The sequence below is a fragment of the Rosa rugosa genome, chromosome 7 (genome assembly GCF_958449725.1).
Source record: "Rosa rugosa chromosome 7, drRosRugo1.1, whole genome shotgun sequence".
NCBI lineage: Eukaryota > Viridiplantae > Streptophyta > Magnoliopsida > Rosales > Rosaceae > Rosa > Rosa rugosa.
Window position 1 is genome coordinate 36,338,520 of NC_084826.1, and position 60,948 is coordinate 36,399,467.

The following is a 60,948-nucleotide window of genomic DNA, read 5'->3' on the forward strand; positions in this document are numbered from 1 at the left end:
GCGTGACAGTAAACCTAAATGCAATCTTACAGTCAACAATCCTCTGTAACAAATGGGTCACAACATCATAGTTTCAAGACAACATCATCACAAATTTCACAACATCAACATCAACAAATACCTCTTGATTTTTGGCCATCTTTGTTCATGTTTGAGCATCGATAGTTTCGCCCATTGTAGCTATTACTGCTACTGCTACTGCCTCCAAATCAAGAATGAATAAATCAAAGGATCATTTATGTATTAGGTTGCTACTGTAATATTAACAAAAAAACTAGATCCATTTAAGCACCTTGCTACTGGTTTCACATGGAATTGATGACAAAATTTTTAAAATAAAAAAAATCTTACAGTTGCTTTTGCTGGCTAGCAAAACCTTGAGTTTTCCACGCAAGTTGTTATTCCTTCGAAGATGAAAACTTGTATTTTAGAGATCGTTCTAACAGTTTGCAGAGGATGCTTGTCAGGGATTCAAGGCAGCTTGCATTTGGGGTGCTATCAGCCTTGTGCCTACAGTATGTGTTTTGTTGCACTCTTAGTCTAGTTTTGATTGGAATTTGTTTCTTCCATCTTAAACATGTCCGAGTTCCCAACTTTTCTTTGTTAAAACATAACTTCTATTTCAATTGGTTCCCAAGCAAGGCATTGATGTGGCGTTGAAAGAGATGGCTATTCCAACAGCAAGAGAAGCACAAGAGCAAACCAAGAAAATAACACTAGAAAGCAAGAGCATCTCTACGAAGTAAGTCATGCTTTTCCTGTCTTAACTCTCAAGTAACATCTAAACTTTATTTATTTCAAGCTAGAAATGGATAATATTAATGCTAATAGTTTGACTGAAACTAGAGATTCATCTATTTCAGTATCTTCTACTAAGAAATCTACAGTCACTAATAATGTTTGGGCCTTTTTTTGAAAGGGTTGAAGTTAAAGAGCATGGAAATATGGTACCAAAAAAGAAATGTAGAATTTGTAAAGCTTTGCTTAGAGGTGGTGCTAGTGCTAGTACTAGTCATTTAAAAAGACATTTACAAGTTCATGAGAAATGACAGACTAAATTAGCTGGTGATGTTTCTGGAAATTTTTAACAACGTTTTCTTTTGATAAGAGTGTTGTACGTAAAGAAGAACTTGATTTTGTTATAAAAGTTGAACTGCCTTTTACTTTTGTTGAAGAAAAAGAAATGATTTTTAAAGGAATGATTTATTGAGCATTTTGTCCCCAATATAGAGGAATTTCAACGTCAACATGTAGAAGAGATGTGATGGAATAGTTTAGTAAAGGGAAAAATGAGCTTTTAAGTCTTTTTGAAAAGTTTGAATAAAAAAGTTGTTTGACTTCAGATGTTTGGTCATCATGTCAAACAATGGGTTACATGTCACTTACTGCACATTTTATTGAGAAAGATTGGTCTTCAAATAAAAGAATTATCTGTTTTAAGATAATTGAGTACCCACACATGGGAGAGTCACATTTGAGATTTGCTCTTTTTTTTTCTTTTTTTTTTAAGATAATTGAGTACCCACGAATAGATTCGGATGTATTGTTATTGGCCACAAAGCCTTTTGTAATAAATGACCAGACTTTGATTTTCATTTGAGATTTGCTCTTTTTTTTTTCTTTTTTTTTTTAACCTTGGCGATTGTTGAATGTTGGTGATGTGTGTTGTGAAATTTTAATTAAAACTCGCAAGCGCACAAATCGTCGTTAGTATAGTGTGCAAGTACAAGGTCGTTCCAACTGAGGATTAATAATCAATTTAAATTCTAACCTAATTAATCCAAACTATGAACACAAAAACACAATGAACAATGAAGAGAAATAAGACATTGTTTTTAGATTTTTGAATAAACAAATAATATGAAAATTAAAGAAAGATAGAAAGAAACAAATAATAATAAAACCTAGGGTTTCAGAATCAACCACTAACAATCCTATTTATGTTTCAATGCAATTAACAGATTCTTTTGTTTCTCTAGATGATAATTCCCGTATCTAAGTCCTTCTCAGCTACTCTAGACCATAGTTTTCCTTCAGTGTATGATGCTCTCCCTCTCGGGTAAAGATCTTATATCCTAACTATGCAGTTTATCCTTCTCAGGTATAAATTTAACATGCAAGACTCATTACGCTCTAGAAAACAAGGGAATCAAGCAAACCATTAGTCTTTCTCAAGTAATAATGTAATTTACCACACTTAATCACAAGAAGCTAATCAAATTATATTCCATCGATCTCTACTTCAAATTTGTCTTCCAATTACTAAATGCAAAGCCCTAAGGTGATCAATCAAAGAACTTAAACATAAATCATAAACAATCAAAGTACATAAACAATCATGATAGAGCATCATCCTAACCCTAGAGAAGGTTTAACAAAAGATAACTAAGTAAAACATAGGAAAAACATAAAAAGAATGGAAAGGAAAAGAAAGGGAAGATAGATGAGTCGTCTCTGCTCCTTAGGCATCTTCAATGTGCTCCGAGACTCTCCTTCTCATGTAAATTCGTGCTCCCTTATATAGGGAAGATTTCTGCTCATCTTTGGCTTCATGTTTCCTTGTAAAACTTGGGTTTAGATTCCTTTCTTCATTTGGAATGGGAAAACCTTGAAATATCTCTTGCAGAAGTAGGAATAAGTTCATTATTGAATCCTCATCTGAATTAACTTCCTTTAAACATAAGGATTGATGATCTTGTACCACGAAACTTGAGTTCTCCATGAATGGTTGTAAATTCCCGAGCAGGTTTCTTGTCTGACCTATCTTCACTCAAATAATCATAACTTTCTCCAGAAGTATCGAAATCGAGATCCATAAATGTAAGACCTCGGAAATTTTTTATTAATTCCTAAATGTTTCCTGAGATTAATAAAGTGTTCGTTTGTACGATTTCGTGGTTCGAGGGTGGAGTGGAATTATTTTTGGACGAATAATTATTCGAAGTGCACGTTTTAGTGGGTTACGAAGTTGACTTTTTATACGTTTAGATTCTGTGAAAACTTCCTTCAGGAAAGTCGTAGAGCGCGTCGATACGAGTTTGTGGACATGTGGAACGCGGAAATCGGAGTTCGTATGAGAAAGTTATGAGCAATTGAAATTTGGGGAAATTTCTATAAATAGAAGAAAATTCCGGATTTTTCATTAAATCTCAAAAGTTCCCTTTTTCTCATTTTCCTCCCCAGATTTCTCACCAACGGCGACGCAACCACCGGTCTCGGACTCAGACCAACGTCGCCGACTGCCCTTTGGTGCTCGCCGTTGACGATAATGGCTAGAAGTAGCAGATCGGAGCGCCCAAAGTTATGCTTTCGGGATCAGACCGATTTTCCGATCTCCGGCGACTTCCCGGCCGATTTCTTCACGGTTCTGGGATCGCCTCATCCTACTGATCATCCCCATATAGGCCTTGCATCACGATTTGGTGTGTGGAGCAAAGGATCAAGGTTTGAAGTTTTCGACGTCCTTAATTCGAACTAGGATCTGATCAGACGCATGAGAGTGATCCAACTTCCAAGCTTGATCTAGGACGATCTAGACCGAATCTCACTTAGCTCCAGGTATGAAGGTGGCTCATCTCTTCATTTTGAACAAGTTTGTAGTTGGTCACTTTGCCATTGGAGGTGGTTGACCCGGCGTTGACTGCCGCCGTTGACCACCAGCTGACCCGCCGCTTGTGGTGGCGCATGGCAGCGCGTCAGACCATATTTTTCGGTTCTGTTTCCAGTTTATGCATCTACGCATCGATACGATCGTTTTGAGATATTATAAGGTTATTTTGGAAAAAGTTGATGCATGCTAGATTTACGGTTTTACGCGTTATCTTCGGTTTGCGATCCGTGAGGATCCGACCGTCAGATTTACTTCAAATTGTGATATGTTGATCATGTAAGTGTTCCGATGACTTTGTGTGATCTCGGATGGGGATCCAACCGTCGGATCATCGTATAATTGTGTTTTTGGTGAATTATGTGCTAAGTTGAGATTGTATGTGATTAGGTGTTTGATGGAATTGTTTTGGGCGAACAATTGTTGATTGTGTGATCTCGGCTGTAAGAGAAGACGCAGCGGGATTTAGAGGTGAGTAAATCTCACGTGGTTCTTTTACGAACGGATTTATTTATTACTCGGAATTACTTGTTTAATTGTTAAATCATTTTCGAAACAAATTATTTGTTTTAAAATATATGAACTTGATCGACAACGGTTCATGGGTAAGTTAAAACAATGTTTTGATATAAAATGATTTTCGAGTAGTTAATTTATAAAACTATAGTTGGTATTAGTGGTCATTCCTGCGTGAATGACTACATATATATATATTTACGTGAAATATATATATGGATGGCGTGACATTGTGATGTGCGTATGAACTGTGAATTATTCAGAATGTGGTTTTGTGCATTTACTGTTTCTGGAAATACGTTATATCATGGGATTGTTGATTTGTCGTGTTGAATGAGAAAACGAGTTGGGGTAACATTTTGAGTCATGTGGGATTCTTTGTAAATGTTTTCTGATCTTCGGATCTGGAGTCACTGTGGGTGACCGTTTTCTGATCTTCGGATCTGGTGTTTATTGGGAGTTGATGGGTGATCATCGACTCTAGTGTGAGTTGATGACCTGTGTGGTGATCTGTGTGATGAGCTGTGTGGTGGTTGGCGTTATTAAGAGATGTTTTTAGTAAATGTTTCTATTTGTTTCTATTATTGAATTGTTTGTTTTCTTGGTAATCTCCTGAACTAAATTCTATGCAAGGATTACTGTTTCTGAATTGATTGTTTTCATGTAATCTCCTGAACTAAGTTATATGCAGGGATTATTATGATTTTATTGGTTGTTTTAATGTAATTCCCTGAACTAAATTTATGCAGGGATTACTATGATTTTTATTATTTGTTTTCATGTAATCTCCTGAACTAAGTTTCTATGCAGGGATTACTATGAACTCTTTTGTTTATTTTCATGTGATCTCCTGAACTAAATTTTATGCAGGGATTACTGATTTTGCTTAATTCTTATTGTGGGTATAGTTGTGGGTTGTGATCTGTAGTGATTGGAAAATGAGTTGGGATGGCATGATTTTGGCAACCGCGTTATGTTGAGGGAAATGAGTATGATTTCCTGGTTGTGCCGTTGAGGCAAAGGAATGATGATTTGATAGATTGTGGGGACGTAAAATGTTTAAAATATTAGGAGTTATTTGTATAGTTGGAGATTGTGGGAAGTGAGATAAAATGAATTGAGAGTCAGAGCATGTGGGTTTTAGTTGGGTTGAAATTATTGAGCATGATATTGATTAATTTGAACTTGATGTTTTTGTTGTGATAATTAATATTGTTGGTTTAATTCATCTCACGAATTGAGAGATTATAAGCATGCGTGACGTGAGTCACTTTATTTGAGTTTACTCATACGGGCTGAAAGGCTTACTGGGTTTGTTTTGTTCAATCCCGGTGCACTATTCTATGGTGTAGGGTTTATTGTGCAGGTTAGAATATCGAGTGATCGTCGTCAAAGCTGAGGTGTACGTTCGGTAGCGTGAGTGTAGAAGGGTGCTTCTAATTGTAGTCTTCCGCTGTGTAGTGAGTTGGTGAGTGCGTTTACTTATTGAATTGTCATTCAGTTTAATTTGTAAACTCTCGGAATGTAATATGTGACTCTAAAGAACGAGTCAGTATTGACATTGTTAGCTCAGTTTGTTTAGTTGCTTGATTTAATTGAAAATTTTCTCTATGTGTTTTCTTGTTATTGTTATGTTTTCGCGTTTCGGATTCGAATATCTTTATTCGAAATTCGGGGCGTGACAATAAAATTCTATAGAAAGTAGACATCCGTAGCTTTTCATGAATCTGACTCATTGTCTGATTCGATCTAGGTAACTCCTAGTAATTCGGTGAAGTTGGGTGTTCTGCACAGACAGATTCTGGAACGTGGTATTGCAATCGCCTTTCAATCCTACTTAGCTCATTTTTGCTTCTTTTCTTCTTTTTATACGAAACAAACCTACAAAAACACTAAAAGATGTAAATGAATCATAAATAAGGAGAACTAAACATAAATATCGAGATTAAGAGGCATAGAAATATAGGAAAATATGAGCACATCAATGTGTTTGGAGACCGCGATTGTATTATTTTGTTGACGAGTATTTATCGCTGGCAATTATTGATTTGTGGCGATTATTGACTGTTGGTGATACGTGCTTTGGATGCTTGGACATTGGCGATTGTTGAATTTGAGGTACACGTTGCTTCAGTTAATGAATTTTAACAAATGATAGTGAGGATGTCCTTCACCATTTATTGCATCTTTTAGCTGTAATTTTACTTCATTTGGTTTGTGTGCGACTCCTTATTTATTTTTCATGTGACTGGTTATGATTTTGATGACTTTGTATGGAAATCTGCTTTATGTAATCTTGAATAGACTTTCTTTCACAACCAAATCTCAACATCGAACGAAAAAAAAGGCCCCAGACTCACTACCCATACCTCCGACCGAAGGATTCAGGCAAGGTCAATCGGAATCTACGCATGCAAGCAATTTTTCAAAACACTAACCTGTGTGAGTAAGACAATCGAGCTCGAAATCTTACCAACCTTTACTGCTGCTGATTTTCATGACTTCCCAAAGACAGAAAGAGTTAAGGATTTTTCTTATAATGGGGAAAGAATTTGGTCTGAGCAGGGGATCGGAGACAGCGATGGAGAAGAAGATTGGCGGACGCAAAAGAAGACTTCTATACCTCGATGAGGCAGAGATGGTTCCCAAAAATCGGGACTCGTCAGTGGTCTCCGTGGGGGTGTTCTTCGACTTCATTGTTTCTAAGATGGAGAAGGAGAAATGAGGAGGAGGTTAGGGTTGGGGTCGGAGGCGGAGGCGGAGAAAGGTGGAGGAGGCTGGGTCCGGGTCTGAGCTAGAGAATGGAGGAGGAGGTCGAGTTTGGGGTCGGGTTGAGAATGGAGGAAGAAGTGAGGTTAGGGTTAGTCATTCGAAGCGAGAAAAATAATGTAAGTGTGGAACTTAAAAAAAAAATTTCCCCGCTTTGTTTTAATCTTCAAATGACTTAGCCGCTTCACGAAAACAAGTTCCCGCAAATTTTTGAACAAAATTTATGACACCGATGATTTTAAGAACCGATGTTAATAATATACATTTAAATCGGTAATTTTCAAAACTGATGTTAACTTAGTTTTTTACATCACGTGCAATTCCAACTGATTTAAATGATGTGATGTCCATAAACAAAATTATAGTAGTGGAATAGCTATAATCAAATTGCTCTTTAGTAGTGTTACTTATGCAAATATATATGTATTCTAACTAACATTTAATTAAGCTAGCTATGATCAGATTATAACATTATAGGTAGGGGACTTATAGATCATACAAATATATAGGTAATCCAACTTGTGCATTTTACTATATATATGCATATTGTAAATTTTGTAATTATGGTACATATTGATCTTGAAAATGACAATTGCCTTTAGAAGACTATATGCTTGTTGTGACTTGTTTGCATTTGTTGTAATTTTTGACGTGTTTATACAGAAGAAACAAAACAATAGATTATATATACATATACTAAATGAAAATTTTCCTATGTATGTATAATAGAGTATTATCATCATGGTTGATCCACAACAAGATGGAAAAAAAAAATGGGAATTATGAGCAGTGGACCAAGGAAGAGAGTGATACCTTATTAGAACTAATGGTTGATGCCGCCGTTAGGGGATGGCGTGACAATATTGGCATCTTAAGTAAGCAAACAGTGGAAAAAAGAACACTTCATATTCTTAATGCAAAACTTGGGTGTCACAAGACCTACAAAAACTACCAAAGCAAGGTTAGATGGTTTAAAGGTCGATGGAACTCTTACTCTACCCTTATGCGTTTTAGCTCTGGTTTTGTATTTGATTCAACTACAAAGAGGTTTACTGCTTCTAATGAAGTATGGGAGGAATACCTTAAGGTAAGCTGCTTCCTAAATACTATATAAGATTACTTTATTCTCATAAATAAACCTACTTTGAAGATTAATGTGATAACAATTTTAAAACTTTTGTTTTTGTTTTCCTAGGCTCACCCTAAGAACACCGACTTGCGCTATGGGACATTTGATGATTATGAGGACTTGGAAATTGCTATTGGGAATGGTGTAGCAGTTGGGAAAAACTCAGTCGGGTTGGGTAGTGTTACTAATGCAAGAACATTAGGTGTTGGTGAAGGTAGAGAGGCATGCATAGAAGACTTTGATTATGATATAGATTGTGAAGCATTTGTTGGATCAAATCAAAATAATAAATCAACTCATCCAACATCACCCCTCCAATCCCATGAAATTTTGGAGGTTCCGAGGTGAGGAACAACCCAAAATAAAAGAAGTAGAACTGAGTATGAAGGAAATTCTAACTCAATTGGGGGCACCCCTCAAAGTGGCGTTATGGAGAAGCTTGATAAACTTTGCTATGGTTTTGAAGTAATGATTAACTTACAAGAGAAAAGAGAGCGACAAAGTAAAATTTGGGATGCTATCATGGAGATCCCAAACTTGGATGAAGCTACCGGTTTCAAGACTCTTGAGTTGCTTGATACCAAAACAAAAAAAGATCGATTCTTGAATATGTCTCCTCAACAGCGATCAAAGTGGATATTCCACAAGTTGGGAGGACTATAAATTGTGACTTGCTATGTTATGATGTCTTATGTGATGTTATTATGAATTAGACTACATTTGGTCTTTTAAGTTCTTTTGAATATTTTGCTTTAACTATTATCGGATGACTTTGGTTATTTTGTTATTATTGTGACTTTTGTAGTATTATTCTATTTCTACCTCGTCAAGTTTCGTAATTTTTTTTATGTGATGAATGTCGCTTTATTGATTTAAGATGTTGGTTTATTTGAGATGTTTTGAGTTTACTTTTGTTTGTGATTATTTTTCTGATATAATGTCTATTTATGTCTATTATCATTACATATAGTGATACACTTGTTTTAAATATTGCAGCAAATTGTGTCCTTGTAGAAAAATGAAAAGGGAGGAAATAGATGGGGAAGAGATAGGGGGAGAAGAAATAGATGAAGAAGAAATTAAAGAGGAATTTTACGAAACAATCAAGTATTTATTGATGGCATTTCAGGCAATAATAATTGTGTTAAGAGAGACTAGGAGTATGATGCATCAACGTATTCATCGTCCTCTCAAACAATGACCTATTACTAAGAAATGATATCATTACATACATGGTTTGTTGAAAGAAGACTCACAAAGTTTTCGAGAGTTGCACAGAATGTATCCAAATGTGTTTCTAAAGTTGTGTATGATTATTAGAGAAAGTACACCTTTGGAAGATACAAGGTATGTATGTGTTGAAGAAATGCTAGCAACATTTGTAATCATTGTAGGCCACAATGATCAATGTGGTAATGTTCGGGAAAGGTTTGGTCGTTCACATTTTGCTCCTAGTCAAAGTTTAACAAAACTTTGAAGGCCTTGAACACTATAGCACCATGAATGATGATCAAACCTGGATCTGCAGTGCCCTCTAAAATAAGGGAAAGCACAAGATTTTACCCCTACTTTAAGGTATATTTTTTTCCCTCAAAGTTATTTTAAAGTATGCTTAAATTTTTTTAATTGTATTTCCTATAAAAAATTTGCTAGCTTCTTGTTATTAATTTTTTTTTTTCTAGGATTGTATTGGTGCAATTGATGGCACCAATATTCCAGTAATGGTAAAAGGTCGCGAAGTAAGCAGCTATATATCGTAATCGTCATGGAATTCAGTCACAAAATGTTTTGGCAGCTTGCAACTTTGATTTACAATTCATATATGTACTAAGTGGGTGGGAAGGTTCGGCACATGATTCAAAATTGTTAAATGATGACTTATCTAGGAGAAATAGACTTGAAGTTCCTCAAGGTAATTAATTATTTTTATTTTTTTCATAAAAAATCATGTTTGCTAGGATTTAGTAATTTTTCTTTTATTAGTTTGTTGGTTTGGTGAGCTTGAGTACTTATTTTATTGTATGGCATGCTAATTAAAATATTTTATCTTGTTAGGCAAATATTTTCTAGTGGATTGTGGATTTGCTAATCGACGTCAATTCTTAGCTCCGTTACGAGGTGTTCGATATCATCTCAAAGATTTTGGTGGTCAAGGTCGCCATCCTCGAAATGCAAGCAAGTTGTTCAATCTTCGCCATGGGTCATTGAGGTATGTGATTGAGAGGATATTTAGTATCTTTAAATCACTGTTCACAATTTTCAAAACCGCACCTCCATTCCCATATCAAACACAAGCCGAATTGGTATTAGCTTGTGCTGAACTACACAACTTTCTTCGCAAAGAATGTCGTGAGGATGAATTTCCTGTTGAACCATAAAATGATTCATCATCTTCATCCTATCTAGATATGAAAGATGAGAATCTTGAACTACTTTCTCAAAGTCAACAACGACAAAGAGCGGAGGCTAATGCGTGGAGGCTTACTATTGCTGAAGCTATGTGCGAAGATAGACTGCAAAATGATGATAATGGAAGTGAAGAGAATAACAATGATACTCAAGATAATGAGAATGAGAATAATGAGGAACATATGGATGACGGGGAACAAGAAGGTTATGATGATAATGAGGTTGGAATGGATGAGTATGCAGCTTTCTAATGTACATTTTTAATTGCCTTTGCATTTTTCATAATGTATTCCTTTGGTTGTCTTCACATTTTTTCTAATCTATTTTGACATACATAATTTATTTTTATGAAACTTTTTTTTTCAAGTCATAATAATTATTGTATTATGTTTGTCCAAAAAATTATAGTATTCTATTATGTTCTTTATTCAATTATTGTTATAAGGACAATCCATGCACTTATGAAATCCAAACAAATCTAAACAAATCTTTCTAATACAATACATTAAAATCTGTTTAAATCCGTGTGGAATTAAAACAATCCGCGGATTCTGTAGAATCCACGAAAATCCACAGATTATAAAAAAATCAATCAGAATCATTTAAAATCTGGATTGAATATACTCCACTAAGAGAATGACTAAGCTTGCCAGTAGTACTCATTGGATAAGAGAAAAAGGCACTAGCAGATTGCAATCCAAATTTCTTAACTAGATTTTCAGCATATTTGGTTTGTGAGAGAAACATACCTTCCTTTAGCTGTCGAACTTGAAGTCCAAGGAAAAAATTTAGCTCAACACACATGCTTATTTCAAACTCACTTTCCATTACACTAGTGAATTCTTTCACAACCGTTTCAGAAGTGGGTCAAAAAACAATATCATCAACGTATACCTGAGAAATCATCACATGGTTCATATCCCTTTTCACAGAAAAAGTCCTGACGACAACTCCTCTAACATATCCTTTGCTCAAAAGATGAGTGGTTAGATGCTCATACTAAGCTCTAGGAGCCTGCTTTAATCCATACACAGCATAAGCTTATACACATGATTAGGATTGCAGGGATCTATGAATTCCTTTGGTTGTTCTATATATACCTCATTTGCAAGGCACCATTCAAAAAGGCACTTTTGACGTTTATTTGATACAACCTAAAATGAAGATGACAAACTACAACTAGGAGTAGTCTTACTAACTCGAGTCTTACAACCGGGGCAAAAGTCTCATCAAAATCTAATCCCTCTACTTGAGTGTACCCTTGTGCAACAAGTCTAGCCTTATTCCTAGTGATGTTCCCAACCTCATTTATTTTATTTTTGAAAATCCACTTGGTGCCAATGATATTAACATCACTAGGCCTAGGAACAAGGTACCAAATTCCTAGTGAAATGGTTTAACTCATCTTACATGACATTTATCCAATCATCATCACCTAGTGCTTCCTTAACTTTTTTTTTGTTCAATTAGGGAAATAGAACCAAAATGTGTTATGATATGAATATTTTCCTTATTTTCACTCATAAAGCACAAAAGGGCAGCATCATAACTTACATCACTTGTAACTTGTCTTCACGTCTTTATTCCATCATTCACATCACCAATCACATCAGAAGTTAAATGATCATTTTGCACTTGTATGAAACCTCTTCTCATCATAGGTTCAGATTCGAAGATCAGATTCTCTGTTATGTCCTCTTCTTTCTCCTTGACTGTCACAACATCTTCACTCTTAGCAACCTATTCATCATTTGCACTAGTGCTCAATGAATGCACAGTAGCGTCATCAATAGGTACATTACTAGATTCCACAATAGATGTTCTTCTGTTGTACACTCTATAAGAGCCTTTGGAGAGTATCCAAGAAATATAACTTTGTCACTTCGAGCAACAAACTTAGTAAGGTATTCTCTATTACGATAAATAAAACAAGAGCTACCAAAAACTTTTAAGTAACTTATAGTGGGTTTCTTACCTTTCCATAGTTCATGCAAAGTTTTTTCAATTTCAAGTCTGAGATAAACCAGATTTGCAGTGTAGCAAGCCATGCTTATTGCTTCATCCTAGAAGTTTGGAGTTAAACGCGCAGAGTGCAGCATTACTCTTCCATATCAAGTAGAACCTCGTTCTTTCTCTCCATAACACCATTTTGATGTGGCATGATTGGCGCTGAAAACTCGTGTAAAACCATGTTCATCATAATAACCGGCAAAGGAAACATTTTTAAATTCAGTACCATGATCGATTCTAAGTCTAATAATGCCAAACTTTATGGATTGTTTCTCAGTAAGAATTTTGTTACACAATCCTTTAAAGCTACTAAAAGTATAGAATTTTTCTCTCACAAAATTGACCCAAGTGAATCAAGAAAAATTATCAACCAATACCAGAATATATTTCTGACCTCAAATGCTTTTGGTGTGAGCAGGTCCAACAAGATCCATGTGCATAAGCTCCATGGCTGTGAGGTTGTTGCAGCATTGATTGTACTATAAGTTGCTCAGGTTTGCTACCAAGCTTGCACTCTACATATACCTTGTATGGTTTCCCACTTAAGTTTGGTAATCACCTTTTAAGAATCTGAAAATTCTAGAGAGGTCTAGAGTTTTCTACCCTTCCCGTTCCATTGAGAGTCAAGAGTCAGTAAAGCCTCTATCCTCGCTCACCTCCATCTGCTTCACTCGTCATCTGCCTCCATCCGCAACCACCTTTTGTTTATCCTTTTACTTTGTTTCTCTCTTAATTTTTTGTTAATCATCTCTGAAATTCTTCAGATCTAGGATCAGCCCCTACAAATCCTCCCACCTAATATCCCATACCAACTGTCACGCCCCGAATTTTTAATAAATAAATTCAAATCTGAAACACGATAACTTAACAAGCATAAGAAAAACGCATAGAAAATTTTTCATTTAAATTAAGCAACTAAACAACTGAGCTCACAATGTAAATACCGACTCGTTCTTTAGAGTCACATATTACATTACCGAGAGTTTACAAATTAAACTGAATGACAATTCAATAAGTAAACACACCCACCACAACTCACTACACAGCGGAAGACTTAAAACTAAGAGTACCCTTCGACGTCCACGCTACCAAACGTACACCTCAGCTTTGACGACGATTAATCGATATTCTAACCTACACAATAACCCCTACACCATGGAATAGTGCACCGGGATTGCAAACAACAAACCCGGTAAGCTTTTAAGCTCGTATGAGTAAACTCAAATAAAATGACTCACATCACGCATGCTTATAATTTCTCAACTCGTGACATAAATTAAAGCAACAACATTTAACTCCACAAAACACAACCAAACATACAATCACACTGGTAAAAATTAGTAATCCCTGCATAGAGAATTAGTTCAGGAGATCACCTAGAATCACACAATTCAAATCATAGCAATTCTTAATCCCTGCATATAGTTTAGTTCAGGAGATCTCAACCTAACAAAATCTATATGCAACTAGCATAACAAAAACATCAAGTTCATATCCTACAATATCATGCTCACGTAAGATAACTCAAAACTAAAACCCACATGCTTTGACTCTCGACTCATGCATCTAATTTCGCACCACATCAATTTTACAATTAAACTCCAATAACATTTTAAACACAACAATCTACCAGATCATCCTTCACTTGTCTCAACGACACAACCACAAGATCACACTCATTTCCTCTCAACATAAAGCATTTGCCAAAATCATGACCTCACAACTCATATCCCACTCACTACATATCACAAACCACAACTGTACTCACAATAAAAATTAAGCAAGATCAGTAATCCCCTGCGTAGAAACTTAGTTCAGGAGATCACATTAAAACAATCGATAAAATCATAGTAATACCTGCATAAAAATTTAGTTCAGGAGATCACCTTAAAACAATCAATAAAAATAATAGTAATCCCTACATATAGTTTAGTTCAGGAGATTACATTAAAATCAAACAAAGAACCCATAGTAATCCCTGCATATGGTTTAGTTCAGGAGATTACTTAAAAATCAATAATAGAATGTAAAAGGAAAAATAAATAAAGAAATCAAACAACTTCCGCTAAAACCAAGAAATCACCCTTCAACTCCAAATAAACGAATATATCCCACAATGACTCGTTTTCAAAACTCGACAACCTTACCTCATAAGGTAACATACATCACTAAAGTGACAAAATCATATTATTTTCAACTCCCCATTTTAATATGAAATTCAAGTCTCTCCTTGGACAATTAAAAGAAGAATACACCCCAAATTCTCTTTTAAAACACGTACTCATGAGTTGCAAGTAACCTACTTGTTACCCATCATAACATACAATGGCGGACAGACTAGAGCTCTAACTGTGTTGTAACCATACCCCCGGCCAAGGGCATGATTCCGATAACCACCCTCGGTCACTACTGTGACCCTCGGTACAAAGACCAAAACATTTAAAAAGTCACACAAGACTCAAAATGTTACACCACCTCAACACTTTCCAAAACAATATAATTGACTACAACAAATATTGTTTTCAAAGCTCAACTCCCATTTCAAAACAATATAGAAATCAATTTCGAAATATTGTTTTCACACCACAAACCACCAACACAATTAACAAGTAAAACTCTAAAGGGCTAAATACTAGTTAGTACCTTGTGGTTTAGGTCCAAAATCAATTCAGTCCCTGGACTTCTAATTTCATCAAAAACACCCCTGCACTTTCAATTTTGATCTAATAGGTCCAATTCGTTAATATTCTTTCAAATAGTTGGATTATTTGTTGAAAAACTATTTATTTTTAATAGTAGGACTCACTCCTAAATTGACAATACAGACCACCTTGACACCACATCATAAAATATAGGCCATATATGATCCACATTAACAAGTTAAATAACTCAATTGTCGGAAAACTAACAAATTGGACCTATTAGATCAAAATTGAAAGTGCAGGGGTGTTTTTGATGAAATTAGAAGTTCAGGGACTGAATTGATTTTGGACCTAAACCACAGGGTAGTAATTTGTATTTAGCCCAACTCTAAATTACGAAACATCAATAATATAATTGTTTCCACTCAAAAGGAACCAAAACTAATTCATTTCCTTGGAAAATTAAATCACAACAATAGCCACATCGAATTCACAAAGCATGTTAATTCCACCTCATTACACAACTGCACCAATATATATATTCCACATAAATATATATATACATAGTCATCCACTCAGGAATGCTACTAATACCAACTATAGTTCACAAATACAAAACCCATGAAAAATCATTTTTATAATAAAACTTCATTTTACTTACCTATGAACCGTAGACGATCAAGTTCATATAATTTAAAACAAATATTTATTTCCGAAAACGATTTCACAATTAATGATTAAACCGAACAATAATGTAACTCGGTTCGTAAATAAACCACGTGAGATTTACTCACCTCTAATCCAGCTGCGTCTTCGTAACAGCTCAAAAATAACGATTCACAAATCGTTCGCAAATCAAATCCGTCAATCACCTAAACAAATATGACCTTAACTTAGCAACCGATTCAATAAACACACTTAAACGACGATCCAACGGTTGGATCCTCATCCGTGACCACACAAGGTCATCAGAACAGTTCTACGATCAACATATCAAAATTACAAGTCGATCGGACGGTTTGATACACACAGATCGGAACCGAAACAATCGAAAACCGGAAAATTCACAACTTGGTCATACGATTTCAAAAAATTACAAACTATATATCGAAATGATCGTATCGATGTGTAGAATAAAAAGAGGAACAGAAACTGTTCCTGGCGTGGCCGGAAGTGGTCGGAAACCACCACCACAGTGGCCGTACCACCGCCGACCCAAAGTCAAAATTTGACAAAACATCCAACACAAAAGATCTTCATCTCAACTCCAATTATAACTTTCATAACTAGCACAAAGTCTGAATCAAAGCCATTTGGCCGGAATTTACCTCGCAAGGTTTGAAACCCGAAGAACCCTAGATTCCCAATCTTCAAAATTCGATCACCACGAGTTGAATCGTTGCAAGCCACCTTGGGAGAAAGCTTCTACGTCCTATGGGCTTCAAAAGCCCCCAAGAATCACCACCTGAGGTGGCCGGAATCGTGAGCTCTGATCTGGGTGATTTGCAGCGCCACCGACTATCTTTCCGGCCTTGTAGCGTCGTGCACGGGCCAACCCATGTCGTGAAACTTCCCAAACTTGGAGATGGGACTGAGGCGAAGAGAATGGAAGAAACGATTCGTCGATTGGTGGCCGGAGGAGGGAGATCGAAGCCGGCGAAGTCGGCTGGGCGAAACTGGGCTCGGGACTGAAGAGAGAGAAAAAAGTTTCCCTTTTCGGAAATTCTGATTTTCTGATATTTTTTTCGGATTTTTCCTATATATCCCAAAATGGAAACTTTTTCCGAAGGCCATAACTTCTTCATACGAACTCCGATTTTTGTGTTCCACATATGCACGAACTCATATCGACGTGCTCTACAACTTTCATGAAGGAAGTTTCCACAAAATCCTAACGTATAACAAGTCAACCTTCACAACCCCCCTAAAACCATACTTTTCGAATAATTAATCGTCCGAAACAATTTCGCTCTATCCTCGAACCACGAAATCCCACTAACGAACACTTCATTAATTCCAAGAAATTAATAACGAATTTTCGGGGTATTACACCAACTCACCTCTCTCTACCACTTACTACCATGGAGGTTCTCATGGCTGCCTCTATAAATTGAAAATCATTTACCTAGAGGAGTATGGGTGCCCACGCGTGGGTGTTTCCCCCTCCTCCCAGTTCACCATTGTAGTTTTTCTTTTTTGCTGGCTTTTGTCCCCTTTTAGTGGTTGCGGTTCATTCCCAGATCGTTGGGCTCTGGTGGAGACGAGAAGGTTAGTCTGAGGTTTTGGTTCTCCCTCCATATCAAAGTGTATTTTGGGTATCATTGGATCTATTTTCTAGGGTCCTTTTGGCATCAATTGATACGCTTTAAGCAAGCATATAATTTAACCCTAAAAATATCATCAATAGTATAAGCAAGTAGGGATCGATCTAATCCGGGGATTGAGGGTACACCTGTCATTTTAAAACAATTAAACAATTAATTAAGACACAAAATAAATTATTTAAAAAAATAAAATGAATTATTAACATATTTACGAATTAAGGGGGGTTTTTTGATTTAGGTTTTTGAAAATAAACAAAGTAAAGAAAACAAAGAAAACGCAAAAACATAAGTGCAAAAATGAAATGAGAGAAACAAAGATTAAAACCAAAGTCATAATCAAATTTGATTCAACCCTAATATTGTTCATCTAAGTCATGAGAAAGAATTGATCATGTGAAACATTTGAAGCAAACGTTTTCCCATTTTTTACTTTCCATCACTAATTAACCTAAGTGAAAGCACAAAGATTAATCCTATCAAACATGCAATCAAATTCTAGAAAGCTAGATCATCAACACATGTTTAACGCATGAAGAACACAAGAAAGGATATCAACTCAAGTGTACAACTTAGTATGAAAAAGTTCATCTAATTGCAATCCTTTTCAATTAAATTCGGTTTTTGTCCAAAACTTTTACTACCTTTGATTCAAGTTCACAAAACGATTAGGTGAATCATGTTCTTAAATCTAGCAACAATTATATATTAACCCTATATGTTTCGAACCACATAAAATTAACACAAATGATCTCAATCAAACAAATTTAATTGAACAATCTCACAAAAGCGACTTTGGAATCACAATATAGGAATCGAAAATCTCATTCAATCATAAAAATTTCAGAATTAAACTTTGTTCAAACATCAATGTCAACTAGAAACAAATCCAACGGAATTTAAACAAGGTTACAAAGAAAGAGGTCGAATTACACCGTGGATGGAAGATGGAGATGGATGCTTGACGTTTGGATCCTTGAAGCTTGAAAGCAAGTCTTCAATGGTGGATGATGGATGAATTGCTCATGGCTCCTTCTTCTCTTCTTCGGCCTTGCTTGAAATCTGTGGGATGCACTAGAGGATGGAGGAGGAGAGAGACTTGGACGTGATGAGAGTAATTTTCTAAATTGTGGAGTGTGGGACTTCTCAACGTCAAAGAAGGGGAGTATATTTAGGGAACGGCAATGCTTCATGATTCTTCTATTATTTTCCCAAGGAATTTTCTGAAAATGCCACATAGCTTCGACCAATCACAGAGTGCCATGTCACCTTTGGTGTGTCATCCATCCAATCAAAACTCTCCAAAATAAGTTTATAATCCCTTAATATATATTTGCCGAAATATCTATGAATTAAATCTGATTTATTTCCTTATTTTCGGCCAAAATTCCTTTAGGGAATGTAGGGATGAACCTAGACTTGTTTTGAGCATTCACCCTTCCTTAAAACTCTCCAAACCTTATCTCCAACATCACCCTTGATTTCCTCTTGAGATTTTCACGTTAACTTCCTTATCTCCACGGCAAAATCAGTTTTAATTCTCCAAGAATATCTTTTATTTGTTGCACACACTCCTCCTTTCCTTAAAACTCTCCCTTGAATATCTCTTTGCGTAATCTTCCTTGTGTGGCGTTAATCCCCTTGCTTTCTCTCTCCCTTTTCACAGCAACAACACACTTAAGTCATCCAAGAATATCTCTTTGCCCTTAAAACTCTCCCTTGATTTCCTCCAATCAAAATCTTCAAGTATATTTTCTGATTTTTACGTTGCTTCCTTCTTTTCCTCTTGGTATTTCACGGCAAAACACTTATATTCTCCAAAATTATCTCTTTGACATCACAAAACCCTAATTCCAATGGGCCTTCATTGTTTTGCCGAAATCCACAATAGTCTAGAAGGGTCTTGGGCCTCCTTGTGTCATCTTCAAGCCTTATAGTCTCCTAGCGCTTCCAGGAATCTTCCTCCAACGTCAACTTCCTTTATTTTTCTGCTCATGCTTCCTTGTTTGCTCAGGAGTCTTGCTGTGACAAAGTTTCCTTTTCTGGACAGGGTTTCCTGGTTGAAACAGGATTTCCTAGTTGGACCAGGAAAACTTCACTTCTTCGTTTAAGCTCATTTATGCAGTCTTTGAGCTCCTTCCAACGTTCTCCAGCTTTTCTTTCCCTTTTTGAACTTATTCCAGCTTGTTTGCTCCAAGGACCTGAAAATAGAAACTATTACTAAAAATGGAAACTTTCTAAAAATAGTAACTTTCCTAAACAAGAAAGATTTATTTAAGGAAATAACTAAGTAAATATGAGGAAATAACAGTTTCTTTGCTTGAGAGCATCTGTAAATCCTGAAAGTTCACATACCCCAAATGCTGGTGCCAAAGATCAAGCACATCATCAGTTGTCTTACCATAATTAGCATAAACACAGTAACAATTATCTTTAGATCTAACTCCACCTGTAATACTCTTACCATCACTGCCAAGCACAATACACCTCTTTTTGTTGAAATTGACATCCTCATAATCATCACTTTTTTGACTTACACTTGATGAGGTTTGCCTGGAGACTTTGTAAGTTGGGGATACTTGGAGTGTTAACAATCCCTTTCCCCATGACTTTTTCTTTCCTTCCATCACCAAATGTAACAGACCCACTGGTATATTCATCAGAGAAAGAAGTGTACCAGCTCTTGTCTCCAATAATATGCCTAGAACATCAGCTAGCCACATAACAGGTATCTAGTCTTCTAGCTTAAAGTTCAGTCAATGCTACTAATTCAACAAATTCAAAGTCATTAGAAGCAAGATATAAACATGATAAAAGACAATTGTCATCAACAGACTCGAACAGAGAAGATTAATCATTCAAGCAAGCAGAAAATAAAAATTATGTTAACCTTTCCGCGCCTAGACTTGTTTTAGTTTTGGATAGAGTTTTTTGGGATTGAAACAAGGTTTGCAATCCTGTTTACCTCCTTAAGATGTTCCTTCAATCTAGTCTATAAAGACATATTTTGATTACCCTTTGTCAAGATCCAAATCCTCTTATGGTTCCTCCGAATAAGTTTACATATTGGTCTAATACAACCAACAGTTCACAATAATGGCAAATGGGAGTGAATTTTCGAAACGAAGATAGATGACTAGGTTGATGAGACACAAGCCTTTTTTTAAGATTTGGACATCTATACTGCTTACCAGAGCTGATCTCTAAAACACTTCTATCATTCTCAGGTTGACAATAACCTGAACTCTTCACAAAGTTCAAGGGTTTAGAGTTCTCACCAGAACTAAAGCTGAACCCATTTTTGTCACAATTAGGTTTTCCCATCCCAATCATTTTAGACACTTTATCTGAACCAATTGAGAACTTTAGTTGAGTCTCTGTTAGTTCAAGTTCAAGGCTTAGTTTTTTAGAGGCTAGTAAACTAGCAAGAGCAGCTTGAACATTCAAATCTGTTTGTAAGGTCTTGATCTGATCAACAAAATTAGACATTTCAATTTCCCATTTCTTGACATAGGATGCCAACTTCTCTTCAACCTCATTTTTCTCTCTCTTAATCACAATGATCTCTTCAATTTGTTTTTCATTCTTCGAACTCGTATTGACGCACTCTACGACTTTCGTCAAAGAAATTTTCGGAGAAACTCAACGTATAAAATGTCAACTTTCGAGCTCTTGAAAACGATGCGTTTCGAATAATTATTCATCCAAAAATAATTCCATTTCACAAATAACATACGAACAATGCATAAGAACAATAATTCGTACATTATTAATTGCAAGAATTAAATAACGAAAACCCAGGTCATCATAAGTCAGAAGCATTTTTTAAACCTTAACTAGAGGAGTTCCTAGACTTAAAATTTTTATTGAACTGTTTTGTCAGATAAGCCAAATCCTCAATGCTAACCGTAGCTTCTTCTTCTTCTTTTTTGATAGAGTTAAAAGCAATATTTTTCACCTTTTTTTTTTCTGGATTGATTCTCATCTCAAAAGTTTTGAGATTTCCTACAAGTTCATCTAGAGAATAAGTGTCAATGTCCTGAGCTTCCTCTATGGCAGTTTGTTGGGACTAAAAGCTAGGTGGAAGAGATCCAAGAAACTTCTTAACTAGGTTTGGCCTCAGTACTAAATTGAGGCCTTTTCACTGAAATCGTCTACCGTCACTTTACGATTTTTCAAACCTTTTCAGATCCGACATAGTCAGTAGACCGACATTTCGGTTGGTATCGGTTGGTTTTGGGTAATTTGTGGCCGGCAGCGTCACTAGTGACTCCGACGAGGCCCAATTCGTCTTTCTCGTTGATCGAAGATTCAGATCTGAATCATCTGATGCAGTCTCCCTTGGAGATGAGGACAATCTGATGATGTTGATGATGGAGAAAAGTAGGATAGGAAGGAAAAAGAAGAAGAGGAAGATGAAAGAACTGGAAGAAAGAGAAAGAAATGGGAGAAGAAACTGATGGAGATGAAAGATGAGGACGAATGGTTTTTGAATATGATGGATTGATGGAACACAATGAGGTTTTTTTTTTTTTTTTAAACTTCTATACTGTAGGAGAACGTGAATCAGATAATGGCTAAAGCCTGTCATCTGATTGAAAATGAGAATGTTGTCTAGTAGCCTGTCATCTGATTGCATTTCAATCAGACGATAGGCTTTTTATGTTGTCTACTTACTCATTCATACAACACGTATATGTAAATATGTATTGTCTGAATTTACGCAATTTTTATTAATTTGGTTAAACTGTTGTAGAGTATAGAATCATACAACAGTTAATTTGGTTAACCTGCTAGGATGCCAAATGAAAATACTAGGATGGTATGAAGATAGTGTGGAAGGGGAGGGGGGGAGGGGTGAATAGCAGCCTACCACTCTTTCAAACCACAATAGATTACTTTAAAGGATTGAAGTAACATGTGGAATCCCAGAAAAAGAAACAGTAGTAAAGTAGTAAATGAAAAGAAGATAAGCAATCACACAGCAATCAAGAAGCACAAGATTTGTTTGCGCACTAAAACCCTCAAAATGAGATAAACAACTACGGGGCCTTAAGTCTTGAAGGCCCTAGTGAAAATCAATTCACTAAACGGAAAGAACCAAGTTCTCTTTACAAACAACCAATAGCACTGTCCTCAGATATACTCTCTAGAATCATTCTAGAAGATTGTCTAGTCATGTCATTGTAATTTTTCTCCATTGATGAATTGCTTTGACTGGTTGGATTGACAAGCATTGACCTTGACCTTTAATCTTCTTTGCACATCAACAACTCTAACTGACCTCTAGAGTACTTGATATGCAGTATATGATGAATGATAAAAGTGTTTTGACTCTACAACCTACTTTAACATGGAACAAGTAAATCACTAACTCAAATTGAAGCACATGGTTATTCAAAGATGAATGAAAGTCTTTTCTAAAAACTCAATGGATGCAAAAAATCTCTGTCTCAAAAAGTGTACAGACACAATGCATTTTGTTCCAATATATATTATGCAGACTCCCCCCCTAAAACCTTGGACAGTTAAGTCACCAAAACCTAATTGACTCCTATTTGGAAAGTGATTTCCTGAAAAGAAATGCAGTAACCAAAACATGATTTTATCCCTAAATGAAAAGCATAGACTTAACTAACCAAAGATGGACCGAAAAATGTCCTTCTACGACTCAGTTATGTACTTTTATGAATGCACACTTATTCAAAATAAACGATACTGACAAAGGGACAATTCCTAACCTAACTGCGATTGCTACACATACAACAATCCCAGTATGGACAAAGATGAGATGCAAATGCAATTACCTGTTGTCACGCCCCTGATTTTTAACACAATTAAAAATCGATAGATAACCCCATAATTATACATGCGTGAACGTTCAGCCATCAATACCAAATACCTGGAAAACTTTTTCCCTTAATACAACATACATATTGATGCCCTGAACCCACTATGTCAATATTGACCCGCCCACAGAGTCATATATTACATAAGCTTACGAATTAAATTGTCAACAACAAGATAAAACGCAAAAGCTCCTCAGAGTTTACTACATAGCGGAAGTCATAACAATGGCAAAACCAAACAAGTTTGCTTCCTACCAGTTCTGCTGCCAAAAAGCTACCTCAGCTTCAGCCCCGATTATCCTACCCTGCAGGATTAACCCCTACACCGTTGGAATGGTGCACCGGGTTGTCACACAACAAACCCGGTAAGCTTTTGCAAGCCCGTATGAGTAACTCAAAACAACTCGCACAAAACTACGGGATAAAAGCCCGCACGTTTCGATCGAGGAAACAACTCACACAAATCACGTTTAAATCAATAAACAAAGCACGGGATAAACCCACACGAATCACATTCAAAATAACATAGAAAGCAACTCACACCTTGATTTCTATCAATTGTACCAAAACGTACCATAGAAAACAACTCACACTTGAATTCTATCAAAATAACATAGAAACCAACTCACACCTTGATTTCTATCAAAATAACATAGAAAGCAACTCACACCTTGATTTCTATCAATCGTACCAAAACGTATCAAAACGTACCAAATCGTACCAAGTCGTTAATAAGGAAAACAACTTGCACCTTGTCCCCTTAAAAACCGTTAATAAGGAAGCAACTCACACTTTGTTCCCTAAAAACACGTAATGTCATGAGTTATCAATAACCAATTCCCGTTACCCCATGAATTACCTATATGGCAGACAGAATAGAGCTCTAACTGAACGTAACCACTCGTCCGGCCAAAGACGTGATTACCTGATATTCTGCCCATGGTCATAGACCTTCGATCCTCGGGCCGCACTGTCCCTTGGAGCAAATCATCAAAACAGTCGCACAGGACTCAAAAACATTACACAAATCGCAACGCTTTTGAAAACAATCGAAATCAACATTTCCAAAATCATTGTTTTCTGAAAAGCCATAACACAAAACAATCCAAGGTCATAGACCTTCGTTCCTCGGGCCGCACAGTCCCTTGGAGCAAAACATTAAATGAATCGCACTGGACCCAAAATGTTACACAAATCCCAACGCTTTTCAAAACAAATCGAATTGAACAATTCCATAATCATTTGTTTTCCAAAAGCCACAACCCAAAACAATAAAACGCATCATTCATGCCTATTGTTTTCATAAATCCACAAACCACCAAAACATATATATTTCACGTAAATATATATCTATGTAGTCATCCGCTCAGGAATGCCTACTAATACCAACTATAGTTTGCAGTTAAATATATAACTCTGAAAACGATAAAGGTATTCCGTTCGTAAATGAACCTTGTGAGATTACTCACCTCGAAACTCCCGCTGTGTCTTCAATACAGAACAAAGCAGCCAATCACAATAGCCATCCAAAGAATACTTCGTCAAGTACCTAAGGAAACACAACTCTGATTCAGTTAACCAATCACAAGGAATAACGTTCGAAACCCTAAATCGAACCAAAATTCCCAAGGTGACGCCAATCAAGGCGAAACCACATCCGAGACCTCCCAAAGTCTCCGGAACACTTCCACGATCGATGTGTCCAAGCCACAAGTCGATCCGATGCTTAAATCCTCACGGATCGAAACATCGAACGGTCCGAAACCGTAAAAATCACAACATGCTCATACGATCTCGAAAAATTACAAACAATATATCGAAATGCTCGTATCGACGAGTAGATCGAACTCAGGAACAGAAACTATCCCTGAGGTGGCCGGAAACCGCCAGAAAACATGACCATAGTGGCGGCACCGCCGCCAAACCAAACTCGGAATTTGACAAAACTTCCAACACCAAAGTTCTTCATCTCAACCCCAATTTCAACTTTCATAACTACAACAAAGTCCAATTATAAACCAATCGATCGAATTTTACCTTAGAACAAACCGGACCGATTGAAACCCTAGAATTTCAATTCCAAAATTCGGCCTCCATGAGTTGAATCGATGCAAGCCACCTTGTGGGAAGCATCAACGTCCTCCAAGCTCCAAAAGCCCTCAAGAACCACCGGCAAAGGTGGTCGGAATCTCCGACTCCGATCAAGGCGATTTCATCCCCGAAGCGGCTTCTTCTCGGCCTTGCAGCGCCGCCTACGGTGCTTCCCACGACGAACCACCACCATAGACGTGTAGAGGGGACTGAGGCGAGCAGGATTCCCTTTGGAATCGCGTCGATTGGTGGCCGGAGGAGCGAGAACGACGCCGGCGAAGTGGCTGGTGCGACTCGGGCTCGGGAAGAGCTGAGTTTCCGTTTTTGGAAATCTGGCATTCTTTGCAATTTCAGGAAAATTTCGTCATTTTATACCAAAATGGAAAGTTTTTTCCGAAGCTCATAACTTCTTCATACGAAGTCCGATTCTCGCGTTCTACATGTCCACGAACTCGTATCGATGCGCTCTACGACTTTCGTGAATGAAGTTTTCGGAGAATCTCAACGCTTCAAAAGTCAACCTTTGCAACCCCCCTAAAGTCATACTTTCCGAATAAAAATTTGTCCGAAACACTTCCACTCCATCCACGAGCCACGAAACCGTCCGATAACCACAATTTAAATTCTGGAAAATCCTCGGAAAATAAATACCAATTTCCGGGGCATCACACCTGTGGTGTACCATGGAGGGTCAGCTAAACCTTTGTGTATTGTCCACATCACTTGACAGAAGCTTCACCGGAACTAGGACACAACTCTTGTCCAAATCTATAACTCTAGATTTTGTATTAGGAATGCCAATATACAATAAACCTATACTAACAGCTTTCAACCAATCTTCAGCCTTAATTTGGAAGGTCAGTACCTAATTCATAGTTAAACAATTTCCGGCCTCTGAATATAAAATATCTAATAAGACCTCCTTACAATTTTGTCAAACAATTCCCCACTAGTAACATGTATAAGGACGATGGAGATCTTGGTTTTGCTTGCCACAACCTGCATAGTTCCCATGGTAGGTACAATCAACAGATTTAGTAGAAGCATTGTTGGCCCCGACGCTAATGTTTAAAAACTAGTTTAAAGAATTCTATCAAGACCAAAGGTAGAATCTACCCAACATGTAAAATTATGTTAATGGTTGGTATATTTTTTGTGCTGTCTTCATACTGTCACTGCATCATTCTAATATCTAGAAAATTATTGATTTCTCTCTTTCATTTTTTGCATATCAATCATCAATGTTGTGTTGCACACTTGAACTGCTGATACATCATGGCATTGGCAAACAACTAATTTGTTTTAAGATTCCATTTTTGGGGTCCCAACGTGTAATCTATTTTTGGTTTGTTTTTGTGCTACGTTGTAATTGGGAATGGTTTTGGACTTTTGGTACAATCCCCCATTCCCTACCTTTTGTATTTTCCATCTTTTTATTTCAATAAATGCAACTGAGCTTGAGGATGAGCTCTCGATGAGAAAAAATGAGGGCTACCAGGCCCAGGTCAAAAAAGTCCGCAAGACCCGCTTTATATGGAAGGGCTTGGATCTTGAAATTTACAATGAAGCTCGGTCATTATTTAAAACTGTTGTAAACCAATACTCATAAGGTGTTAGCAGTTTCCTGTGTAAAAAAATTATTCAAAAAATAGCAACTAATTTTATAGTAATCGCTTAGTGTGACCAAAACTAATATTATTACAAATTTACAGTTAAATTATTGTCCAACAAAAAAAAAAAAAAATAGGACCTTCATACCGTACGAATAATATTGGTTTTAGGCCTCGTTTGGTTCGCGGAAAGGAAAGTAGTTCTTTTGTCTTTCCTATGGGAAGGGAAATGAACTTTCCGAATAACTTTCCATTCCGATGTTTGGTAATGTAAGGAAAGTTATCCGGAAAGTTGTTAAAAAGTATGTAATTAATGGAATAAAATAATATGTTGTGAGTAATAAATGCAAGGAAGAAAGGGGGAAAGTGATTCATTTGGAGTATGGAAGGAACCATTTTCCCCCTAATTTTCCTTTGCTTCAGGAAAGTATTTCCTTTCCTTTTGCATCCCAAACACAGGAAAGGAACAACTTTCCTTTCCTGATGCTTACTTTTTGCGAACCAAATGAGGTAGAGTAATCGGTATGATAAGCCCATATTAGATCTGATTTTGTTTTTAAGTCTGAATATTAGATCTGGTTTGGGCCGTGCCGAAGTCGTATTAAGTATTAAGGAGCACAAGCAGCGAGGCTGAAGACTCTCTCCCTCTCTCTTTCTTGAAGAGCTGTGACTATCAGCTGACCGCTGTTTCGCGTCGCCTTGTTTTGCCTCTGAGAAATAATTACTCTCTGTTTGGTTGGTGAATGGGTGTCAGTGAGGACTGAGGAGGAGCAACTGTTGGGACCCGAAATGAATGACAAACCTGACCCACTTCTTACTTAGAAAGCTTTGAGCAAACGTATGGCCACAATTTCACTTCTTGCTTTTCTCTGCTCTGCTTTTCCCTTCATTCAAACACAAGGTCTGCCTTTTCTTGCTCGGAGATATTAGGGTTTTAGATCTATAGGGGCTTCAATTTCTTACTTGTTTGTAGGGTACCCTACAGATGGTTCTGATGGAAGGGAAGATGCAATTGGTTTTGCTTCTGATTGTTTGCGGTTCGTGTGTTTCAGATAAGGTGCAGTGCATACATTTTGATTTTGTTTCATTTTCCTTTAACTTCAGATTGGGGATCCAGTTACTCAAGCTAACACTACACTCTTGTTCTTTAGGTTCATACTGATTTGGTGGATTCTCGAACTGAAGAAAGTAAAGGTGTGACTAACTCTATTCAAATTTTAAGTTTTGAAGTTTGTTTTATTTGGATCCTAATTGCTGCTAGCAATCACCTGTTAACTTCAGTAGAAACTAGGCAAGACTTATATATAAAGCGATTCCTTTGTCCTTTGTCCTTGTCTTGGAAAAGATTCGAGTTTTCTCATGCTCAAGAATTGTGATTGGATCACAGACACAAAAGCTTTGCAGACATTTATAATACTAGTAATTGAAAATGTTTGATTTTTTTCAATGATGAAAAACATCTCTTCTGATACAGTCTTGTTGTTTCCTCAAACATCAGCAAGAACTGAGATCAAGAGATGTTGAGGTTTTTGACGAACCTATATAGAACACTTGGAACTGTGACAGCTGAGGTCTGTGATGGCAGAAAACATGATGTTCTGATATATAGGATTCTTATGATAAAGGAAATCAACCGAGCTATTGTTGGTATTAGAGGATGCACAAAAATAGTCTCCATATTAGAATGCCCATGATGCTTTTAAAACTGATACTATACTTTTATTTAAAGCTGTGAAAGTATTGTAATGTAGACATGTTCCCTCAATAGCTGCATTAGTTTACATCGTTTTTGATATGGCGCTGATAACTTCAGTTGTGCCGAAATGCTATAGTTTTTGTCACCAAAGAATTTTTTTTTTTTTTTTGGGGGACTGAAATTCTTCAATTAAGTATATCAGTTCATAATCAAGCTATTAACTTTAATTGTTAATCTCTGAACAGAACCATGCCCCAAGGGTTGGATTCTTGGTCCTAATAAGCGGAAGTGCTTTGCTTATATTAGAAGCCCCAAATCATGGAACGAGTCAGAGACCCATTGTAAAAGTTATAATGGACACTTAGCAGCACTCGCTACATCTCAAGAACTGATCTTTGCTCAAAGCCTATGTGTTGAAACCATCAGTGGCTGTTGGGTTGGAGGAAGAGGTCTCAACTCTACCGCTGGTATTGGTTGGAGTTGGTCTGATAACAGTTCATACTGGAATGTATCTCTCTTTCCTGGAAAACCCCTTCAATCCGTTTGCAGTAATTTGTCTTGTCACACCAAAAGTTCTGTCGATGTTTGTGTATTGGTGACTAATGGATCTAAATCACTCTTGATTGAGAGGTGCCACATGTCTCATGCTTTTATATGCATGGCTGATTTAGGTAAATGTCACAACCAAATCATGGTAACCTTCAATCTTACAATTCCTAATAAACTTATTAGTACATTGCTCCTGTTTCTTTCAGGGAACAGATGTTTCCACATGCATTGCCACAGAGAATATCTCATCATCCTTGGAGTTGTAAGTGGGTTGATCCTCTTCACGACATTAGCTGTAGTGATTTGGCTTCTTGCATACAAGCGGAGCAAGAAGCGCAGACGTTCCCGAAAATTATCTAATCCAGCAGCTACTGCATTAGTCCCTCCATCGTGGAAAGTGTTCATGAAAGAGGAACTTCGGTCTATTACAAAGAATTTTAGTGAAGGAAACCGTCTCTTGGGAGATGCCAAGACAGGAGGTACATATGGTGGGCTTCTACCTGATGGTTCAAGGGTAGCGGTGAAGAGATTGAAGAAGTCTAGTTTTCAAAGGAAAAAGGAGTTTTATTCTGAAGTTGGAAGGGTTGCAAAGCTTCATCATCCAAATTTGGTGGCAGTGAAAGGCTGCTGTTATGATCATGGTGACCGTTACATTGTTTATGAGTTCATAGTTAATGGTCCCTTAGATAGATGGCTACACCACATACCAAGGGGTGGTCGAAGCTTAGATTGGGTGATGAGAATGAAAATTGCAACAACTCTTGCTCAAGGAATTGCGTAAGTTACATATTACTTTTTCTCTTTTCGAATATGGACATTTAAGTATCTGAGTGCATTCAGTATCATCTTTTATTGGTTTTATATCTAATTTTAAGGCATTCTCATGATTAGTTAATTTTGCCAAGGTGGTATTGTCATTGTTCACATGAACACTGGAATCCCGTAGTCTCTATATATGGCACCATTTTCTTGCGAGTGACTCCTATTTTTGCTACAGTTGTCTGCAAATCTTATTTGGTTCTCTATTTGCCATTCATCATACTCTGACATGTAGCATCTTCTTGCTTCATTGTGTTCTTTGCAGTTTTTTTTTGTTCCTCTTCCAGAATATAGTGTTTTACTTACATATCCCCTTTTATATTAAAGGGTTTCTGTTTTGTGAAATTTATATCAATAATCATGTGATCATCATTTCTGTTAGCCATGACCCAATTTCTCAACCAAAGTGAACACCAGTTGAAATGTACAAGGATGCTATTCATTAGAATGCATCTTTTCACATGCAACTTGATTCAACAATTTCAACCATTGATTCTTTAAATTCCTATGCAAGAATTATGTTCACAAAAAAGCAGCCAAATCCATGATTATTTGGTCATTGAAAATGTGTAAACAAATGTAGTGGGAGAGAGGGAGGGAGGGACTCCTAATATCCTATTGGCGGTTTTACCTACTGCTCTAGTATCAGGCTCACCCACCCGCATTTTTATATTTTCCTATTAACAGAGCATGTAAACACATGCTGTTAGGCTGAGAGGGTATCCAAAAAAAGGGACCAAATCAGTAAAATCCGATACTTGGGATCCGATTATGCCCTCAGCTCTCTCTCTCTCTCTCTCTCTCTCTCTATGTATTTATAAAAAAATAAAAAAATAAATAAACTTTTGGGGAAAAGGAGCATTGCTTGGTACCATAATCCTTTTAGTCATCGGCTTAAACCTAGTGTTCTTACTGAGCAAAATTTTTTTTTTTTTTTAACAATATATGTTCCACTGAAGTGGGTAAAAAAAAAAAAAAACTTGAAATGCTGTTGAAAGTTTTACGATAAAGGCATTGTGAAAGAAAAACAATCGATATTTTGAGGAACTTGCCCAATTTGGAAAATTCAGGAGTAAACTGATAGTGAAGTTTCTCCTGTTCAACACCATTGTTAAGATTGTAACAGAGATTCCATCATTACTTCTTGTCCTTGATAATTCTTATGATGCTTTAGCCTATGAGACTGTCTGGATTACTGTCTGGCTACGATGGAATCATGCAAACTGTTTTCTGTTTAACTGGTGTTTTTTATTTTACAACAGGTTCCTGCATGACAAGGTTAAACCCCATGTTGTGCATCGTGATATCCGTGCTAGTAATGTACTTCTTGATGAAGATTTTGGAGCCCATCTGATGGGGGTTGGTCTCTCAAAGTTTGTGCCATATGAAGTGATGCATGAGAGGACAGTGATGGCTGGTGGCACATATGGATACCTGGCTCCAGAGTTTGTGTACAGAAATGAGCTTACAACAAAGAGTGACGTTTATAGTTTTGGTGTGCTACTGCTTGAAATTGTAAGTGGACGTAGGCCTGCACAGGCTGTTGATTCGGTCGGTTGGCAGAGTATTTTCGAGTGGGCAACACCTCTTGTGCAAGCTCATCGATACCCAGATCTCCTGGATCCGCACATAACTGCTTTTTCTTCTGATATTCCAGAGGGCAGTGTGATTCAGAAAGTGGTCGACCTTGTTTATGCTTGTACACAGCATGTGCCATCAATGCGCCCCAGAATGTCTCATGTTGTTCATCAACTTCAACAGTTAGCCCAGACTCCCATTCCAAAGTAGATTTTCAGTTAAAATTGATTGCTTTGTAGAAGAACTGAGAATTTGGGATTTTGATCCCCGGTTGTTCAGTGCCACATCTGACCAACTAGTGTTCAGTGCTAACTAACTTTGTATTGCAGTAATTTAATAATTGTTAAAGATCTGAATGAGCTTATATTGGCTGCATGTATTTGGAGTTGCCAGTGGGTGATAAGGATCAGAATCTTTGTATAGATTTTTATTTTTTGTTTTATTACCTTCTTTTCCTTTTCTCTTTTTTTTTTCCTGCAGCTTCCATAGAAACTGAAAACTTATATTAAACAATAGTGAAAATCGTCCAAACAGTTTCTGAATTTTTCTAGACTATTAACTTTCATACCTATATTTTAAAAAATATCAAAATTATACCTGACGATTTAAGCGCGATCCAATATTCGTACCTAGCAACAATAAAAACATTCAACTTCGTTAACTTTTCAAGGGTATTTTCGTCCCTTCACTTGAACCCTAATCCTTTAACCCCAAATTGATCTCAAGAACCTTAATTTTGTCCCGCAAAGAACTTGGTTGACCAGCCCTGGTCAGCCCATCCTGACCACAGCCACTAATCACTTGACATCTGTCTTTTATTTTTTGGGCTCTTTCCCCGTCTCTTCTCCTTCTTCAGTTCTTCCCCCCGTTCTCCTTCTTCGACTCCTGCAGTTCAGCATCTCCACAATAACAGAGGAGCGGGACCTTGGGCTCTTCGGCGATGGCGGAGATGAGATCGAAGCAGAGGAGCGGCTCCGGTGGCTTCTGGGCTACGGAGGCGACCATGGACTTCATTGCGCTACCAAGACGCCGAACTGAGAGAGCGACGGCGGAGATGAGATCGAAGCAGAGTCGATGGGCAGCCATGGGAGAGGAGAAGAGGAAGGAGAACAGAGGAGGAAGAACTGAAGAAGGAGAGGGGGGGGGGGTGGGAACAGGTGTCAAGTTATTAGTGGCTGTGGTTAGGATGGGCTGACCAGGGCTGGTCAGCCAAGTTCTTTCCTTTTGTCCCTTCTTAGTGTCGGAGCCGGAGATGTCCGCCAGCTCGACAACAATGACGGAAATGGCACGTGGTTTGGTTGGTTTGTCAAGGGACTCGCCGAAGAGGTGACCTAGCAAGAAAGACAGCGACAGCGACGAGAGAGGAGTCGGCGGCAATGAAGGGACGGGGTCGACCGAAGTGGGAGGTGTAGCGATCACTATGGCCCATCCAAATTGGATTTTGGCAGCAATTGAGGCCACCTGAATGATCTTTCTTAGTGGGCTTGATTGGGGTGGTGTTGGCTTCTTCTTCTGGGTTAGCTACAATTTCAAGGTTCTCTGTCTTCCATCCCCAAATTCTTAGTTGGGCCTCTTCTTTCCTGGTTGAGTTTTTAGGTTAATCACCATGAAGGATTTCAAAGCATGTGAAAGATGTTAAACTTCCTCCGAGCGTCTTGAACCAATCGATCGCCGAAGCGGGTCGTCAGAACCGGGGCAAATGACGGCGGTGGAAAGCTTCAAGGGCTTGTCCAAGGTTGTACTGTATAACCATATTTGACAGGCTCTCAATCATGGCCTTTCTTTAGCAAAAATGAAGGATTTCTTTGAGCATGTTCATTGGCTGAAACTACAGTACTTTAATTATCACCATTTGAATGCATAGTTGGTGAAGCCTACAAGGTGATAAACTCACAGTTGATTGGAGTAATAAACTATCCATGTCTAAGTGACTAAACTGGTGCAGTGTTGGGCTAGTCACCTCAAGCCTTCCTTCTTCTGGCTTATTCACCTCTTCTCCTGTGGATTTGACAGTGTTTTTGTTTCTCCATCTGTAAAAGGGTTGCAGCCCTTGTTTGTTCTTGCTTGGTTTGTTGTGGAGGTTGGTGTTGAGGAGTGTGAAAGTGAAAGGAGAAAGGAAGCAAGAGAGGGTTTTGGGCGCTATCACCGCCATGGCCGTTAATGGGTTTGGAGGATTGGTGATGACCAGGACAGGAAAGAAGGGGAGGAAAAGAACAAAAAAAAAAAAAAAAAAAGCTCTGTTGCCGGGAGTCGAACCCAGGTTGATAGCCAACCAAATTGTGCTACAGCGGATTTGGAGTGTAGTATTGGGATGAATACTGAACAGACAAAAATATCCTTGAAAAGTTAATGGAGTTAACGTTTTTACTGTTGCTAGGTACGAATATTGGGTCGGGCCTAAATCATCAGGTACCATTTTGATATATTTTTTTAAAATATAGGTATGAAAGTTAATAGTCCGGAAAAGTTCAGACACTGTTTGGACTGTCACACCCCTGATTTTTAACACAAATAAAAATCGATATATAATCGCATAATTATACATGCATGATCGATTAGCCATCAATACAAAATACCTGGAAACTTTTTCCCTTTAACCCAAGTACATACTGATGCCCTGAACCCACTATGTCAATATTGACCCGCTCTACAGAATCATATATTACATGAGTTTACGAATTAAATTTTCAACACAAAATAAAACATAAATGCTCCTCAGAGCTTACTATGTAACGGAAGTCCTTATGAACAGTACAGTCACAAAAATGGCTTCCTACCGTAAAGCTGCAAAGGCGCTACCTCAGCTTCAGCCCCGATTATCCTGACCTGCAGGATTAACCCTTACACCATTGAATAGTGCACCGGGTTGCCACACAATAAACCCGGTAAGCATGTGAAAGCTCGTATGAGTAACTCAAAACCGCCACAAATCAACTCACACCAAAACTAAGGAAAACAACTCACTCCTTGTTTCCTTAAACACCAACTAAAGAAAGCAACTCACGCCTTGTTTTCTTTCAATTCATGAAATAAGGAAAGCAACTCACACATTAATTTCCTATTCAAATCACGAAATAAGGAAAGCAACTCACACCTTGATTTCCTATAAATCGTATATAAGGAAGCAACTCACACCTTGTTCCTTAAAACACAAATTCATGAGTTAGATATAACCTCGCACCGTTACCCCATGAATTACACTGGCAGACAGACTAGAGCTCTAACTGAAATCGTAACCACTCGTCCGGCCAAAGACGTGATTACTCGATATACTGCCAAAAGTCAACTTGTGACATCAAATCCTCGGGCCTCTCGGTCCCTCGAAGTAAAATATTTAAAGGAGTCGCACTGGACCCAAAATGTTACACAAATCTCAACGCTTTTCAAAACAATAGAAATCATCATTTCACAACCATTTGTTTTCCGAAAAGCCACAACCCAAAACAATAAAAAGCATCATTCATGCATATTGTTTCATAAATCAACAAAATCCACCAACACACACACACACACACACACACACACACACACACACACACACACACACACACACACACACACACACACACACACACACACACACACACACACACACATATATATATATATATATATATATACGTAGTCATCCGCTCAAGAATGCCTACTAATACCAACTATAGTTGCAGTTAACAAATAACTCTCAAAACGATAAAGGTATTTCCGTTCATAAATGAACCTTGTGAGATTACTCACCTCGAAATTCCCGTTGCGTCTTCACACCACTAGACTACTTACAGAACGCACTTTGTCAAGCACTTAAGGAAAGTACAGCCTTGATTCAGTCAATGAAACACAAGGAATAATGTTCGAATACCTAAATAGAATTAAAATTCCCAAAGTGACTCCAATCGAGGTGAAAACACATCTGAGACCACCCAATGTCTCCAGAATACTTCTACGATCGATAAGTCAAAATCACAAGTCAATCAGACGCTCAAATCCTCACGGATCGAATTATCAAACGGTCCGAAACCGTAAAAATCACAACTTAATCATACAATCTCCAAAAATTGCGTATTATATATTGAAACGCTTGTATCTACGAGTAGATGATATATAAAACCAGAAACTATATGGCCGGAAGGCCGCCAAAATGCCGTCACAGTCGGTGGTACAACCACCACCGACCAAAACTCAAAACTAGATTAATCCAACCGTCCAAAATGTCAAGAACATCAAATAGATCAACTTTAATACCTGGGGTTCAAGCCAACTCGGCCTTGATCGCCGGCTATCACCGTCACTATAACGTCCCGAACCTGAATTTACCGATTTACTAGTCATTTGGACGGTAAAACGACCTTTACTTTCACTTTTACTGTCGTTTCGGTACTTTTAGGGGGCCTTAAAAGATGACTTTTTGTTCGGGTCAAAATTTGAGAAATTTTTCTTCATGAAAGTCGTAGAGGACGTTAAACCGAGTTCGTAGACATGTGGCATGTTAAAATCGGAGTTTGTATGCGAAAGTTTTGGGTATTTTCGTTTTGATGGCATTTTAGTCATTTCACCTTGTCCCTAACTTCATTAAATCAGCCATCTTCTTCTACTATTCATGTATTCACGTTCAGAACCAGAAAGGAAGGAAGAGAAAGAAAGAAAGAAAGAAAGAAAGGGAGATCCGTCCAAACCGTCGATATTTTGGAGAAACCTCAAGGTATAAAGTTGTTTTTTACCTCATGATCTTTCTTTTGAGTATAATTTTGCATATATATTGGAGGATTTTAGAGATTGAAAATCCGGCACTATTCACAAATTGGGGTTTACTGTTTTCTTAATTGTTGAGGTAGTTCTAGTTGTTTTCTGAACTTGGTGTAGTTGAGAAAAATGCTAGGAAGGTTGAGATGAAGCTGCTGCCAAAATTTAGTAACCATCGGAGATGTTGGCCGCCGCGTGAACAGTGGCGCTGCGTGAATAGTGCAGCGCGTGATTAGTGACTTAAATTCTGTTTTTATCTAATTAAATCACGTAATTGAGGTGGAGTTTGTATATGTGATTTTGATGAAGATTGGACGAGTTTTGAATCGATTATAAATTTCTGAAATTTAGAATTTCGATTATCGATTTACGAGAATCCGACCGTCGGATTTCTCTCGAATTTGCTCTAGAACTTGTAAATTAATGGAATGTTGTTAGTGGTAAAGTTTGGATTGGATCGGAGAAGGAAATAGAGATGTTGGCTTGAGAGGATTGATTTTGGGATTCGTATTTAATTACCGAATTGTTATCCACGGAAATATAATTGTGTACAGGGCGATGTACCGAGCTATTGCTCGACGAAGGAACTCGTATGCGTGATCGCCTATATAGTACTGTGAGTGGACTTTTGTTTTAAATAATGATGCATGCAATTATTTTGAAATTATTGATTTATTTAATTATCGTTTTAATTATCGAGCATGATATTTTGTCTTGGATTGTAATTTGACATTGATTTTTCATGAGTTTCGGATATGAACTTATTATGCTCGGATTTAGATTTATGAGTTATTTTTGAGAATATGAATTGATTATAATTATTATTTGAAATTCTGATATTGTGATTTTCGACGAATTATTTTTCCGAGGTGATTTCCGGAATTCCATATTTATTTTCATTCGTCGATTTGAGATTTCTGAAAGATTTTCGAAATGGGATTTCAATGGAATTATTTCTTGTTTATTTATTGACTTTCGGTTTTGGCATTGGGAATGCCTCGATGATGATTTTGGAATTGGTTTTGTTTCGAATTATGGAGATACTTTTGGCGTGTGGGACACGTCGTTGGAAATTCATTTGCGAGAGTTGGGGAAGCCTTATGTATTTATAGATTTATGGTTATCGGATTTCCCTTTTGACATACTGTGGGTGATTATTATCATTGCTAGCATTGATCTTCCGCCTTTGTGGCGAGGTGATGAGATCCCCGAAGCCCGTCCGCCTTTGTGGCGCTGGTTACTGTGTTTGTGACAGTAATGCTGAAGCCCAGTATCCTAATCGCTACACATAGTGGCGTGTGGGTATATAACGGGAGTACTTTAGCCTGGGAGGCTATCACCTGAGCCTGAGTGGCTTATTCGTATGGCTATCATCTTCCCCTACTCATTATATTATTGTTGGGCTAGCGGGGTCTAGTCCGATTCCCTTAACCAGCGGGGCTGGTCTTATTTTCATGAGTATCAGAGTTATTTTCTCTTTGCTTGGTTGTGGCTAGCGGGGCTAGTCGGTTTTCTTGAGCTGAACTAAAATTGTTGTGTTTCTTTAAATTGTTGCATGCATCGGGTTTTTAAAGAGATAAATGTGGGAAAGTATGAAATCTTTTTCTTTTTAAATTATTTATTTTTGTCCACTCACGCTAACGTTTTATGTACTTTCCCCTGGCCCTTCGGTTTCAAATGCCCAGTTTGCAGGCGAAATTAGTTGAGGTCGGTCGTACATGGAGTCGAGGCATAGCCAACAGCATTGCTTCCACGTACTCATTCTATTTCTGTTTTCTTTGTTACCTAGTGGATTAGTATTGGTCTGATAACCTATGGGATTAATATTGTTTTTGGGTTGAGACTGATATTTGTGAAATTGGAGTTGTGATTTGGGGAGCAGATGGCTCCAGGAGATTAAGGATGGATGATTTAGAAGTGTAAATGTTTTCCTACAGGTTTTGGGTAGCCTACTTTTAAGGGAAGTTCCGCCAAATTTTTGGTAGAATTTCTTCTAAAGTGGGCCCCGCAGGGCCACTTCGGATTTTGGGGTGAAATCCGGGGCGGGTCCTGTCAGCCACAAGCCTCCGTGAACTGTTCACCTTGAGTTGATCCAGTTCCCACGTAAAACGCTCCAAACAACCACCACAGATCGATCAAGGAGACTCTTGCGAACTCCATAAGCCTGGTTTGAAGCCCCGCCATCGTCGGAGATAGGAGAACCGATTGGGTCTGACTGCACCAAACTCTGTCGCTTTGCTGCACCGTCGTCACTGAGAATCGATGCCACAGGGAGGAGCGCACGGTGGAGGCGAAGAAGCTGGCCTAATTTCACTGCTGGAGACCGCTGGAGCTCGCCGAAAAAGTCAGGTCGGATCGTCCGGATCCGGGTCGGGTCGAGCGGCTGATGAGAGAGAATGGAGGATTTGAATAGTTCCCGGAAATGGAAATTTCCCAAAATGAAAATAGTAAGTTTCCGAAAACGGAAACCCTTATTTATAGAATTTTCTCAAACTTCAAACGCTCATAACTTTCTCATACGAACTCCGATTTCGCGTTCCACATGTCCATGAACTCGTATCGATGCGCTCTACAACTTTCATGAAGGAAGTTTTCGGAGAATCTCAACGTATCGAAAGTCAACCTTGAAACCCCCCCCCCCCTAAATCCACACTTTTCGAATAAAAGTTCATCCGAAACACTTCCGCTCCGTCCACGAGCCACGAAACTGTCCAATAACCATAAATTAGATTCCGAAAAATCCTCATAAAATAAATACGAATTTCCGGGGCATCACATGGACGATTTTTCCTAAACAACAAGTACTACAAAGGACCCAAACTACATAGTACTCCTTTACAAACTTTTTATGCTGCTTTTAACAACTTCACAAGTTTCTCTAATTTGAATCCTAAACCCCCTACTAAAGTCCATCCTTCTTATCTTATTAAATGGTATCCTCCAGACAAGGACCATTTGAAACTAAATTTGGTGGTTCTGTTGTTAACAATTCTTTTAGTGCATGAGGTTTTGTCTTTTGTGATTTTGAAGAAAATCTAGTTCCAGCTGCTTCTAAAAGTCTAGGAAATACAGAGATTGTTTTAGCTAAAATTTTATCCCTTAGAGCTAGCATGCATGTTGCTGTGTTCCATGGTTTTTTCAATCTAGAAGTTGAAGGTGATTCCAAATTCCTTGGAAGCTTTTAACTCTGATGAAGGACATTGAAATCCTAGCTGCTCAGCTGCAAATCTCATCTTTTAAACATGTCAAAAGAGAAGCCAACTTCCTCGCAAATTCAATTGCTCATACTGGTCATGGTTCTCCTCCCCAAGTTTGGATTGATTCTCTTCCTCTCTCTGCAAATCAAGTTTTTCTCTTTGACTATATTGGTTCTGGTTGTATAAGAGGGTTTTCTTTAAAATTTTTCTTTCTTTATCAAAAAAAAAAAAATGTAAGACCTCGGAAATTTGTTATTAATTCCTAAACGTTTCCTAGGATTAATAAAGTGTTCATTCGTACGATTTCGTGGTTCGAGGGTGGAGTGAAATTATTTTCGGACGAATAATTATTCGAAGTGCACATTTCAGGGGGTTACGAAGGTTGACTTTTTATACGTTTAGATTATGTAAGAACTTCCTTCACGAAAGTCGTAGAGCGCGTCGATACGAGTTCGTGGACATGTGGAACACGGAAATCGGAGTTCGTATGAAGAAGTTATGACCTTTGGAAAAAGTTTCCATTTTGGTTAAATAGGAAAAAAATCCGAAAATATCAGAAAAATCCCAACTTTCCATTTTTGGAAAGTTTTCGCTCTCCCCGACCCGATCGGCCTCTCACCTTCGCCGGCCGATTTCTTCCTCCTCCGGCCACCTTTTGCTTCTATTCCAAAGGGAATCCTGCTCTCCTCAGTCCCCTCTACACGTATGTGGTGGTAATTCGTCGTGGGAAGCACCGTAGACGACGCTACAAGGCCGAGAAGTTGCACGGTGGAGCTGCAGATCGCCTCAAATCGCCGGCCTTGGTTCTCCCATCTCCGGCCACTATAGCTCGAGTTCTTTGAGGGCGTTTCTAGCCCATTGGACGTTGATGCTTCCCTCCATGCGGCTTGCAACGATTCAAAGTGTGGAGGTCGAATTTTGAAGATTGGGAATCTAGGGTTCTTCGAATTTCTGAACTTGCGAGGTAAATTCCGGCCAAATGGCTTTGATTCTGACTTTGTGCTAGTTATGAATGTTTCAATTGGAGTTGAGATGAAGAACTTTGATGTTGGAAGTTTTGTTAAATTTTGACTTTGGTTTGGTGGCGGTGGTTTCCGGCGGCTTCCGGCCACCTCTGGGGCAGTTTCTGCTCCTCAGTGCGATCTACTCGTCGATACGAGCATTTCGATATATAGTTTGTAATTTTTGGAAATCGTATGAGCATGTTATGAATTTTCCAAGTTTTAGGGTTTTCGGTTCGATCGGTTTTCGATCCGTGAGGATTCGGCCGTCCAATTGACTTGTAGTTTTGTTATATTGATTGTATAAGTATTCCGGAGGCCTCGGGTGGTCTCGGATGAAGTTTCGCCTCGATTGACATTACTTTTGGGGATTTTAGTTCAACGGGGGTTTGAACTTTAATCGTTTTCGATCCGTATACTAAGTTGTGATGCATTTTACTTAGATGATTGATGGAGTGTGTTCTGTACTTTATCTCGGCTGTAAGAGAAGACGCAGCGGGATTTAGAGGTGAGTAAATCTCACGGTGTTTCGGTTGATAAAGTAGTTATGTTTTATTTTAGTATGTTTTATTGTTAGCATGAAAAATCATTTTCAAAATAAATTATTTGTTTTAAAATATATAAACTTGATCGACAACGGTTCATGGGTAGGTTAAAACAATGTTTTGACATAAAATGATTTTCGAGAGGAATAATTTATAAAACTATAGTTAATATTAGTGGTCATTCCTGCGTGAATGGCTACGTATATATATATTTACGTGGAATATATATATGGATGGTGTGGCGTTGTGATATGTATATGTTTGATGGTTATATTGTTGAAAGAGTGAATTGAAAGTGTGATGTGACATTGTGAGTCGTGTGGGATTTCCTTAAAAGGTTTTGTTCTGAGGGCCAAGTGGTCCGAAGTCCGAAGGTTACAAGTGGTAACCTGGGTTTTGTTCTGAGGGCCGAAAGGTCTGAAGTCCGAAGGTTACAGTGGTAAACCTGGGTGTAATGATATTGGATGCTTGCAGTTGTACTTCTTGGGGGATAACTTTGTGTTATGGCACTCAAGGGTACATGCTGTCTGCAGTTGTACTTCTTGGGGGATAACTTGTGTTATGGCACTCAAGGGTACATGTTGTCTATATTTGTACCTCTTGGGGGATAACTTTGTGTTATGGCACTCAAGGGTACATGTTTTTAAAAGTGAGTTCGAGTGGATTCTTTCCTTTATTGTCCATTGAGGGACTTGAGTTCTTTCTAGAGTGTGGAGTTGATTTCGGTTTATTTGAATTGTTTGTTTTTATGTAATCTCCTTAACTAAGTTATATGCAGGGATTACTGCCTTTTGTATTGTTTGTTTTAAAGTAATCTCCTGAACTAAGTTTCTATGCAGGGATTACTATGAATTCTTTTGTTTGTTTTCATGTAATCTCCTGAACTAAGTTTCTATGCAGGGATTACTATGAACTCTTTTGTTTGTTTTCATGTGATCTCCTGAACTAAATTTTATGCATGGATTACTGATTTTGCTTAATTCTTATTGTGGGTATAGTTGTGGGTTGTGATCTATAGTGATTGGAAAATGAGTTGGAGTGGCATGATTTTGGCAACCGCGTCATGTTTAGGGAAATGAGTATGATTTCCTGGTTGTGCCGTTGAGACAAAGGAATGGTGATCTGATAGATTGTGGGGACGTAAAATGTTTAAAATATTGGGAGATATTTGTATAGTTGGAGATTGTGGGAAGTGAGATTAAATGAATTGAGAGTCAGAGCATGTGGGTTTTAGTTGGGTTGAAATTGTTGAGCATGATATTGATTAGTTTGAACTTGATGTTTTTGTTGTGATAATTAAATATTGTTGCTTTAATTCATCTCACGAATTGAGAGATTATAAGCATGCGTGACATGAGTCACTTTATTTGAGTTTACTCATACGGGCTGAAAGGCTTACCGGGTTTGTTGTTTACATTCTCGGTGCACTATTCTATAGTGTAGGGGTTATTGTGCAGGTTTGAATATTGAGTGATCATTATCAAAGCTGAGGTGTACGTTCGATGGCGTGGACGTGGAAGGGTGCTCTTAGTTTTAAGTCTTCCGCTGGGTAGTGAGTTGTGGTGGGTGTGTTTACTTATTGAATTGTCATTCAGTTTGATTTGTAAACTATCTGTAATGTAATATGTGACTCTAAAGAACGAGTCGGTATTGACATTGTGAGTTCAGTTTGTTTGTTACTTAGTTTAAATGAAAAAATTTCTATATGTGTTTTCTTGTGTTTGTTTTCGCGTTTCGGATTTGAATTTAATTATTCAAAATTCGGGGTGTGACAAAAAAGAACCACAAGGCTCAAATAAACACAACCCAAGCCACAAACTAGACAAAAGAAGACGGCGCCACTCAGGGACGGATCCACTTGAGAGGGTGGTTGGGCTACAACCTAACCGAAAATCCTTAGAATATTTTACTTACTATTAGTGCTGGTCACCATGAATGTAGGTTTGGTTTAGTTGGCAGAGTACATTGTTGTTTTGCTTCTTTCTTCAGTAAAGACTGAAGTTCGAATCCCACTGAATGCAAATCTTGTCTCTTGTAATTTTCTCCTCTGTTTTTTCCCCTTTAGTTACAACATTTCTACAAGTATATCTTTAAATTTTCTTCCCCTTAAAGGTAAATCTAATCTTGCATTTGCCTGTTATTTATTATTAATTTTTTTTTTGCCCTTTTCTCATTTTCTTCTTCCTTGTTTCTTTAGTTATAACACTATCTACTGATAAAAATTTCTTCCAAAAAATCTAATATAACATTCTTGGAAGCATTATCGACCAAAAAAAAAATTTCTTCTAAGCAAGTGTTAGATTAGCCCAACCCAACTTCATATCCTAGATCCGTCACTGGCGCCACTGTCACGCCCCGGATTTTGAATGATAAATTCAAATCCGAAACCTGAATAATTACAATTACAAAAACCCAAATCTCGAAACTTCGAGTTCATTATTACAATTCACTCTCTCAATATATTATAAAGCTCAAATGAGCATAACACACCTCACAACTTACAATTGTTGTAAAACTCTAACAATTGCTCTAACCGCACGATCACCGTCCTGGTTCTCCTGTCCTGTAGGATTACCCGCTACACAATTTGAATAGTGTACCGGGAGTTGCAACAACACAAAACCCGGTAAGCTTTTTACAGCCAGTATGAGTAAACAAGAAAGAACTGTTGATTTATTAGATTTCAAGACTACCACAAACCCACGTTACTTTCTCACTCTCATATATATATATAGACACTTATGAGTTACTCTCAATTTAGCTCATAAGATCACTCACTCTCATATATATATGTAGACACTTATGAGTTACTCTCAAATTCGCTCATAAGATTTCCCAACATTTGGTAGACAGACTCATATATATATATAGACCCTTATGAGTTACTCTCAATTTCCCTCATAAGGTTACCATATATATATTGACACCTATGAGTTACTCTCAATTTCACTCATAAGGTCACTCCACCTTTGGCAGACAGACTAGAGCTCTAACTGAACGTAACCACTCGTCCGGCCACAGACGTGATTACGATTTAATACTATTAATAACCACCAGCCCGGTACGAGAGCGTGATTCACTAATAGATGCCATGGTCACCTCGTGACCTAGTGATCTCCACAGATCACAACAATTTATTGTTCCTCAACAATAAAACTCAACACCTCTCACAATATATTGTTTCTCAACAATAAACTCAATATCTCTCACAATATATTGTTTCTCAACAATAACTCAACACAACTCCAACAATACATATTATTTCACGTAATAATATATATACAGACATTCACACAGGAATGTCTAGTAACACCAACAATAGTTCATATGATTGCAACAAAATAAAGCAATTAATTGTATTGGGTTCGTAATATGAACCACGTGAGGTTTACTCACCTCGATAATCCCGCTGCGTCTTCAATTCAGCTCAAAATACGATCCACAATCGTCCACCAACTCAAACCGTCAATCACCTAGTCCAATAATGATCTTGACTTAGCCAACAACTCAAATATGTAATTAAACGACGATCCAACGCTCAGATTCAAATTAAACGATGATCCAACGGTCGGATCTGAATTTAATGATGATCCAACGGTCGGATCCTCACGGATCGCCTTTAGGATCATCCTCCAAAATTATCACGAAGATCCAACGGTCAGATCTTCCTGAATCGCCTTTACTAACATCTCCACAAAATTATATGAAAATCCGACGGTCAGATTCTCACGAATCGCCTTCCGAATCACTATTTCTCAATTATACGAAGATCCAACGGTCGGATCTTCGCCCGTGACCTCACAAGGTCACCGGGACAGTCATACGATCAACATATCCAAAATTGAAGCAAAACCGATGGTCAGATCTTCACAGATCGTAAACCGAAGATAAACGTAAAAACGTTAAATAGTAACGTCAAAACGTAAATCCACTATTTATCAACTTTTTCTAACATGACCATGTTATATATCAAAACGCTCGTATGGATGCATAGATCATCGCCTAGATAATGAAAACTCGAAATATGGTCTGATGCGCCGCCACAAGCGGTGGTCAGTGGGCGGTCAACGCGGCGGTCAACGCCGGTCAACCACCTCAGATGGCAAAGTGACCAACTACAAACTGGTTCAAAATGAAAGGGTGGTCGACTTTCATACCTGGAGCTAAGCCTGGTTCGGCCTAGATCGTCCTAGATCAAGCGTTGAAGTTGGATTAATCTCGTGCGTCTGATCAGATTCCAGATTGAATCAGGGACGTCGAAATCTTCAACTCGTGATCTTTCACTCCACACTCCAAATCGTCAAGCAAGGAGGATATGAGGATGATCAGGGGAAGGAGGAGATCACGAAAATGGGGAGGATCGGCCCGTGCAACGCCGGCACGGCCAAGATCCGATCGGGTCAAAAGCTAGGCTGGGGGGGGCTTCGATCCACGTCTGGGGGCAGCGGCGATGCAAGGGGAGGCCAGAGGGAGGCTGTGCGTGCGACGGCGAGCTCGGGGAAGGCCGGGTCGTGGCCGGAGGATGCCGGAGGACCACCGTTTGGCCGGGTCGGGTCGGTCGGAACCCGAGGGTTCTGAAGGTCGAAGGAAGAGAGAGAACGGAGGAAACCGGGGGCTTTTCCGCAAAAAGAACTTTTTTTCGTCCTTAAATGAAAATAAAAAAATCAGAAAATTTCCTATTTATAGAAAATTCCCAATTTTCAAAAATTCATAACTTATTCATACGAACTCCGAATATTGCGTTCCACATGTCCACGAACTCGTATCGACGAGCTCTACAATTTTCATGAAGGAAGTTTTCCCAAATTTTGAACGTATAAAAAGTCAACTTTGTTGACCCCCTAAAAACGTTCGTTTTCGAAAATAAAATCGTTCGAACTAATTCCACAACTTCTCCGAGCCTCGTACTCGCTCCCACTATCGTGAAATCATTTCTAAAAATCCACGGAATTTAATTTGGATTTTCCGGGGTATTACAGTCTACCCTCCTTAAAGAAATTTCGTCCCGAAATTTGAGCGTAAGTCAATTCCTCTCGATTAAGGTTGACCTAACCATATAATCTCCATCTCTTCCAAATCTGTAGTAATCTACAGAGCCACAATCCTTTGTATAAAAATACATTCCTATGGCCACTAAATCCTTTCATCACAAACGTAAACTCACACAACAACTGCTCAACAACACTCCACATCACATACACAAAATCGTCACATGGATCATCTCATAGATCCTCACATAGATCTTCACATAGATCATCACATAGATCATCACTCTGTACTGGCATACAAGCACAGTAAACACTCCCACAAAGTGTTTCGCTACTCAATTAGCATCACGGTAAATCTCCATAGTAAAACTTAAGCATGCACCACTCTTCACAACCATAGAGATGCATCACTCAAAACAAATCATCCCCAAAAGCACGCCAATAAATTATGTCATCCAATGATGATGACTTGGGCTTGCTCAATCCTTGGGCTAAGCACTAGGGCTGGCCAATTGGGCCTGAAGAAATCGGACCATCCACATTTCGAACCGGCCCAAACCACTTTGGGTTTAACATTTGGGCCTACTATTCGGGCCGAACAATTGGGCTTACCATTTGGGCTTACTATTTGGGCCTACCAATCGGCCCACCAACTTCCAGCTCGGCTACGGTATGAAATTGTACATACCGTATATACGTATGCATACCGTACAGATCGTATATACGTATGCATACCGTACAACTGTATATTCGTATGCATACCGTACAGACCGTATATACGTATGCATACTGTACAACTGTATATAAGTATACATACCGTACAGACCGTATATACGTATGTATACCGTACATACCGTATATACGTCCGTATATCAAGCATATACGAGATCCAAAAATATTTGTAAGAGGTAAGGTTCGAACTCCCGACCTCAAACACGAAGGTTTTGCTCCCAACCACTGAAGCAAGAGCTGCCTTCATTAATATATGCTCACGTGTTATATTTATTATGTCATAAGCGACATAAATAAAATAACGGGGGAGGCAAGGTTCGAAACCTCAACCTGCCGCACGAAACCTTTGTCCCCCAACCACTGGAGCACAAGCTGTGCTTAATATAATGTGTACAAATTTTATACTTATTATGTCATAACGAACATAATAAAAATAAACGAGAGGCGAGGTTCGAACCTCAGACCTCTTGTACACGAACTGTACACTCAACCACTCGAGCACGGCTGCTCACGTTATTATCCATACAAATCCTTTTATTTAAACCAACTGTTTCAACTGTTTAAACAATTCGGCCCAAAACATCCAAGACTGTTGCAGAAACCCAGCCCAACGTATCCAAAACTGTTACAGAAATCCAGCCCAACTCATCCAAAACTGTTTCAGAAACTCGGCCCATCATGTCCAAAACTGTTTCTGAAACTCGGCCCATCAGGCCTCCACCCACAGCTACAGTGATGCCTTGATCCGAGACAGGCCCAAGTACGGCCCACTTGTGTCACGGCTTATCCCTTCCGTGATTTACGGCAGTCAAATCTGCTTTCGGCTACAGCTGTCTGCCACAGCGCCTCGAGATTCCCTCGGTCCCCTTACACGCTCTCCACGCGCCAACAGCTTTTCCGGGTTTCGGGGCGACTTTAATCCAACGCGTGGATTGAATCTCAGAGATCGTCCATCCAACGGTGGAGATCTGCTCACCTCGTTCTATAAATAGGTGCATCCTGGAGAAAAACTGTTCACACCAAAGAAAAGAAATTTTCCCCAGCCATTCTCTCTCAAACTCTGCAGCCTTCCTCTCGAAACTCAAATCCTTTCTTCATCAATTTCAATCCTTCTCTTCTGATCTTCTCTCCCATCTAGTTGATTCAATCCCATCTTTCCTCTGAACTTTCAGATCTTCAATCTTTTCCTCCAAATCTTCAATCCTTCTTTCTCAGATCTTTTCTTCCATTTGAAGATTCGATCTCATCTTTCCTCTGAGAATCTCAGATCTCCAATCACCAGTTCAACAACTCCAATCCTTCTAACAAAATCTCCCTCAAACACTAAACCATGTATTCCTCGATTTCCACATCCTCTCACCCCATGACCCAAGAGCCACGAACTCTGCAACTAATGGAGCTCCAAACCCCGCAACAAATGGAACCACAACAACAGCAACCAACAGAGAAGGGAGGAAACACCCAAGCAGCTGGAAGTAGTGCCAACATGGATTTCTGGCGAAGCCGTACCAGGTGGATTCCTACTCCAGAACAAATAAGAATCCTCAAGGATCTTTACTATGTCAAGGGATTTAAGTGCCCAACTACAGAGCAGATTCACGAGATCTGTCTCCAGCTGAACCAGTATGGGCATGTTGAGGGTAAGAACATTTACTTTTGGTTCCAGAACGTCAGGGCTCGAGAGAAGCAGATGAATAGGTGTAATCAGGCTGCTCCAGTGCCCATGAGAACTAGTTCTCTTGGTACTGGTAGATCCATTGATCTCAATTTTGGGTCCACTGGTTCTACTGGTGCTGGTGGATCCATCGACATCAATTTTGGGCCAGCTGGTGGATCCATTGACATCAATTTTGGGTCCACTAGTTCTACTGATGATGGTAGATCCATTGATCTCAACTTTGGTTCCACCTATTCTACTGGTAATGAAGGATTTCTTGATTTAAATTCTGTTTCATATTCTTCCTCACACTTCAACACTAATACTAGTACAACTCTTTTGGCACAACAGGAGGACAAACATCCCTGCAACAACGAGGAGGAGATCACCAGGAGGTTCAAACTCTTCCTCTGTTCCCCGTGCACGGCGAGGACGTCTTTGGTAACCTGAAGACTACTTCCGAGGAAGGTAGTGCACATGATTACTATTTCGGTGGCTCAGGCGGTTACAACCGTGGATCTCCAGTTTCTCTTGAGCTCAGCCTCAACCCATCCGGAGCTGCTGACTAGGCTTAGTACAGCATAGTCCTCGTTTTCCTTTTTTTTTTTTTTTTTTTTTTTTTTCTTTTTTTTTTTTTTTTTTTTGTAATATAAACTCAATAAGATGGTGTGCATGTTTTCTTTCCTGTTTGTTTAACCAACAACAACACCAAGGATCGAACCTTGGTCACCCAATACTATTTTCAAAACCATAAACAACTCTACTGCACACATCTTTCATAATGATGCAATAAAAACAATCACTCAAAAAGAATCCAACAATCAATTAAGTCGCATCGAGGTCTAGCTAGTATCCTCTGCGTCAAACCAAACACAACAATTTCATCGATAGGATTAGGGATTTATAAAGCTAAACACATCCTGAGTTAGCTAGGAAAAACCCACGTCTTTAGAGTTACTCTTACAACTCTTATAGAATCTCGATAATTCCATCTATCAATTGCTTCAACAAAAACTCACCACAATTCAATCCCTAACATTTAGCGATTCAGAAATCAAATCAAACTCCATATCACATAGTAATTCACTTGAACCACTATGGATACCTAACAAAATCACTAAAATCAATATCCGAAATTGCGTTTAACTATAACACCTAAAATCAATCACCAAAGGCACACACTCTCATCCAACATCATTCACAAGAACTGATTCTAACTCTCCCAATTAATTACACCAAAATCAACTCCATTGCAAAACTTTAAGTGTCCCGCCTACTTAAACTTAAAACACACAACAACTTCAAATTCACTGCAGCCCATCTCCATACTACGATCCAAAACTTAAGAAAACTAGTTCACCACACAAAGGCCACAAAATTCAATTTCATTCACTTGAACAAAACTATATTCACAAGTCACGGTCAGGTCATCAACCCATGGTGTTCAAATGAATAAATTTCAAATCCAGTTTTCCTTGTGAATCGTAACGTATCGTTCCAAAATGATGCAAGCAACATCAACCACGTATATAAGACACATCTCGCGAACTCAATTCAAATTCAGAATCACCAAAACTACTACTAATTCCAATTCTACCAACAATCTTGATTCTGAAGGAATTATAGTACTCAACGACAACCCAAAACAATGGTCTCTCATCTCTAACCATCGAGCACAAAATAAAATTCTTGTCTCGCACCTTAAACCCTGCTTAACAACTTACAAGCACAAGGAAGAAGTAACCGCAATAATTCCTTCCCTAACCGCAACACTACTCACAACTCCACATGAGTCAAGAATCTATTCAAGAACATTAGTATATTCAACTTAAAAAGGCAAAATTACCATCGATTAATACTCGTATCCACATTACAGACGAGCATAGGTCCACACCATGCCTTCAACCAAACACTTCAACAATCAAAAGAACCTCATTTCCATAAAACAATCCTCGTTGACTTAACAGAGTTGAATCAAGAGGTTCCTATTCCTCAAGGATTGTAACTCGCGGCCACTGAACTTATTCCCATACGAACCTACAAGACAACTGTAAGGTTCTAAGTACAACCCCTTCGAATATCCATCACCTAAGGAGTATAGTATGCTTGGCTAATACATGTATAACACTTAAAACACAGTATAAGTCAAATACAAATTCATATTAACCAAGTCAATACTATAGGGAAGGTATTCACGTTCCCTAAACGACCTAGCGGCCTAAACAACTCCCAACACTCACGCATACCCAATGACTTAGCCAATACCGAAGAGCACACGATGGGGATCCGCTGCAGACGGGCCATCACTCGGAAGGTATTGACACATCACCAAATATGCACCTTACGCTCTGATACCAAACTGTCACGCCCCGGATTTTGAATGATAAATTCAAATCCGAAACCTGAATAATTACAATTACAAAAACCCAAATCTCGAAACTTCGAGTTCATTATTACAATTCACTCTCTCAATATATTATAAAGCTCAAATGAGCATAACACACCTCACAACTTACAATTGTTGTAAAACTCTAACAATTGCTCTAACCGCACGATCACCGTCCTGGTTCTCCTGTCCTGTAGGATTACCCGCTACACAATTTGAATAGTGTACCGGGAGTTGCAACAACACAAAACCCGGTAAGCTTTTTACAGCCAGTATGAGTAAACAAGAAAGAACTGTTGATTTATTAGATTTCAAGACTACCACAAACCCACGTTACTTTCTCACTCTCATATATATATATAGACACTTATGAGTTACTCTCAATTTAGCTCATAAGATCACTCACTCTCATATATATATGTAGACACTTATGAGTTACTCTCAAATTCGCTCATAAGATTTCCCAACATTTGGTAGACAGACTCATATATATATATAGACCCTTATGAGTTACTCTCAATTTCCCTCATAAGGTTACCATATATATATTGACACCTATGAGTTACTCTCAATTTCACTCATAAGGTCACTCCACCTTTGGCAGACAGACTAGAGCTCTAACTGAACGTAACCACTCGTCCGGCCACAGACGTGATTACGATTTAATACTATTAATAACCACCAGCCCGGTACGAGAGCGTGATTCACTAATAGATGCCATGGTCACCTCGTGACCTAGTGATCTCCACAGATCACAACAATTTATTGTTCCTCAACAATAAAACTCAACACCTCTCACAATATATTGTTTCTCAACAATAAACTCAATATCTCTCACAATATATTGTTTCTCAACAATAACTCAACACAACTCCAACAATACATATTATTTCACGTAATAATATATATACAGACATTCACACAGGAATGTCTAGTAACACCAACAATAGTTCATATGATTGCAACAAAATAAAGCAATTAATTGTATTGGGTTCGTAATATGAACCACGTGAGGTTTACTCACCTCGATAATCCCGCTGCGTCTTCAATTCAGCTCAAAATACGATCCACAATCGTCCACCAACTCAAACCGTCAATCACCTAGTCCAATAATGATCTTGACTTAGCCAACAACTCAAATATGTAATTAAACGACGATCCAACGCTCAGATTCAAATTAAACGATGATCCAACGGTCGGATCTGAATTTAATGATGATCCAACGGTCGGATCCTCACGGATCGCCTTTAGGATCATCCTCCAAAATTATCACGAAGATCCAACGGTCAGATCTTCCTGAATCGCCTTTACTAACATCTCCACAAAATTATATGAAAATCCGACGGTCAGATTCTCACGAATCGCCTTCCGAATCACTATTTCTCAATTATACGAAGATCCAACGGTCGGATCTTCGCCCGTGACCTCACAAGGTCACCGGGACAGTCATACGATCAACATATCCAAAATTGAAGCAAAACCGATGGTCAGATCTTCACAGATCGTAAACCGAAGATAAACGTAAAAACGTTAAATAGTAACGTCAAAACGTAAATCCACTATTTATCAACTTTTTCTAACATGACCATGTTATATATCAAAACGCTCGTATGGATGCATAGATCATCGCCTAGATAATGAAAACTCGAAATATGGTCTGATGCGCCGCCACAAGCGGTGGTCAGTGGGCGGTCAACGCGGCGGTCAACGCCGGTCAACCACCTCAGATGGCAAAGTGACCAACTACAAACTGGTTCAAAATGAAAGGGTGGTCGACTTTCATACCTGGAGCTAAGCCTGGTTCGGCCTAGATCGTCCTAGATCAAGCGTTGAAGTTGGATTAATCTCGTGCGTCTGATCAGATTCCAGATTGAATCAGGGACGTCGAAATCTTCAACTCGTGATCTTTCACTCCACACTCCAAATCGTCAAGCAAGGAGGATATGAGGATGATCAGGGGAAGGAGGAGATCACGAAAATGGGGAGGATCGGCCCGTGCAACGCCGGCACGGCCAAGATCCGATCGGGTCAAAAGCTAGGCTGGGGGGGGCTTCGATCCACGTCTGGGGGCAGCGGCGATGCAAGGGGAGGCCAGAGGGAGGCTGTGCGTGCGACGGCGAGCTCGGGGAAGGCCGGGTCGTGGCCGGAGGATGCCGGAGGACCACCGTTTGGCCGGGTCGGGTCGGTCGGAACCCGAGGGTTCTGAAGGTCGAAGGAAGAGAGAGAACGGAGGAAACCGGGGGCTTTTCCGCAAAAAGAACTTTTTTTCGTCCTTAAATGAAAATAAAAAAATCAGAAAATTTCCTATTTATAGAAAATTCCCAATTTTCAAAAATTCATAACTTATTCATACGAACTCCGAATATTGCGTTCCACATGTCCACGAACTCGTATCGACGAGCTCTACAATTTTCATGAAGGAAGTTTTCCCAAATTTTGAACGTATAAAAAGTCAACTTTGTTGACCCCCTAAAAACGTTCGTTTTCGAAAATAAAATCGTTCGAACTAATTCCACAACTTCTCCGAGCCTCGTACTCGCTCCCACTATCGTGAAATCATTTCTAAAAATCCACGGAATTTAATTTGGATTTTCCGGGGTATTACAGCCACTGCGATGAAATCGCACAAATATGAACTTATCTTCAAACCAGATTTGATGAGCTTAAGGGGTCACTTGTCAATGACAATTCTGAATGAAGAATACACAAAGATCCTAGTTCCAGAGACTAAATACCAATCACAAATCGCGTCCACAATGAAGAACCTCTTCCGCCACCAAATGGAGCTGGAAAAAAAAACTAGAGTAAAAGAAGACATAATATAATCCACAAAGAAACTTAGTAAAAGAAAACATAACATAATCCACAAAGAAATCTAAAGGACAGTTACCCAAAGGGTAGATAATCTGATGTTGCACTGACGGGTGTTGACTCATATGTCCTAGAGGGGAACCCCGCTTAAACCATTGAACCGCAGTGGAAGGCATGTGACAAAAGTTATTGAAAATGATGAGATCAAAGAATGAAATAGATCTGAGAGAAAAACTGGACCTGAAAATAGAAAGATTGGGCTGAAGCGGACACATCAAAGAAAAGACCAAAAGAGAGCAAAATAAAGAGAAAGAAGAAGAAAATAAGAATAGCAAGGGAAAAGGATGTATCAAACTTCAGATTTGGGACAAACCCAAGCAAAAACCACCTATGGAGGGCAGAGGAAGCATCACTGACCTTCAAACCTATAGAGGAAGCATCATTGACCTTCAAACCTATATAGGAGAGAAAACCTAAGGAAAAAAAAATGGATGCAAAGAACTACCTTAGGTCAAAGAGCTTCTATTCTCAATGTAGTAGTACCTAAGAGTTGATAAAGGGATGCCTCTACCTTTGGTCATGAGGCATTCAAGATCTATGGTCAGCCCAAAACAGGTTTCGGAACTATGATTATGATTATAGTCGGCCTGTAAGTGCACATTGAGGGAAAGCAAGCCCTTTCAACAAAAAGTATTGATAAAATGATATTATCGGGTTTTGGGTATGAAGATCATGAGTAAACTAGATGACTAACAAAAGGAGTATGTATGTGGATTGAACTGTTACGAGTATTAGATCATATATTGGAATGTACATCTAGGGCCACCCCTATAGATTTTTGTTTAGGTGCGTTACGAGATTTATTGATAGTACTATGCGAGACGTTACTTTTGTTTACGAGACTTGAAACATGATTGTAGAAGATTAGAACAAATAGATCGTAATGTATTATTTCTCTTTGTAATAGTTTTTTTTTTTTTGTTATTTCAAATGTTTTATTTTATATTTGTATGCTCACACCTCAGATTCGGTGTTAAATACCTAATCTCACCTACACCAGGTTCGGGGCGTGACAATGTGGGCCCTGACACTAAAAGGATTCCAATATGTAGGTGCCACATCATCATTTGATGGAACATTTGGACGAAGCTGTTTGGATTGGACACAAAAGATGAATTTTGTGAGTGCAGGGTATTCTTGATTAAATTTAAACATCATAGACTAACATGATTTTCGACCTAAAGTTAGAGTAGGCAAACTGAATTTAGTCCTGATTGTAATTAATGCATGGCAAATATGAGGAAACATAGATAGGATTAATTCACCTATTGCAAGAAGTTTCTCATTTTTTGCATACCAAACAATAAGAAAATAACAACTTTCATTTTACAAACCTGTAAGTCTTAAGTCTAAACTATGATTGAATAATTGAACTAAGGATCAAGACTAAATGAAGGCCAATTAATTCTATGCACTGCATGTCTTATCATACACCACTTGAATTAGAAAATCTGTTCTTATTAATTAGAGGGAGTGAAATCCACATTATATATATAGAGGCCAGTTCTAGAGAGGACGTCCTTACTTTAAGAATTTGAGGATTTTTACTATTTTACACTAGTATAAGATCTAATTCAATGATTCTAACCGTTGATTCTTTAGGGGGGTGTATTGTATTTAGATTTGTGCAAACTTTTTTTAAATGACAGACTTCTTAAAAAGTTCACAGACTCTTTAAAAAGTTGATAGGCTACTATTGATTTCTTAAAATCATTGATTTTAGCAACAAACTTTTTATTGATTCATGAAAATCTATATACTTTATTATGAATGACTTTTATAAATTTCATAGCACAAAAAAAAAATAAAAACAAAAAACAAAACCAATGTAGCCCAAACGCAAAACAAGATAATACTTGTTGCCATTTCAATGGTCAAGTATCTTCTAGTAAAAATTGACTCAAATGAATGATTATTACTCTGTCTAGCTAGTTTGTTCTCATTCCTAATCTCCTAATCAACATAAAGATACAATATCGATCAATAGATGTTTATGGTTATTTATTCTCATCAATTTTATTTTCGCTTATTAACATATATCATAACAATATTGATCAATATCTTGAACTATAATCAATCAATTAAAATTCAATTGTTCAAGTTTTATTTGAACCATAGTATAAATTCTGATTGATAAGAATATTTAATAAAATTCAATATTTCATAGCAACACTATTCAAGGTTTTAGGGGCAGATCACAATATTTGGGTTTTAAGGTTTCATAAATCATTTTTATTGCTATTAGGGTTCCAAGTATCACTATTGAAAAACAAAAAAAATCACATTCAAGTAACTAGAATGAACATATTGGGTATCAAAAAATATTGATATCATAAAAGATTAAAGAAAAGAAAAAAAAATGATGGAGAACCAACCTCTCCTCGTGCAGAAAGAAAAACTTTGATAGTTTTTTTTTTAAAGAAAGGGAACTTTGATAGAATTTTTCAAATCTTTGGTCTGGTGGCTGAAAAATTATTGAAGTTTGGTATGTATATTTAACACTACAAAGTCTATAATTATCCATGATTTTCTAATTCCATAAGTATGAATGATATTTTGAATACCTCTGTACTTCATTTTTAAAAATCCTAATTAAGGAGGGTGTATTGTATTTGGATTTGTGCAGACTTTTTTTAAAGGAAAAATTTCAGAAATAGTACCTAAAGTTTGGCCCACTATTAATTTCTGTACATGAAGTTCCAAAACATAAACTTTAGTACATCAAATTGCAAACCCGACCCAATATATGTACACGGCGTCAATAACGGTGTTAACCCTTATGTCATTATTCATTTGTCAAAGGGTAATTTAGTACTTTCAATTTCCTCAATCTCTCACTCTCACACACACACACACTCTCTCTCTCTCTCTCTCTATGTAGACAGACCCATCCCCTTTCTCTCTTCCATGGCCACTGTTGGGGACATCATTGAGTAGAAAAATATGTGTAAATATGATATCTCCAACTCCCAAGTATAGGAGATCAAGTTTTAGTAAAGGGAAAAAGTAAGAGTATCGTACCCAAGGGATTAAGTAACTCTACCCTAACTAGATCACCGTGAAAATAAAACCTAGAAAACAAATGCGAGTCTATCTTTTTACAAATTAATAGTCTCGGCCCTTTGGAAGCCAAAACTATCAATAATGATATTTAGTAAAGTGGTGAATCGGCTTTGTTGATTTTAATTTCCATAAAGTAAAATAAGTTACATAATTGGATTAATTTCAGTTTACCCCCCTGAGGTTTGGGGGTGTCATCATTTCACCCCCCAAACTCTCAATTTCACTTTTTTACCCCCTGAACTTTCCAATTTCAATCAGTCGTGTCCAATTTCTCCTATTTCGTCCAAATTGGACTTTAACACTGATTTTTGAGGGGTAAAATGGTCATTTCAAGACAAAAAATAATAAAAATAAAAATAAAAATAAAAAATTTCGTTTTTTTTTTCTTTCTGTTTTTTTGTTTTTTTTATGTTTCTTAGTATTTTTTTTTTTTAATTTTATTTTGTCTTCAACCTATACACCACAAGTTATAATATGTTTATAAAAATAAAAAAATACTCTAGGTGGTTCAAAGCCGCTCGCTGGTCTACGATATTTGTTATATATCTCCGATAAAGTGAAGAATTTTAGGATATATCCCCAATAAAGTGAAGAAATATCTGTAAAAAATAATTTTACACTTTATCTGTAAATAAATATCTGTATATCCCCAATAAAGTGAAGAAATATCTGTGTAAAATCATTTTTGGTCTACGATATTTGTGATATATATCCAATAAAGTGAAAAATTTTAGGATATATCCCCAATAAAGTGAAGAAATATCTGTAAAAAATGATTTTACACTTTATCTGTAAATATCTGTATATCCCCAATAAAGTGAAGAAATATCTGTTTAAAATCATTTTTTACAGATATTTATTTACAGATAAAGTGTAAAATTATTTTTTATAGATATTTCTTCACTTTATTGGGGATATATCCTAAAATTCTTCACTTTATCAGAGATATATCACAAATATCGTAGACCAGCGAGTGTGTAAAATTATTTTTTACAGATATTTCTTCACTTTATTGGGGATATATCCTAAAATTCTTCACTTTATCGGAGATATATCACAAATATCGTAGACCAGCGAGTGGCTTTTAACCACCTAGAGTATTTTTTTTGTTTTTATAAACCTATTATAACTTGTGGTGTATAGGTTGAAGACAAAATTTTTTAAAAAAAAAAAAGAAAAGAAAAAAAAAGAAGAAACAGAAAAAAAAAAAAAAAAACGAATTTTTTTTTTTATTTTTTTTATTTTTTTTGTCTTGAAATGACCATTTTACCCCTTAAAAGTCAGAGTTAAAGTCCAATTTGGACGGAATAGGAGAAATTGGACACGACTGATTGAAATTGGAAAGTTCGGGGGGTAAAAAAGTGAAATTGAGAGTTTGGGGGGTGAAATGATGACACCCCCAAACCTCAGGGGGGTAAACTGTAATTAATCCTAAAAATAAACTAAGCTAATAAAAATAAAATAAAATAGAGACTTTGATCAATGAGATAAATAGGAGCATAGGTTTTTGCACCTAGCCTCCCTCATGCATATAATGTAACCCATTTTTTTAATAACAACATGCTTTGATAAATTCCCCCTCGGTTTTTGCTAGAGAAACCGAGATACCAACTAATCATGCAACCTAACCATGTCGCTAGAGCAAAGCTAGATCACACAACCTTAGTCCCATTTACATTCACTAAAACATAAAAGGGCTTTGATGTTGTAAAGCCTAAGGCCTCTCGACTCTTAAACTCGTGGCACCAAGCATTAATTTTAAGGTAAGGACCCAAGCAATCTAGTTCTTCCCGTAAGAATAAGCTAGACTACCACCCTATTAGCTACACATGCTTCTCGGTTACAAAAGATTGTCAAGCTTAAGTTTCCGATTTCATTAATTCGTACAACATGTTTCTAGGTGACAAATCCAAAAACACATGTAAGAAAGCATTAAAGTAAGGATTAAATTCAGTTTAGTCCCTTAGACTTTAGGCCAAACATCAGTTTGGTCCCTCTTTTTTTTTTTTAATCAAACTCATCCCTGATCTCTTAAATTGCATCAATCTCGTCCAAAATTTGAATTTGACTCCGAACATGACGTCATGTGCTGACATGGAGACGACATGGGGTCCCCACGTTTCAGATTTTGACCCTCTAAGAAGGGTAAAATTGACATTTTCCCTTCCTCCCCTTCTTCTTCGTCTTCATCTTCTTCTTCTTCTTCTCTCTCTCTCTCTCTCTCTTCCATCTCAATCTTATTTTTCCAGATTTTACTCTGATTCTTGTCTACCCAATTCTTCCAATTTCTTGAAACTTTTGTGCACAAAAGAATTCACCCAACTCTTCCCATTCATTCATCCAATCTCATCACCTCACCCTTTTGAAACTCCACCACCGAAAGACTATCACCAGCCATTAATTCCTATATTCCATCACTTCCTCTTCATTTTACCCATACCAATATCAATACCAGATTTATACCAATACCCATATCAGATTCATACCCATACTTCATACTAGATTCATACCCATATCATATTCCATCACTTCCTCTACATTTCATCAAGATGTCATCAACAAGTTTCTTTTTTTCAAATTGACAGCAGCTATTCTGCTCCAACACCACAATAACAGTCACTTGTCATACAAAAATCCCAAAAACCATCGAAACAACAGTGAACATAAAATCCCAAAATTCCAATTTCTTCAAAGTACTTCTTCAAATCTCAACTAAACTCGAATTCTAGTATACAGAGGATGTAGAGCTTGATGAGAGGATGTTATTTGGTACCTTACCTGTGCTCGATAGTAGCCACAGCCGTCGGAAATCGCTGTAAAACCTGTGGAACCACCGAAAGCTTCGAGCTTCGCTTCTCTCTTTCTTCCCCTTCCCATTCCAATTCTGATTCCGATTCCAAGTCCTCCGACTCCTCCATCCGCATACCGAATCGCCTGCCGGGTCAAGTCTTCTGGGCTGCCTCGACGAGTCTAAGTCAGTCACTGGAGAAGAAGATGAGGACGACGCCGATAAAGAGGCAGAGGCAGAGGCGAAGAGGGAGAGGCTTCGACGGTGGATTTGATTGAGACCTCCTATTGCTCCTTGAGGCAAAAGTCTTTGTAATATTTAGAGTAGAGATTGATGGTGGCTGGGAATGAAAGAGAGAGAGAGAGAGAGAGAGAGGAGAGGTTTCAGATATGAGTGAGAAGAAAGCGATGTAGAAGGGAGAGAGAATAAGAGAAAAAAAAAATTAGAAATTAGATTAGATTTGAAATGTCTATTTTGCCCTTCTTGTGGGTTCAAAATCTGAAATGTGGGACCTCCTTGTCGGCTCCAGCTCAGCGCATGACGTCATGTTCGGAGTCTTTGGACGAGGTTGATGCAATTTGGGGGATCATGGATGAGTTTGATTAAAAAAAAAAAAAAAGAGGGACCAAACTGATGTTTGGCCTAAAGTTTGAGGGACTAAACTGAATTTAATCCTTAAAGTAAAGTAGCTAAAGGATTCAAAACATGCATATTCATAAAAAAACATGGCATCACACTATTTTATACATGAGTTTGGCTAGGGCTAAGGCCTTGCCCAAATTTATTCTACTCACAACCCATAGTTACATAAATCAAACCCATAAACATAATAACATCAAGCAAAAGAGAGGAAGAAAGTGGCTGGTTACCAAACTAGCTCCCCTTGATGCAAAACTAGTGAGAGATGTTTCAAAGTATGGAAATTTCGGTTTTCTCAAACCCAAATTGCCATACAAATCCACAAAGCTCTTAGAAACTTGAAGAACAAAGGCTTGAAATGATGAAACTAAGGTGTGATTGATCAAAGATGTAAAGGATCTTCAGTTTTGGTAAAAACCCAAGACACTTTACACTTTTCTCTACACAAAAGCTAAACTAAACTACCTAAAAGATGAAGAACTATATAAAAATGGAGAGGAAATGGAGAGAGAAAGGAGATGAAATGGATGAAGGAAGGCATGAAAAACGTCCAAAGTGAGGGGATGGTGTTTTTATAGGCCAAAAGTGATGAATGGAGGGTGGAGATCAAAGGAAATGAAGGGCTAGATGTGGTTGACAAATGTGTAAGCACAAAATGTGGATCTAGTCTTTAACTACACATGGAAATAACCTAGAAAGCCCATAGATATTTTGGTGGAAGGGAAAAAGTAAGGGTAGAAGGGTCATTG

General features: G+C 37.9%; 2 protein-coding genes and 3 long non-coding RNA genes across 8 annotated transcripts; 3 read left to right on the forward strand and 2 right to left on the reverse strand.

Annotated features, from left to right (window-relative positions):
• Window positions 1–7,632: 7,632 nt before the first annotated feature.
• Window positions 7,633–8,684, forward strand: LOC133723236 (uncharacterized protein At2g29880-like). The gene is made up of 3 exons (XM_062150054.1): window positions 7,633–7,979; window positions 8,088–8,235; window positions 8,488–8,684. Exons 1-3 carry the CDS (start codon window positions 7,653–7,655, stop codon window positions 8,682–8,684), a joined length of 672 nt encoding a protein of 223 aa, XP_062006038.1. The 5' UTR covers window positions 7,633–7,652.
• Window positions 8,685–27,478: 18,794 nt separating this feature from the next.
• On the forward strand, window positions 27,479–32,050 carry LOC133721358 (C-type lectin receptor-like tyrosine-protein kinase At1g52310). Of its 4 annotated transcripts, none has more exons than XM_062147941.1 (6): window positions 27,479–27,854; window positions 27,927–28,010; window positions 28,105–28,147; window positions 28,895–29,320; window positions 29,405–29,975; window positions 31,280–32,050. In XM_062147941.1, the coding sequence occupies exons 2-6, from the start codon at window positions 27,939–27,941 to the stop codon at window positions 31,803–31,805; spliced, it is 1,638 nt and encodes a 545-aa protein (XP_062003925.1). In that variant the 5' UTR covers window positions 27,479–27,854; window positions 27,927–27,938; the 3' UTR covers window positions 31,806–32,050. The 4 variants fall into 4 exon arrangements, with proteins under 4 accessions (XP_062003925.1, XP_062003927.1, XP_062003926.1 ...); XM_062147943.1 differs by having other exon boundaries at window positions 27,939–28,010; XM_062147942.1 differs by having other exon boundaries at window positions 27,479–27,791.
• Window positions 32,051–36,208: 4,158 nt separating this feature from the next.
• On the forward strand, window positions 36,209–42,775 carry LOC133720162 (uncharacterized). Its single transcript, XR_009851716.1, has 3 exons — window positions 36,209–36,291; window positions 36,887–36,948; window positions 38,018–42,775. It is a non-coding gene; the product is annotated as an uncharacterized LOC133720162 (long non-coding RNA).
• Window positions 42,776–43,427: 652 nt separating this feature from the next.
• Window positions 43,428–45,713, reverse strand: LOC133720006 (uncharacterized). Its single transcript, XR_009851626.1, has 3 exons — window positions 45,233–45,713; window positions 44,472–44,548; window positions 43,428–43,653 (listed from the first exon to the last, which is right to left on the reverse strand). It is a non-coding gene; the product is annotated as an uncharacterized LOC133720006 (long non-coding RNA).
• A 3,419-nt stretch (window positions 45,714–49,132) lies between these two features.
• Window positions 49,133–53,104, reverse strand: LOC133723681 (uncharacterized). Its single transcript, XR_009853196.1, has 3 exons — window positions 52,624–53,104; window positions 51,863–51,939; window positions 49,133–51,044 (listed from the first exon to the last, which is right to left on the reverse strand). It is a non-coding gene; the product is annotated as an uncharacterized LOC133723681 (long non-coding RNA).
• Window positions 53,105–60,948: the final 7,844 nt, after the last annotated feature.

Coding starts and splice junctions, on each gene's coding strand:
- LOC133723236 (XM_062150054.1), top strand. CDS start 7,653: ATGGAAAAAAAAAATGGGAATTATGAGCAGTGGACCAAGGAAGAGAGT. Junction 7,980..8,087: donor TATGGGAGGAATACCTTAAG/GTAAGCTGCTTC, acceptor TTGTTTTCCTAG/GCTCACCCTAAGAACACCGA. Junction 8,236..8,487: donor AACATTAGGTGTTGGTGAAG/GTAGAGAGGCAT, acceptor ATGGTTTTGAAG/TAATGATTAACTTACAAGAG.
- LOC133721358 (XM_062147941.1), top strand. CDS start 27,939: ATGGTTCTGATGGAAGGGAAGATGCAATTGGTTTTGCTTCTGATTGTT. Junction 28,011..28,104: donor GTTCGTGTGTTTCAGATAAG/GTGCAGTGCATA, acceptor CTTGTTCTTTAG/GTTCATACTGATTTGGTGGA. Junction 29,321..29,404: donor TATATGCATGGCTGATTTAG/GTAAATGTCACA, acceptor TGTTTCTTTCAG/GGAACAGATGTTTCCACATG.